This window comes from Anomalospiza imberbis, chromosome 8 (genome assembly GCF_031753505.1).
Source record: "Anomalospiza imberbis isolate Cuckoo-Finch-1a 21T00152 chromosome 8, ASM3175350v1, whole genome shotgun sequence".
In the NCBI taxonomy this organism is placed as follows: domain Eukaryota; kingdom Metazoa; phylum Chordata; class Aves; order Passeriformes; family Viduidae; genus Anomalospiza; species Anomalospiza imberbis.
The window spans coordinates 13873706-13945794 of NC_089688.1; the positions used below are offsets into that span (position 1 = coordinate 13873706).

The window sequence follows — 72089 nt, forward strand, 5'->3', positions numbered from 1 at the left end:
AGACCGCCTGTGGCTGATGTGTAGCAATCAGTAAGTCTGGTTAAGAGAGAAGGCAGAATGTTTCCTGGACTGTGCTGGGGTTTTAGGAAAACACTAAACTAACCATAAAAGCATTTCATTTACTTGCCAAAATAATTTATTCACCAGACCCAGACATATTTTTGATATTTTTGATTGACATAATGGCAGCTTGAAGAAGTAGGCCACAAAATTCTACCTTATCTATTGGCTAGGAAAAAAGGGGCAATTAAGTATTTCAATAAGTGCATTAATTTCAAAACCTCAAAGCACTAATGTCAAATTTACTGGAATCCACTGACCTTTAAATAGCTTTTAAAGATTTTATGACTCAGATTGTCACATTACTTACCAAGAATCCTTAAGAAGCAGTTTTTTCCATCTATGGTGTATTTTTAATGTTGAGGTTGTGAAGACCTTCACTTTTCTGCTACTGTCCTTTTTACTCTCACTGCTCCCCTACTTGAAGCTCTGCCTAACTAATTACTTAATCTTTGACAAGCTGCAGATATCTGTGGTGCTTATCAGTGATCGTGGTTAGAGGACTAAAAGAATCACTGATGAGGAGGAAAAAAAAACCCCATCTTTCTTACAGGATTTTTGTGCTATTGCATACCATAGTGAGAGCATGGTGCCATTGAGCTAGTATTCCTCCAGAACTGTGTCCTGGTACCTCCCAGACATGTCTGCCCTTCAGAGGTTTACTAGAAAAGCCAAGATGAAAGCAATCTGTATTTTCAGGGGTACGGTTGAGGTAAGCAAAAGAAACAAACCTGTTTCTCAAGCAGTACAAGAAAAACTGGCAACTTATACTCCTGGTGGTATAAGTGCATATAAAGTAGAAATTTTGCCAACACAGCTATGGTGCAATGAATGTAGAATAAAAAATAGTCCCAACAGAGCTGTGAGACCAAAATTTTCCTGTGTAGACCAAGTCCTAGAAAGAGATGTCACAAGCAAAAATAATTATGTTCTGAAAAGAAAAGGGATGGATTGTCTCACTTTAATCTGCAAGAAATGAAGGAACAAAACCATACAGTGGGCAAAAGACAGCAAGGGTGCCTCTAATAGCTCACTTAGGTGCATTTCAGGAGTATGGATTAGGATCACCATTAAAAGGATAAGGACAGTCCCATGGGACTAGCAAATAATTAAAAGTAAAAAAAGGTATTATTTTTATTCCTAGTATTTGGTCCTCCCAGTTTAGTAAATATATGAAAAAACCTTCCTTGAAAATTTTGTAGAAGAGATATTTAGCAGTAAGACTCACATAGCGAGTCTAAAATACCACATCATCTTAAGTATTTTTTATCAGACTATGTCTGAAATACCATTAACTAATGATATAATTACAGAGAACTTGTTAATCCATTTGTTTAATTTTTAAAACACAGCTATAATAGGAAGATGCACTTGTATTTTAATAAATCCGGATAATATTCTATCAGTTTAAAGAGCTACATATTGAAATTATACCAATAAGTGGTTTAGTTTCAAAATGATAAACCATGCTAAGATATAAAGATTATTTTGTTGCTTGAAAGAAGTCATGACTTAAAATATTGTATTTCAGTTGCAGGCACATGATTCTAATAATCAATCCTCCAAAATAAAGGCATTTATTTGAAAACAGACAAGCTAAAAACCTGCTCTAAAAACCCATAGAAAAAATGATTAAGAACAGAAAACATCCTAATTTTTGTGTATATTTGGTTTTTTCCTGGTTTAAGTTCAGTACAGCTTAAGTCAATCTATTAAGCAACAAACTGCAGAACAGTTTTAATGCTAGCAACATTGCCAATTATGAGCCAATACTATTACCTGAAGAAATGTACAACTGATTACCAAGGAGATTACTGTTAAATAGTTGAGAATAATAAAGCCAACTAGAAGATGTGGGCTACCCAACATTGACTGATAAAGAAGGCTGCATTCTCCTGCATGTAAATGTATTCTGAAGGCCATTCAAAGTACCATACAATGAAGTTAGCATTTTACTACCATGATGCACTGGTGAAAATCTCGGTGGAATATGCAGTGCTGGACATTTAGGTGCCAAATTTCGCTCCAGTATTTGAGTTTGTCTCAGGTTTGTAGTAAGTAGTAAAGCAAAAAACATTGCTTGCTCATTAACTAGCACAAAATAAGTTGAAATGCAGAATACTTTGAAAAGTCAATGTAAAGGATCCAGGTTGAAGCATTAGTTAGAATATATGAAAGATTTATATTATTATAAAACAACAAAAAAAGCACTAACAAGCCATGGGAATTAGCATAAGCTAGATATACAGAGCTCAATTTGGAACACCATTAATACAGTGATAGCCTCCACCCCCTCAGTGGAGGGGGTCTCAATATGTCTCAAATACATATTTAGTGGCATGGCAGCATTAGTTCAAGAGAGTTACCAAGGCAATAGAGACCTTATGAAGACAGCAAAGAACTCCTGACAGCTGCTTTTCCTTTTAGCATTTGGCATGTGTATTTTATGGTATGTTTTTGCACCTATGCAGTGACTGGTGCCTGCTTTATGATCCACATATTTCCTTCGAACCAGCTTTTCCTGATGAGTAATCCACATTGCCACTGCTTGGGTCAGTTAGATGAAAAACCCTAACTTTGTAGGTGACACCTTCATTTTCATCCCAGCTGACTGTACAGCTTCTAATTTAGAGAGACAAAGGTTATTATGAATGGTAGGAAGGGGAGCAGTACCAGATCTGCAAACTTTAATCTAAGGAAATAAGAAAACACTTTCTCATACTCACTGTATATAAACAGACAAAATACATATAGCTCATCAGCAAGAAAAGTTAGCCCCTTTCATTTCTCATCCCCAAACTGAACAGTGACAGAAGCATGGACTTCATCACACAATCTATCAGCTTTAATTTTCTCATGTTGTGAGAAATCCAGGCTGAAGAGTAAAGATCCTTTGTTAAAGCGGTATTATAAAAAGACATAGAACGACAAAATATTTATTGTTGCACTCTTGACTTTAAAGTCTCCTTTCAAAGTCTTCTGTCTCCTACAACACTGTCAGAGATAAATCATGCAAGCATTGGGATACTTGCAGTTAGTTTAAGGCTCAATGAAGATGACAACATAGAACAAAACACAGATTTTTGTACTCTAAGACAACTTTTGCCATAAGGTTAGTTAATTTTGATTTTTTTGTTTTAGAAAAATCACTTGGAAAAGGCCTACCTGTGCTCCTTTGTTGTCCTCCTTTTTTAATTTCCTTCTGAATGCCATTTCCTATGCCAGAGGAAAAAAAACAATTTATTATTGCATCTTCATACACACACAAGAATATGAAAGCATGTTGGTCCATTTCTTAGCTGTTGACAGTGGAGTTGGAAAACTCTGGAAACACTTTTTTGTACTGTTTGGATTTTAAAAGAGTCTTGAACACACAAACTTGAAAAGAGTGATTGGCTTCAATGGATTAGCCATCGCTATCTTAAAAACACTTTTGAACTTATATGCACATTCCAAAAAGCAATCATCAAAACAAAAACCTTTATAATGAAAAAAATATATTTCTATGTGTGATGCATGCTTCTTTAGCAGCTCAGTTAATTTTCAGCTTTATGTAATACCCAGAGGGAACTTGAGTATTGAAGGTCTGCATTTTTAACTGAATCCCAGTGGGAAGATCAGATAGCATCTGGCCTTTGTGAATCAACACAGAGTGACTGCTGGGAGGGAAAGGGTAGTCCTCTGTTCCTGTTTACTTTTGAACAGCCTCAATATAAATATGACCGGAATTACTTCCGCCTGGCTTCACCTGCAGCAGGTAATGCAGTAGCTTTGGCTTGTCAGTCTTTCAAACAATCTAGTGAACTAGGCAAACACAAAAGTGTTGATTCATTAAGTGCCATCTCAGCTCTTGGGAGTCCTTGGGAAACAATGCCTGAGTCACCAGTGTTAATTCATCATAAAGTTCCTTGTGAGGTAGGGCATCTCCTTCATATCCCATCCCCTGCCATGGAGGCATTCCACCTCTGTGGAAAGATCTAGCCTACAACCCAACCAAAACCAGCTCAGTCTGACTTGCAGATGCCAATGTGTTCAAGTTTGGTTAAAGAACTTCTGTGGTAAATAGAAAACATTTTGACTAAAAGCTGTCAAATTGCAGCAAGTAGCATAGTCACCAGGCTTTATTCAATGTGATTTTGCAGAGGGAAAGAAAAAAGCCTTCAAGGAGATCATATGAGTCATGGGATTGGGTTTCCAGAAGGCTCTTTGGGATTCTTTTTGACCAACAGTTTTCTAACACTGTTAGAGCAGGGGCTGTGTGAAACTCAGAAATTTTGACTGTCATGCTATTTTTCAGTTCCAGCTTTCATCACTTTCTGCCTTTTGGGTCTAACTTTGCCTCCACTTAAGTGGTTGTCAATGTAGAATAAATCACATAAAGAATACTTAGGGCCATGTTCTGTGCCCAGCCCACATAATAGAGGAAGGAATGAAATCCTCAGAAATAAAGGGGTATACTCTCATCCTCAGTAGGACTATTAAAATTCTGGAGAACAAACTGTTACACTGAAGATGGGAAATACTTGTTTTCTCTAGCATGTACTAGATTCAAATCTGACAGGACTCACAGACCTCTGCTGCTTTTTTAGAAAAGCAGGAAAAAAATCTCTCTCTTTTGAGCACAATGCATGAGTAGAACAGAGTAATAAAGAATGTATTGCACAATGCATGAGTAGCTGCAGTACAAATTAATATATTGTGATGGGTTAAGGAGACAGAGGGGTGTCCAGAGCTGGACCTGGAACAGTCAAGCCAGTGTTTCATGGCTTTTAGTAGTAAGAACAATGATTCTTGAATTCCAGGCTCTGTAACCATGCCTTGCCATTCATTCTTCAAATGCAAAATATTGCAGACATTCTTTCTCTAAGAGACACATGCTAAAGGACACTGGGACTCGTTAACAAACTGGAAAGTTATGCACCTCTTCACGTTTTAGGGCAGCGGATACACTGGGATCTTGAAATACATTTTTTTAAAGAAAAATAAATCATGGCCTGATTCTGACTTACTCTTGCATAGGAAGCTCATGTAAGTGTGAAGATTAGAGAGGAGCCAGTTTCACAGCAGGGAAAGCTTATTTTGTTATTATTAGCAGCCTGAGGTGTGCTGATCATTTTACTCCTGGTATTTTGCCATTTCTTAACAAGCATTGCCACAAAATGACTCATGAAAAGCGGTTTTTGAATGGAGCTCGGTCATTTTGGCACAGATTCCAACTCTGATCATAGGGAAACCATTTACTTTTCCAATTACGTGGTCAAGGCACAACCCAAAGTACTGCAGAGTCTTCTCTTTTCATGTTAACCTAGCAGGAGTGGCCAACTAATAAACAGAAGAAAGTGAGTGTTTGGTGAACTTTATAGTCAGAAACTGTACACAGAAATCTTCAGGCCATCAATTTCCATTCATTATAAGCATGCTGCTCTTGAAGACCATTCTTGGAATCAGTTTTCAGAAATGTATTTCAACAGCATACTACAGATGCAAAAATTTTAACTCTTCTTTTCAATAGTTATCTTTAGAAGTAACATGTAACTGACCTGCCAGCTTCCATCCTTCACCTGACAGTGGTTTAAATCAACTTCATAGAGGAAATCAATCTAATGTAAAGTTGAACTAGACCTCTGCTAGATAAATCTCATTAAAACAGAAGCTCAAACAAACGCAAGGCTTTGTCACCTACACACTTGTTCTTCAGATTTAATCCACACTTGTTCTTCAGATTTAATCCACAGAATGGTCTGTTGACTATGAACCCTTTGCCCCTCTGGGAACAGAGAGTGATCTTCCTCACACTTCTTAACTTCAAAACATTGTTTTCATCCCTTCTTTCCCCCTTGATTGTTTTCTCCCTCTGGTCGCAGAAATCATCTGAGTAACTCTTACTCAACACTGGAAAGCATTCCAGCATTTCACAGATCCTCACATCCGTTACTGTTTACAGGACTGTATCCCACAGCTAGGCAGTACTGGGCTGATTCTCGAGTCACAAAAGTCAGAAGAGATTTTGCCATAGACGATAATGAGCAAATTTTGCAGGAAATTTTGTATTACATCCAGGTGTATTTTTTTATTAAAGGTATTGTTAAGTTAATCTAAATAACATGGCATCAGTATCTAATGGTTATATTCTTTCTTGCTTTGCTCAGTGCAAAACGCTTTTTCATTTACTATATTTTTGGTTCAAGTCCACAAAATTAAGTGGGGCAGTTAAAACCAGGCAAATAATGTACCTGATTTACCAGATTTTATTTACGTTATTATATAGCTATTAGATGTAATATTGTCTGCTCCTGTCACTCTCTGCAATGTATTTGATGATTCAGGGAATAAATAAAACCCAGGGTTAGCAAATAAATGAGAGCAGACTTGGCAGCACACCAAGTCTGCTTTATTTGACTGAGAGAGAGATGTGTTACATGGCCTGTTTGTTTAAATTATGCCAAGAGCTGAGATACACCAGGTGTTGTAGACCATGGAATAGAGCCCTTAAAATGATTGCAAAAACCAGATTTCTGTTTTCTGGTTTGCCAGAATACAAACCCAGAAAGTTTACACTGAGAAGTTGAAAGAACAGGACTTTGTGATACAATTTTGCTATTATCTTTATTAATAAAAGTTAAAAAAAAATCTCACGTGTGCTAACTATCCACTCTCCCTGTGTGTCTGTCTTTACACTGGAATATATAGTATATGTAATTTTGTTGAATTATTTTAGTGACTATCTAAGCAGTTCTGAAATACCATAAGACAGTTCTTTAATACAAATCAAGCCATACTGTCTTTAGTCAACTAAACACCTCTTAAGTTCAGTAAATGGGAGATAGGTCTGAGAGATTTATTCTGTCAGAGTTTTTCACCCCACTGCCTCTTCCATCAGAAGCAACCAGAGAGAGTGGGTTAAAACCAAGGAGATCCTGACCTGTCCTTTCAGGACAGGTATGGAAAAACAGTGTCACAAAGAGACCACAGTAAGGAAGATCTAGCACAAACTACACTCAGAAATTGTTACATTTCCCTTGAATGCGTCTACTGAAGATGCATTCAAGGATTCACAGCAGAATCCTTGCTGGACTGGTACTTTAGTGGTGCTCTCCACAGCATCCTGCAAAGCAAGTAAAATGGGGCAGATGAGGGATCCTCAACCACTTAATTGCAAAGTCTGCCAAGGCAGTTCAACCTACCATAGAAGATTTCCTGAAGTAGTCCACTTATCTTGGCAGTGCTCTGGGCCAGTAACCTTTGGCAAGGGAAGAGGTTAAGCAGCGGGAGTTTTGTCTTAAACTGGTAAAGCAATTTTTGCAGTGAACGTCAGACCACAGCCTGAATCAGGTTCTAAACTTACAGAGAGAGAGGGGTGGGGGGAAGAAAGAAAGAAAGGGGGAAGAGAGTAGTGGACAAGGAGGACAGGGGGAAAGACAAGCAGAGTACTCATTCCCTCTTTAACTCTGAGATCAGTTAGCAACACTCAGAAAAACTTCTCTGTCTACCAACAAAATAAAGGCTAATGCATGGGAACCGTCTTTAAGCTTCACCCAGTCATTCTTGTGTTTTAGTGATTTTCTTCCCTGCCTTGAATAGAGAAAAATTACTTTTAAAAAACCAACTGCAGCAGCAGTGACATGAGTTATCTTCCAACTGAAGTGCATTGTCTTGGATTCAGTTATCTCTGAGACTGCGGGTTTTTCTGGTATCTTCTAGTAGCTATAACTTACAACTGCCTGGAGTGCTTTTATTGTCCAATTCAAACATCCTGATGGACAAAACATTCCTACTAACTCTCTCTGGAACCCTCTCTCTTAATGCCTGCCAAAGCCCAAATTTCTGCATGCACAGAACACACTGCAAGTCTGCTTAATCTTACTTTGCATTTAGCAAGAGGATATTGGGATAGTACCAGAGAAATGCTGAGAGGTTTGTGTTAACATAATAAAGAAGATAATAATGCCATGCTTACAAGGAAACGTGTACTTTTGTATGCTGGTTAGTGTGGCTGAGTTGGAATAAATAAAGAAAGGAGATTCCTAGGATAAATTCCTAATTCCAGCAAAGTTAGACATAAAACTCAGCTGAATGTAGTAGAACCACCATCTTGTCTCTGTTTTTTCTGTTCTGTAGTTTATCCATTAATATAAGTCATCAGTTCCCAGTCTGTAGAAGAGATAGAGATTACTGTTGTTCAAAGAAATGCACACATTTTTAAACATAACTTTCCTCAACAGTTTCTTGATAAGAAAGTGAAGAATCCACTCATTTTCCCATTAATATGAGCACAAGTATTAGAACACAGGATGGATTTTACGCACGAAACTAAACTACTGCTTATCTCACTGCTGAAGTTTTTTTGGAAAACCAGTTTCAATGGTCTTGTGAGCAAAATAGATTCAATAGGTCTGATCTGCCAATACATTACTCCATTTATATGTCAGTACAACTCATTGATTTTTGTGCTATTATGACTGTGTAGAAATGAAATAACACAGTGTTGAATCAAACCTATTCAAAGACTGACTGATGGTCCTGTTCAGAAATCAGATGAATTAAGAAAAAATATGTTGAGAGGAGATGATGTTCCAGATGTGCTGTAGTGGGAGGAAGGATCACACACTATAACAAATGCGCTGGTTTCTATGATAGAACTCATTTCACAGTGGAGAAATTATGTGAAATGTCACAACAATATACAGTTTGTTTGAAAGCCTCATAATTATCTAAAAATAGCCCCTAGCTTATGTTTTTCCTCTTTGAGAACTATTCTGATCCCAATTTTGCATCTCTATTTCTTCACAGAATAACTTTTTCTAAGTATGGGTCACACAGGCAGGAAGATTTGTTGCTTTGGGACTTGGGACAAAATCTAATTTTAGTAGGTTCCATGCTCCTGTTTATAGTGGTGAGGCAGAACATCAAATGAGCTGTTTGACTGTGTTAACACGTTTGCACTGGTTACAAAGTTAATTTTCATAATTCTTTAAATGACTGGCCTTCACCCTAACATAAAAGCAAGCCTTATTCCATTAAGCCCTCAGTTCGCCCAAGTTACTAAAAAATGGGACTTCTGTATATTCCAAAGTTTAGGTCATATTAGCCAGCTGCTTGGTTAGGGTAATCTAAACCAAAACAAGAGTATTGCTTTTCTTTAAATAGGTGTTGCGGGCCACAATATATTGTGGGCTTAAACTGTGTTATATCACTTTAGGACAGAAATCTCAAACATGAGAAAAATATGTGTGATAAAATAAGACCAGCATTGGTTTTGACCTAGTTTGAACAAAGGTGCAGAAAAATCAATGAGCCCTGGAGCAGCCTAAATGCTTTGTTAGCCTTTTACTACAACATTATATATTACATGCAAATAATGGCACAAATTTAATACTACTATTCATGTCAAATGATTTCTTTGAATCTATATTTTATATTTTACAGATCTTGAACAGTAACATTTTTCTTTTTAGTGCAAAGCTGCTCAAGGTTCACTGGAGACTCTTTTAAATTGTTGCTTTCAGAGAAATAACAATGTAAAATGACATTATGATGTATAGCACCCTTCTGAAGACTTGAACCAGTACAGCTGAAAGTCACTAAAACCTCTGGAAATGAAGCAATCTCCAGGGCACTATTGTCCAATTGTCCTAACTGGATCACTTTTAATTAGTTGCAATTAATTTCAAGTGACAGTGCACTGAAATATCAAATTATAAAGCACAAGAAAACACATTGGAATTTGGAAAATATCATTGTTGGATACCTTCACTAGAATAGAAGACAACTGGATCTGATTATCCTGCGTTAATCTATATAATTTTCATTAATTTGTTTCTACAATAAAGATAAGACATGCAATGATGTTGCTAAAGTAGTGACAGAGCTTTAGTGCCTAGCCAGCTGACATGCATCAAGCTAACAAGTAGTCCACAGGATTTTTCTATTGAAGAAATTTGCATCTATCAATCTAACAGTTGTATATGCTATGGCTAAAATGGTTTTGGATTGTGGGTACAACAGGCTACAACCTTCTAGATGTTTGTTCCCCTCTATCCCAATGGGTTGGTTATTCCTGCAAGAGACATGAAAGACCCAAGTTGAGACAGAGTCCTTATCAGTAGATTTCGAGAGGAACTGAGACTTACCCACCTGTGAAGGTATGTTAGAAGTACTGCATTTGCCTCAGCTGGAGGCACCCCATCTGAGGGATTTTGCTACCATGAAACAATACCTATGGCTATTCCAGGATCCAGGCAAGGGGAGCCTTGCAGCAGTTATATTATCCCTGAGTGCCCTGGAATAGGTAGCCTGTAGCAAATTCAGCACGGCTTGGGGCTGGGGAACTGCTGGATCTTCTCTTTTCTGATCAGTGCAGTCAGAGCTCTAGACAGTTCACACAGAGGTTTGCTGGATCCCAAGGCTAGAAGAAATGCATGCCAGAGAAGTGGCTGTCTTTCCTTCTGTGTCTCCTTAGCATAATCAATTGGTACCAATGTGCCTTAGAGATATAGATAGAAGTGCTATAGATCATATGTATCACACCACAGAGAAGTCACTGAATTAGAATACTGAATTATGCTCTTAAGTGTTTCAATTTTGTAGATATTATCAGGCCATATCTATGACAAACTAAAACACTACATTTCTTGACATCACTAGAGGAAAAATATGGCTATAAGGTCAAATGGGGCCAAATTTTCAATAAAGTAATTTTAATGACAATATGTACCTCTGCAATTCAAGGGGCAAAACAAACCTTCTCAAGTGAACTTAATATAACTGAAAGAAGCTGCAGGAACTGAAATCCTAGACTGACAACACAATAGACAGGGGAAGACACAGTGCTCACTGTTCTGTGTGCCAGGGCCCTTCTATCACCAACAAAAGGGAAGAAGTACTCCACGGGGCTGGTGTGGGCCCATTCAGCCCTTACTAATGGCACTGAGCTTGCCTGAAGGAGGATGGATGTATCATGAGGTATTTGCTCTCTTCTCTGCCAGCTCCTCTGCATGTGAACCAGAATAACTAACTTGCTTCACAAATCAGCTTTCAGATGACAGCTACTGATATAGTCAAGAGTTACCTGCAGCAGAAGTGGTGTAACAGGTCTCTGTGTAATCTCCTCTCTTACAAATACAATACTATTCTGTTCCTCTGTGATTACTTAGCAATTTCACATATTGTTTCTCATCAGATTTTCACAATTTGGAAATCTGATCATGAAACTGATTGAGTTAGGGGGACTGAGAAATGTCTGAAATAATAATAATACATTTCTGAGGATTTAAATGTTCTTGTGTTAAGTGGGTCAGTCGGACATATTTTTTCAGGAAAATGCAGCTGGAAGAACAGTTTCTTCACCATTTACAAAAAAATGCAAACTAGCAACTGGCATAATTTTCAAAAAGAAACTTGTACTCACTCAAACAAGACTTCTTTCATTGAATCATGTTTATATACCAAGAAATATTTAGTTAGCCTTATGAAATCATGGAATCTACTAATTATCAAATTATTCCATGCTGTTACATCTGATAAGTAAAACTACAAAAAATTTCTGTGAAGATAGTTTCTTATTAGATCATGTATAACAATCTAAACAACTTTACTTTCTCCATTGAAAACATCTACATTTGTTCAGGTAACAAAGGAAAAACACTTGGAATGACCAAATAAAAATTAAGTGATGCATTTTAAAGTATTCTTTAAGCAATTTTGTCATTCTGTCTTATTTAGAGCCACCAAAGATCAAGTTCACTTTATTACAGCATCCTGCTCCTCCAGCTGCAGAGATTCCCCTAGCCAGTTGCACTGAGCAATCTGCTGGGACCTTACACTAAGAATGGGCCAAATTTAGAAATTATGCAGTAAAAATCAAAAGCACAAGGAAATGAAGCCTTAGTACAAAAGTCACATGAAAAGCCAGGATGTGATATAGAATAAAATTCCAATATTTTGGTACCCTCTCCAGGGTTCTCATTATTAGACAAATTGATCTTTAATGATGAACTAGACAGAATTGGACTGGGCTCCTTTTTACAGCACAACCTATGTAATTTTTGCTGCAACAAAATGTCAAAAATAATTTGATTGAATTTCTTTCTTTTAACACTTTTGAGATCCTTTTTCCTTAGAAGGACAGAATCTGTAGCTGAGAACCTATGTAAACTGCAATAGGACTGAAGACTAACTTATATATTCACAGCAAAACAGAGGGGGGGGGAAAACTCCACAGAATTATTTCTTTTTAGTAATGTGCATATTTTTTGTATTACACACAAGATTATCCTAAATTTCAGATGTGTTAGTAGAAAAGATCAGATAACCTACTTGTACTTCAATGTGTTGACTAGTACACAGGTTTGGTTTTTGTTCTTTTTTTTAGATTCTTTTTTTTCCTCCTTCTTTTTAGTTTCTTTGCTTAATTAACAAGATTCAAAATAATAGCATGACCTTTGATGCTGTTCTATGATTCAATATATTCAAGAGCATCTATTTCTGTTTGTATAATATCACAGCATAAATAGTGTTATCTTCTAACCGAGTGTGACAGGAGCTTAATTCCTGGTGCCTATGAATCAGGTCAAGAGCTCTGTCGATGACAGTGAATTAGAGATTTACAGTAGACCAGACAAACTATAAAAACCTATGGTAGGGATTATGAGTTATCAAGATGTGCTGAGCTGGCACATGCTGCTAAGTCTGCGGTCAGCATTATCCAGGGAAGCTACAGTGCTGCACAGCACTCTATTACTACCAGTTAGCATCAGAGCGAGCATCAGCAGTGCAAAGACTTTAAAAAGGTTTGAAAGCAGGAGGATAAAGAAGGGAAATCAGGAGGAAAATGCATGACAAACAGTAACGTCTCCAGGACTGGCAACTCGTAAATCCAAAGGTTGCTAGCAAACAAGCTGTAAGTTCAGCACTTTAACAAAACCATTCAAGGAAATAACATCAACATCAAATTGAAAGCTTTCTATTCCCTTGTTCTGGCAGGAAGTGTGAGGAAAGCAATAACTGGGGGAGGCTGCAGTTTTTCATGCAGTGATTCTATCTTTGTTGCACATATCATCAGCTGATTATTTGCAATAGAGAAATGTGCCAGGCAGGAAAAGGGCTTCTTGTCCTGTCATGCTTTTCCTTGAACTCTAGCAATTCTTGTCTTGATTTTTTATATATATAAACACATTGCTTATGGGTCTATATATGCTTGCACCAAGAAAAGCATATGGGCATGCTAGCTTTTCTGAATTAATAGCTCTTCACAGACTACAGTAGAGGTTAAGTCAGAGTTTTATTTGCTCAAAATTGACTACATATCCTAGATAAGAGTCAGTTTGAGAACTGAGATATATTTAACAATGATTATTCATGCTTCCAGCAGTTTTCAGTGTTCCTCACTGCAATATGCACAGAGCTCACTAAGGTCTTATACATTCAAAATATTTTAATTTTCATTTAGGTGATGGATTTACTTTTCATTTAGGTTTCCCTTTTCATCTAGATAATTTAGAAAATTATAGCCACTATGAAAAATTATGCTCTCTTCTGCAAGACTTTAGAATAGAATGAAAAGCCTGCCATGAGATCACGGACTATCACAGATGGTGGTTTGAGGTATCAGTGTGCTAAATTTCTTTCAATGTCCTGGGCAAGGAAGTTGATAATACTGAAAGAGGTACAAAAAGTCAGAATAACATACTGGCTTTGCTAGATGAAAATAAAAATGTGGTCATACTTCTTTAGAACAGACAGCATTTGCCCTGTCAGCAATCATCATCAAGAACATCCACACCAAATTCCACTTTATCTCAACTGAGGTTGGTCCAACTTGCCTTTTAGCCTCCCAAGCAGTCTGGTTCTACAAGAATGAAGAGCTTAAACCTTCCAGTGTGACCGGAAAGAAAGACAGCTGGGTGCCACCTGCACATTAGTAAGTCCACTTATAGTCTCAAATGTTCTTGCATACATAACAAATAAAAGAGCCACACAGAACACCATCCCGTAGAGTTTCCTATAACAAAGGGCCCACTAAAAAAAATAATCCCACAACATTCTTTAAGATTTATTGGAAGAAAAAGGATTGCCTCAGCAAAGATCAACCATACCATTCCTACCAGCTACCCAGGCAAGACAAGAACATCTTTAATTAATTGTACAAAAAGCATTTGAAAGATATAACGATTATGCATTTTGGTCTAAAATGAGCAAAGTATACATGGCTTTCCGAAATAATTAAATGAACTGCATGCACTTGTGCCTTGTAGCAAAATCCCTCTTCTTCAATTCCTGAGTTTGATTTCTGTCAGGCTTACCACAGGAGTGATATAAGGCAGCTGTACCAGCTGTTACCCATTGCAGAAGATGGATTTTTGAATGTATATCCTGAACACCTGCTAGAGGTAACTCATGTCTTATAATTCTACAGAAAAGTGCTGAAAACTTGGTTAATGAGCCATTGCCTTTTTTACAACCACACTGGGTAACTGCTATCTTTATTTAGAAAAAAGGTAACTGACAGGAACCTCCAAATTCTGTTTAGAAGAATTAAAAAACACCCAAGAACTTTGATATAGATCTCTCCTAAAAACACTCACACCTTCTCAGGATCTGCCTGTTAAATTTTTACATTATGACCTGCGAAGTACACATAAAATCACCTACCACATGGAAAAGGGGGCCAGCTACATGTCTGTAAGCAAGATGCACACTGACCTGCCAGCAGTGATTCCAGTACCTAGGAATTTATTAGTAGAAAACAGCCATATAGCAAAGGGTTTTATTTACCCCTTTTTGACTTTTTCAACATGCAGGATGCTCCTTGAACTCAATGGCCACTAAACTGAAGGCTGTGTCAAACACAGGCACTGAACAAACAGATTTCCCCTCCCCCAGTTTGAACAGTGGTGCTGCTATTAACATACTGGGCTGTGGCCAAGTCAGCACTTGCACTGAAAAGCAAGGTTATTGATCATAGAGGATCATTACTGGCTATGAATAGGTAACAGACTACTATTTCTGTATTGAGTGATGCCATAAGAGCTGTAGTACTTTCCTTGAGACAGCCAAAGCAGAAAAAGTTGAGTAAGCTATACTTCTGTCAGAATTTCCTGTTTTCAAGCTACAAATGAATGTTGGACAGATGTTTTCTCATGTAGAGCTTGTCCTTATTCTAGGATACGATAAATCCTGTAATATAAATGCAATTTTAAAAAATTTTATAAACTGATTTAACAGTTAAAACACTTTAGATGTTAAAAATGGCAGTATGTAAGTGAAATTAAAATCTTTTTCATGAAACATGAGATTTTTTTAAACAATTATTTACCAAAATCATGCAGTTGCTCAAGCTAAAGGAAGAGATTTTAAATCCTACAGTCCGGTGGCACCACAGTGGGAAAGTGGAAGTGAGAGGATTTTAAGACCAGGTACTTCAAAGCTGACTAAGAAATAGTAGCAGACTCTATACATGAGATGTAGGAATTTAATTTTCAAATCTTTACTGTGCCATCCTTGTTCATCATATCAGATGCTACAATTAGAGTGGACATGCTGTTTTTCAGGTCTGGGACATAAGCAAAACAGGATTATGAAGTGCATGTTTCCAGAACAGCCACTTCGTTTGGTTTTCAATCACTGAGCAAAGTATAACCTCTATCCCACACCCCCTTCATGCCTCCTGTGCCAGAAGAGCTACCCAGGCTATCAGCACTGACACCTGCTTCTGACCCGAGCACAAATAATAAGCAACGATTTCTCTGCAGCTGCTGTGGGCTCAGAATGGCAGATGGAAGACAGAGGAGATTGAATTGTAGAAGGAGCAGGGGTATAAAGGCATGGCCAAGAGGCTAGTTTCATACGGGTAGAGGAGCTTATTCCTGCAGTTCACATCCTGGAAACTAAGCCTAATATTGGATCTCAATCTCTTCTCCTGTCAGCAGCTGTCTGTGGAACTCTTAAATGAAGTTTGTGTCTAATTCCTTTCTAACGACTAATACAGAGAGAGGTCAATAGCCCTTCTTTGGCAACCACTTGACAATTTAAATGCTAGATGTCTGTGCATAAATCTAATAATCTAAAATCCTTTGAAAATAAGCTAGAAGTTATGCTTGAAGTGTTGCTTGCTTTAAATGTGGAACAGTAAAGGCACATTTTAATAGTTCAGTGTGTCAGTCAAGATTTAGGCAACAAGAACCAAACTAGCCACATAGCCTTATTTTGGTTCCTTTATCATGTACACCATGAAGCTCCTATTTATGCCATAAAACTACTAAACTTCCCAGAGCACAGATTGGATGCTGTGCCCAGTTCAGTGCAGTCAATGAACCTGGTGTGGATAAGATTCTTACTTCATCTCTTACTGTAGTTAAAATGTGAAAAAAGCAGTTATGGCTAACACCACTGAACACCACTGTTAGGAACTGAAGCTTATCTTTCTTCTACCAATTAATTTTTTTTATGATGATGAACAAGTCACTTTAAGACTTTAGAGGGAGTCACTAGCTGTGTTATTCCTTGAGCTACAAGTGATCAACATGAAACACGGGCCAGTTCAAACTGTACTTGGTATTGACTGGAGTTTTACTTTGAAATTTAGATCCTTTTTGTAAAAAGTCAAAGGAGGAGGGAAGTCAAGGCTGCAGATGTCTCAACATGAACATCTTGGAAAATTCTACCTTTTTTCTTTTTACTCTGCCTGAATTCTGAGTGCAAAACTGAAAAAAGTAGAAAGCTGAAAAATAAAATTCATTGATAGTTTTTAAGTAGACTCTGTGGCCATACAGTGAATGCAAAATTTAAGAGGTAAATGAGTATCTTTCTTACTGAGTAGCAGGAGTCTAATGAAAATAACTATAAGCACTAACCATAACATACAGGTTTGGGCATTGGGGGAAAAGGTAAGAACATTTTAGATGTTATCTTTTCTGATTTAGAGAAACAGGTCCTAGTGAAAACTCCTCTAGAGAAGTATACAGAAGTCCTAAGGAGGTAGAAGCTACTAAGCAACATTCTGTTTTCTGTTCTGGCACTTCTTGATTCAAGGTCTTCAGCTGGGTTACTGGTAGTGTTTTAATGGTTTAACTTGGTCTTGTAGAGATATTTCACCGTTTATGAAAGGTATCACTGCAAGGTGAGAGAGGAGTCAAGGTTGACAGTGATAATGTGTGTTTCCCAGCAAGCTCTGGGATGAAAGCAATTATCAGCTTCTCATAGGGCAGATGTTTGGTGATTCTGAGCCACAGCATTTCAGTGTGATATGGCAAGCTCACACAAACAGCAGTCATACCTGGCTGCCAAGCCAGGAAAGGTTTGCAGAGAGGAACGGAACAGGCCTGGCCTCTGTGTTTTGGGCTCTACAACCAGGCATTGCTAGGCAAAGTGCACACAAGCAGAATTTCTGATCTGCCTGTCAGCCAAAAGGAAAATAGAAACACAGCCAGAAGCCATCATAAATATGGTTGCCAAGAGAGATATGCTGCTTGTACAGGATGAAAACACAAAGACTACTTTGTAACTGGAAGTGGAATATCTTATCCCTACAACAGTTTATCTGGCAGGCAGGCAGAGACAGCTCAGCAGCTTCCAAACACAAAGACACCAGAGCCTGAGTTGACCAGAGCTCAAGTGGAGGAGACTAGGACTTAAATGAGATACTTAAATTGCAATTCCAACCAGGCAGAAGAAGTGGCACTTGCAATTTGCTTGAAATTGGCTTTGAAATAAATGTGTTATGGTACTGCACAGACCTGTGCACCAGTGCTGGTGAAGGCTTTTCTAAGACTGCAGTCCAAATGTCTTCTGATTATTACAGGTGATTTGGCACTTTGGAAAAGAAAGAGGAAAGTGATTCTACACAGGTAACTAAAAATTCTTGGTATTTGGATATTAAACTTCCCTACCGTTTAACTAAACATTGTATTCATCCTCATATTAGGTCTCCAAATATATATGGCTCATCCTGTTATATTTTACCTCAGTCTTTGAGATTTGAAGATAGTGCCTTTGTAACACAAAACATATAAGTTTAGAACAGAAATGCTTATTCACAATTAATGATTAAAGTTCTCCACAGATCTTTGAAGATTTGTAAAGGCATTACTTTAAAACTAATAATATAAGTAAATGTACTGATATCTATTCCTACTACTAACACTTGATTTTCCATAATCATATCCAATGATTCTATATATCCATTCATATGACCAATGATATTCCATAGCCATATATCCAGATGTATGTTGTACACAAACAAAAACATAAGACCTGTCATGTAGTTATAAAACTTTTTGTTTCAGAAGAGGTGCTGGAAAAAAAATTACAATCTGTATTATTTCCTTGTCATCTCATTTTCAGGACAAGTGTTAGGTTGGCAAGGCTGTACTTTCCTTATAAAGAGACAACTTCCATCTGTTATTCAACAAACATCAATTTCTCATCCTTTTTTTTTTTATAGTCTATTTATCAAAATTTACTGTAGAATCTTAGTTTCCTCTCTATGTTGCTCTATACCCTGTGCACTGGGATTTTAACGACAGACTGTGCTTTCTCTTGCCATATGAAAGAAAAAAAGAAAAAGATGTTCACTTTGGCTCATTGGCTATGTTAATCACAACTGCTTGCAAAGGACTGCTTTATGACCACTGGTCTAGTGTTTCTGCTTTTTAAAAATTTTTTGCTATATAAGCATGCTGTTGGATAGTCTGTCAGTCAACATCTAGAGCTTTGAAAGGATTTTAATATAGCACATGCTGATTATATATCTAGTGCTTTACATTCCATGATTACAAACAGCTTTGCTTCAAACAGATACAGGCTTCCTTCCCCCCAGAAGCACAATGGTCTCCAGTTGGTAACACCAGCAGAGAGTTTTCAGCTGGAAAGGACATTCCAAAACCATTTTAGTGAAAGTATGAAATTGCAGTGGGAGAAAAACCCTGTGTTAAAACTTCTTGGAAAATTCAGATGGGCATAGTGCTAGATCTCCATTCTGGAATACAGTGTGACAAATAGTACAGTCTTGTCAAAATAGTCAGCTGGTATAAGTAATTGTCAGTGCACTGCATTCAAAATAACAATGCTGATGTACATCAGTTGTGAACTGGGCTGGCTCTTTCTCAGTTTAGGATCATCAGAAGGTAGATACAGGCTGCAGCACAGACATCCCCTCAACTACTGGGACAAGGGCTCAGGGAGGTGCACAAGGCTCCTCCTTACAGTTTTCCCCCCGATGTTTGTTATCCAAATATTGATCCACAGCTCAATTCATTAAGATTGACAAGACTGCAAATTTTGCTGGTATGACAGGCTGGTTTAATTGCATTAAGTGTTTTGGGGTTCTTTATAAGCTACATAAACATTAGCAATGCATTGTGTAAAAAAAAGTTTAACAATCTCACAGTTATCTCTTATGGTTAAAGGGACAAGTTCTTCTTCCTCTCTCTAAAGAGGAGCAGGTAGGCAAAAATTCAATAGTTTTATCATAGGCAGTGAAATTTATTATCTGAGAAGAGCCAGAGAGGCTTGGGACTGTACAAAGTGCTGATATATGCCTTTACAGAGCTTAATTAAAATGTTATTTGTAACTGCTGTAAAACATAACAAAATATTGATGGCTTTTTTTAAACTTGATGTCAGCAGGGTATAATCAGAAAAGGAGAGGATGAACTAAAACATGGAAGATCTTTCTTCCTTTACTGAAAGATGCTTGCATACATTTATTTTTAGAGATGAAAATATAATGTAATGCTTATTTGGTTAACTGCGCTTCAGCTTGTGGTTTAGTTTGAACATTTTTTGCTAGCTTTAGTCTTACAGGGATTGTCTGTGGGACTGTAATGTCTTTTGAAGGGACAAATTGGCGAGCACAACTATTAGCTGGGTGACATCAAAGAGCATTAATCTTCTGTTCTATAGCAAGGCCAAGACCACATTAGTGCATTTCACCCAGTCATTATTAAGACTGTAGCCCAAGGGTGTAATAAATGTTTTATGGCATGCAAACCAAGGTAATGGAATGCAAATTCCATAATACATCCATACATTTATTTTCTAATAGAGTAAATGATGATGTATTTTATCTTAGAAGAACTCCGAATGACAACACAAATTCAGAAATTCAGAACTGATGATAAAATATAGCCCTTACTTGGTTTGGGACAGCTGTGTGAGACAAGAGGAGAAGACATCTGCCCTGTTAGAAATTACCTAGTAAAAATCTTTAAGAGCAAACATTTTCATCTTGTTCTTTAATGTAAATCTCTTTCTGGGAAGGTGGATGTAGTTATCTTACATTTTTATTTCTAATTACATTTCCCTCTTTGAATACTAATGGATTATTTTGCTTATATTTGCCTTAGAAATATATGGTAACATTAATGTACGAGATTTTATAGGTAACAGGGCAGGCATTTTCCCAGCAGAACTTAAGTTATGCTTTATTATATTGTATTCAGATTCAGAGGGATTAAGAATTCTTTCTGAGGTAAAACAATATAAGTAACTTAAATAATGATAGAAATATATATCAGTGTTCTTGTTACTTTAACCTATCAAACTACACTGCAGACATGCCAGTAGGCACAGTGCTGGTTGAGTGGATTAGTGTGTGAAACCTCTGTAAGCCATTTTATCTGCCCCTAAGAAATGTTTTCATTTCATTCTTACCTTATTTCCTGATGATGCACAGTGCTTTTGATCCCACCTAATAGACAGTTTCATGTTCATTCATTGCTGTTTCTCATATAGAAATATAGTAACTGAAAGAGTAAATTGCATTACAGAGTGTAGCCCAAGTACACACTCAGGACTGATAAGTTCTAAGACTGTAAAAAGCATCATAGCTAAGGAGAATGGACAGGGAAAGGTTCTCAGTGACAGCTGCACACTAAAGTCTGGATCATGCAAAGCCAGAACAATACAGCAATTCATGACAGGAAAACAAATTTATTTAAAGTATATCCTCTCAATCCTTATTCTCCAGGGTAATATTTTTCTTGTGTCATTCATAAGGCAAAAGGTTTGTGTTTGTGGAGTAGAAGTTAATGAGAAGGACATCAAAGTGTTCTAGGCCCTCACATAATTTTTCACTGAAACAAGTTGTCTTGATGAGCCTGGATCATCTGTAGGATCTGCTTCTGAGTCACATTCCCGGCTGAAAGCATTTACAGTATGATTCAAAACATACAAGAATTATTGGAAAGATTCCCACTGATTCCACTGGTCCTTAGATCAGGCCTTTGATAGAAATATAATATTTATTATATCCTTACTTATGTTTTCTTTCCTTGAGTGAAAGTTTATAAGATAATTCAAAGGTAGAAGTTCATCCCTGCCATCACAGAGCTCCCCATAGCTGTGCCTGGGAGCCTCACTCTGTATGTGAAAGCAGCCCCTTTATGTCCCAGTGCTCCCAATCTCTGGGCATGCAAGCACTATTTCTATGGTGACTGAGGATTTCCAGGTGAGGGGAGACTTTTTCTTCCTTTCAAAGGGGAAGAAAGAGAACATCAGTTTAAATGTTGTAAATCCTTGAGTAACACAGGCATTAATTAAGAAGGCACAATTAGTTGTTGTGCTGTGGTTCCCGCTGTGCTTGCCAGAATCTCACTGAGGTGGTAGTGCCCTTATTTAGGCTTCACAGCCCAAAGTTTCTAGTAGGAAGTGATGAAAACAAAGAACAAGCAAAACCATACAGAAAATATTCTGAACAAAGCAAACTGTTGCATTTAATTTCAATAGAACAACAAAAGGAAAACCTGCTGGTCACACATGCAGAGCCTGTGGCATAACTGAGACAACGATTACTTTAGCATACAAGAAAGTTAGACCAATTACCTTGCACTAGAGAAGGAAGCCAAAATGAGGAAGAAAAGGCATACACTGTGCTACATCTCTCTCACCTAGCTGTGACAAAGATGCCCTCAGAAGACAACATGCAGATGTTCTTAACTCTGCATGAGTTAAGAAAGTGCAAGAAGGAAGGAAGATTTCTTCTCACAGAGATATATCAGACCCACTAGCTGCCAGTTGTGACAACAACCTATGAAGCAGCCCAGTACTAGTTTGATATTTCTTTACATATTTAATCAATGTTAAAGCCCACCTAGATTATGTCTGTGACCTACGCTCTAGGCAGAAAACTCAGGCTCTGAGATCACCCAGAATACCTGACTGAAGTCTCTGCTTGCTGCACTGTAAGGATTCAGGGACACTCTTGCAGGCTGGGTTTAGAAGTATGGTGGGCCTTGCAGTACTGCACCAGGGAACACTCATCAAGCATCAGGGGCTACAGGAAATTTTTATCTGCAGTGTCCACCATGACTTAGAATGACTAATTCCTCCCTATATTTTACTCATAAGTATTATAAAATTATGCAGACTAACTACCTAATATTCTAATTCATAAAATAGTGATATAGATGTTGTAGTTTATGTAACTGAGCAACAAAATTTACTATATTTTTCTCAAAAACAGGACCAGAACCATCAGGCTTAGATGTAGTTTGTCAGTATTAGTAATCTAGGTTTGTCTAGTAAATGAAATACCTTCAGAAAAAAAAAAAAAAAAAAAAGGCTAAAAGCTATAATGAATAAAACCATAAAAAATAAAAATCAATGTTCACCTGGCATTTACTATCCAAATTGGAACAATTAAAATAGTCTCTGGCATGATGTAAGCACTCACTATTGCAACACAGGATTTATTGAATATCTGATAAGGAGTGAGAACCTTTGAAGACAGCTTTAGAAAGCACTTAAATTTACTGCCCATTTCTGTAGGATTTTTTGAAATATTTTTTATAATACATGATGCTTATTTAGCAGTTATAAACCTGTCTACCATATAAATTAACTAAGAGGAGGAATCTCATTGGTATATCAATGAAAGAAAATTTAGTTTTATTTATTCTTTTGAACATACTGTTTTGCTTAAAAAATATGAAGTAGATTGAGCTAAATTGTATTGCACTTATTTTTTGAACTTGTAATAAATAAGGGAGAAAAGTTGGACAGTACTGAAACATAGAAGCCCACTTTCAGCTTATTCTGGTTTGGTTGTTTTATTAATTTTCTGATGAGAAAATCAAATTTGACCAACTTAAGAAGCCCTTCAGTTTATTTGTATTTTACCATGGAATTTATCTTGCAAACACTGACTATATTAATCATTGATTCATCAGCTCATTACAATTACAGTTAGCATTAACTTCTGCTAAGTGATATATTAAACTTGCAGTTTTCTAGGTGCACAACCTAAAATGAAGTTCACTGTTATGTGTGCTCCTTCTCTGCCCCTTTATTCTGGGAATGAGAGCTCTTTCATTTTCTATTTCCTGATGAATGACTAAGGTGAACTTGTTAAAATTAGTGCTTAATTCTGAAACAGATATTAAAGAGCTTAAAAGAAAAATACACAGAGGTTTATGCACTTTTATGCATTTCTCAAGATCACAAGAGGTGCTTTAAAGCTATAAAAATTAATTAATTTCCCTACATCATGAGCACAAACAATTTCAGTATGAGTTTCAATTGTTTTCTTTTACTAGTAGCATGGATTTCAAGAAAGAAAAAAGGCAGGATGAGCAGTCTCCAACGCAATCAACTCAAAGTCACACAAATGTGTGCATACAGGCTAATCTCAAACTCTTAGAGCAAGACCTAGGTTAAGTTTTGAAAAATCAGCTGTGAATTTAGGTGTTCCTTTCTGAACAAAGAGCTCAGCAGCTTCTGCTTTAAGGTATCTCCAGTTAGCCATCCAGAATCATTAATAAATTGTTAATAATCACTTATAATTACAAACCTACTTGGTGTAATTTCAAATCTATTCCAAATAACATAAATAGTAAAGATCATCTTACTGTTGCAGTTTGGAATAAGACTCCCTGGTACTTCTCGCCCCACTGCCCCAAAAATTCATCTGGAAATGTGGACCCTAGGTTAGCTGCATTGCAGCTTGCTTCATGTATCACCACAAGTAATTTGCAATTAGATATGTAGCACTTACACTGCATTACTACAGTGTAGCTGCTGAGGCAAGAGGGAATAACAATCAAAGGTGCTCTTTCTACTCCTCCACTTATATTTTTCTTGCACTCCTTTGAGCAAAGCAGAGGAACAAGCACAGTTGTTGAGGAGATAACATGAAGGCAGAAAGGTGAAATATTGAGAAAGAATACTATTGCTCATAGCAAATCAGTCAGGTGTGATTGTTATTTTCATGGGTTTATTGAAGAAAAACTTAATTTGTGTATACGGTAAAGGTGTAACATGGCAGGGTTTATTGGCATTGTGATCTTAAAATGAACACATAATAGAACTTTCTAGCTAATCACCATGTAAGAAAAGACAAATCTGTTTATCATTCCTCCTTGCACTGATTTGTTCAATTGTTCTCAGCATGAATATGCTATATAACCCCTAAATGCAAATGAATTGAGTCAGGTTCTTTCTATCAGTCTGAATATATAGTAATGTACAAATGTGGAATAGGAAAGACATGCTTTACAGTTTTCCTTTAAGCTAATTGCTTTCCTCTAAAATGAAGACACCACTGAGTCTGGGCTAAGACCTTTTATATAGTGGCATATTAAGGGACAGCAAGTGATTCAGCACATTTCCTGTATGCTGCTTCATTGCCCAGATAATATAGAGAAGTTCAATTGATTCCAGACATTTTAATGCTTTTATTTTGCCAGAAGAGATCTCTTTGCCTTTCACTTGGCAAACTAGGAACACAGTGGGTTTTTTTGTCTCACAGCTTTGGGATCTTTTATTCAAAAGTTTTTTTATCATCATATTCACCTCTTCTGGAAAAGTCTAAAACAGAAAATACACTTACAATTTACCATTTATCTGGTAGAACAGAGTGATGGGGATGGTGGTGACAACCCTGTCACTTCTGTGAATGCAAGCAATAAAGTGAAGATCTATTTTTCAAGCCAATTAATTTCTCTGTACCACCCAGAGAAGAGCTACTCTTGTATCTTTAAGCAGCAAACTAATTATGAGGTTCAGGTCTACAACAAAGAAATAAAGAGACAAAGGGTACAGGACTGTAGGGCAACACAGATAAAATTTGCTAGCTGTTATTGACAACACCCATTTTCTGATTTATCATACAGGTCTATGATTACAATAGTCACTGATCGTCCAGTACAGTGAGGATGAGCAAAAATAGGGGAAACAATTTTGAGACAGGTAAGTCAATTTTTGGTTGCAAATGCTAAGTGAGATGTTTCACTAACTAGTAATCCTGTACTCCTTCACTGATTTGGCTGAGAGCAACAGATTCCTTGGACCACAAGTGAGGGACCCTGTAAATTTGATAATTGTGCAATATTTTTCAATTTATTCCAGAGTTTCACTCCCAAATATTTTAGTCTCTAAAGCCCTCATTTAGTTTTGTGCAATATAGGTGGGTGAGGAGTGTGAAGAAAAGTTATTTTCCAGAGTCATATTATAATTTGAAGGAGAAGGGGCAAAAGAAGTTTTCTGCCAGAAATGGTATATGAGACTTCAGACTGGACTTCTAAACTAATCCACATTCAAGTGATTGGCATCCATTTTGTTGAAATTTATTTTAATCCAAATTTTGCTGCACTAATGCTTGGCTTGAGGCAGAAGAGAACTGAGGAACTATTCCCTGGCCAAAGCCATAATTTTTAAGATGTCCTTAGACACAATCCTAACTGGATACAGTGACCATAAATGCAGCAGACGATATCAAAACTAAAATCCTCAAAGTTCACTTTAAAATATGAGTCCCTGTATTACATAATTTTTATTATGAGTTCAACACAAGTAGTCCAATCATGGACTTTTTCACAGTCATAACGACTAGATGTCTATTTAGCAGAAGTTGATGAAATCTTCCAAGAACAAAGTAGTATAAATTTACTTCTGTTAGAGATTCAATATTACTTCCAAAAGTTTAATTGCCTTAAAATTTTGTGTGGTCTAACAAAGTATACATTTTGGTGTATATATCTCTAGAGAAGTCAAATAAAAATCCCCTCACTTTTGTTGCCATTCCCTCCAGAAGAGGTACATGCTTTCAGGTAATAGATTTACAAGTCATCAATGCAAGAACTGGAAAACTGTAACTGTGGGTCGACTGCAGCTAAGAGAGATTCTGCTGCCTATCACCACATATCTTCATAATATATATATCTTGAAAGAAGAAGCAGGACAGGCAGGCTTCCCCATGATACCGAAATATTAGTATGCATTCCTTTCCTTTCTAGTCCCAGTGCACCGAGACACTGCACTGACAAATACAGGTCAAATCACAACTGATGGCTCTCTCTGAGCCATTGCTGTGTTTGGGGAAGCTACATCTTGAGAGAATTGGGTCAGCATGTTTATTGGGAACATTCTACAGAAAGGCAGGCTGTAGCAAGAAGTGATTAGAGCTATTACTTTAGAAGCATTTTCCCCTTCTGAATTGCTAATAAACCTTAATAAATGTGCCCACTATTAAACTAGTACCTGCTAAAGGGATGCTATCTTGCACAGCTGACATCCTGACAAATGTGATGACTGCCAATTCCACTGTGCTCTTACAAAAAGTTCTGAGCAAATTCCAGTCTGAGGAATTACATTGCATGTACCTCAGATTCCCAGATTAAGTTTTAGCTGAAAAAATGGCATTGTATATAGTGAACATATAAAGGTTACCTAGCTCACAAGGGACTGTGTTTTGTCATTACTGTGAGGAATGATGCACTCATACACCCTTATGCTTAGAAACAATTGCTCATGGAAGGATTTTTATCTGTACATACATCAAAAAGTTAAGGAGCCATGTCCCAGTGGAGTCAGCTGATGGCACAGATCCTACCTTGCAGATGATTTTCCAGAATTTCTAAGTAATGGTAGGCACACAATAAATTAAATAGGCATTTAGTACACAGTGAGGCTGTTCAGTGACTGTACAGGAACAGAGTGACTAAGCACTCAGAGAGCAAGAGCAATGAGTGTTGGCATGGTTTGGAACTGTTGTCAGTGCAATAACACTTGCAAACATCTCTTTTTTGCAGGCTGATTCCATCACCTGCTTTCCATTAATAGCCACACATAGCACACTAGAGGAAGTGAAAATTACTAAGGATTTGTTACTAGCATAACACCAGTTTAATTTAGCATGTGACTGCCATGGAAATTGGTGCCTCCACATCTAGAAGCTTTCAGACCTGCAAACTTTACCCATTGCTCCATCTGAACTGGCTGTTTGCAACCCTGATCCTTTTCACACCATGGTCCCAAGACCTGATTCTGACTTTCTGGCAAAACTCACTTTCATTTATAGAATTAGATTCACTTATAAGTTCAGGACCAGCAGGATATAGACTTTGTATGGATTTTCTGGACAGGAATCAAATCCACTTTACAAAAGGTGGCTAAATTCACTAAGTGAACTAGCCTTAATATGGGCAGAGGATTTTAAGTTCGCACTACAGAGGATCCAATTTCCTTGGAATAGGTTGATCAGACGAATCTGGTAATAAGAATCTGGGAACAACCTACCCAGCTGTAATTCTAATGCAATAGCCCTGCAAGGGAAGGCCATGTGGTTAGAAAAATCTAGATACTGCTAACCTCCTTTTTTTTCCAAGTATATGCTTGGTGTCATTCTTGGTTTCCAGTGGAAAAAAAAACAAAACACCTTTTGGCTTCAAGCTATGAGCACATCACATTTTTGTGATGATCAAATTAGCTATGATATCCTCTCATTTTAGAAAGGGATTTTGAAACGCTCAACCTTAACCTTCCAAAGGTGAAAGATACATTTGAGCAAGAGTCACCCCTTTTTAGGTTTGGGGTTTGGTTTTTTTTATGAGAAGAAACCTATAGAATTGATTTCTAAACATATTCTAATCTCTCCAGACCATGCAAAAATATTTATCCCCTACAGAGGAAATATGAATTGTATAGATGGATATAGTTATCTTCACATGGCACAGTAGCCCTGTACATTGCTCACAAACAAGAGTGAAGGCTAATTTAAAAATGTGTTCCTAATTATAAACAGGAACTTACTTCTTCAGGTGATTGGTAGGTATGAGAAGCTTTATTATTTTGTGTGCCTTACAATACATTTTCTTGTAAAATCATATTTCAGATTTAGCATTTCTAAATTTTGTAGCATCAATGACACAATCAGCAACTGTTATCCAGTATCACTCTTCAGATATCTTTATGTTATGTTCTCAAGTGATAAATATTTCTACCTATCTGCAGATGTAATCTGTAAAAGAAGGATTTGCAAGTAAGGAGAAACTGAAAAAAATTAATATTAAGAAACTGCACAGAAAGAGAAAATTATAAATACTATATGGCTCAGAACCATGAGAAGAGCAGGGCATCAATTTGTAATGGACAAATAGTTCATAACAAGTAACAATTCAATACATTTAATCTCTTTTTTTTTTTTGTATTCTAGTACAATATCTGCACATCAGCATATAGTGATTTTCTCTAATCTACTCATAATTCACATTTTTCAACTATGTACTTTCTGCAGAGTTATTGGTCTTAAACAGTTTGTTTCATAGTAAAAGATATTATAAGAAAGAGAGGAACTGAGTTGAGAGCAATTTTGAATTAAAACTTTAAATAAGTATTTTATTCCTGACTAGACAGGTGTAACAGTTAAGGTTCAGTTTTCTGATCTAAATTTTCATGTTTACAGGCTTCTTTGATTTCAAGAAACATTCCCTATATCTTATTAACATATTCTACTAGCTCATTGTCTTGAGTAACTCTAGAAAGTGACTAGAAAAGAAGCAAAAAACCCACAACAAAATGAAAATGTCTGAAAGAAAGAAAAAGGAATTGATACTCAACAGGGAGTCACAGCAATTTTTAAGTACGCCATGAAGTAGTATTTATCAATAGCTTCATGACAGTCAATACGTTCAATAACTTTCTATATTAGCTAGCAAAATAGATGGGCAAGAAAAGACAGTTCCTTCCTGAAATATAGGAATGAAAAACATATATGCAAGAGTGAGGAAAAGGTTTCCTTTTGTGCTCTTCTCTATAATATTAGGGACCATCTGGGTTTTTGTCTGCATTGGTGTGACTTGTTTGGGATAATAAAAAAAGAAACAGAAAAATCAGAATTTTACTGAAAATGCATAGTATCTTTATGTAAGTGATGTTCAGTCTTTTCTGAGCTCATACAAACTCCATCTTAATTAAAGCAAATCATAAGCTCTTCCCTATTCCCTTGCCTTATTCACTCCCAGAGTGATGAGGCAGGATGGCCAGAGTGACCACTCCAGCTCTGTGCACTGCCCGAGACACCTCTCAGCAACCCTGACTCTGTGGCTTCCGCAAGGGACAAGATACCATGAGTGAGTCCTCAGCCTGTGGCACTTTGGGGAAAGCATCCAAGGGGAGGATAACTCTGTGCACAGTTGCAGTGACCTTTTGACAGGTGTGTGTGTTAAACTGATCCAGCATTCACATGTGCATTAGTGTGGGAGAATTGTATCATTTCACAATGGAAAGAGGAGGCAACTTTAAGCTCCTGAAGAGAGTTCTTCCACTGTGAAGTGGGCTGAGGGAAAGAGCCACAGAGCCATCTTTCAGAGCAGAGCTCAGACACTGCTTGAAGAAGTAATGTGCAGTGACATGAGCCTGGCTGCAGGAGGAAGCATGAGGCATGTGTCTCTACACTTACTTGCACTGCCACTAAGAGGGAATTCTTCCCAATATGACACAGTAGTCCACTGAAAGCATTTCTTTTATGAGTTGCACATTTTTAAGTACCGGTGCTCATCCTAAATTAGAGTTCTCCCTTAATAAGCAACAGAAGAATATGTATGCCTTCAATAAACACATATCACAAAAGTCTACACAGATCATGCAAGCTCTGACATGCCCAGGAGGAGGCTCATGAATACACTGGCTATCAAACCTCAGTCTCAATTACAGTGTGTGTGAAAGATTGATATCAAAATTCAGACAGCTTTGTAGTTTTTTAATATGATCTTAGCAAGGGCTTGTTGGGTCAGATCTATTTTGTTATCTGCAGTTCTTTGCTTTTGGTTAATGAATATGCTGTTGAACTCATGAGTGTCTTTCCAGTAAGAGCGGTATTTTTACTTGAACTTTCAAGGACTGCACCAGCACCACCAACCAGCAAGAAACTTTTTCTTATGGGAAGTAAAACATTGATAAATAGAAGGTAGAACTGCTCTTCTTCAATGCCTGTATCAGCATTGCTACCTCTAGAACATGTCCTGTCTTAAGGCCCTGTCTTTTGCATTTCCTTCATGTACCACAGTCTTAATCCCAGTGACATTTTATTTATAGTTCTGGCTTAGACCTCACAGTGCCTCATCAAGTATGTTCAAGTTGTCCCTAACCTCGCTGGCAGGTGTTCTAACATTTCTAGCCATATTCTGCAGGTGCTATGAGTCATACAAGCTTATTTAAAAAGTGAAAGATCTGTGGGAATTTCCCCAGGAATGTATAGCCATGAATACTGCAATACCATTAAATACACTTGAACAGTTTTGGGAAGATAAAGCCAAAATGAGTAGCTATTCCATAAAACTTGTCTTACAACAATGTCATTTTTTCAACACTCCATAGATTTTCTATGTATACTCAGCACAACACGTAACCATTTCTTACCCAAATTAACTGCATGGTACCAAAACAGAGTAAGAGGAGTCATTTGAAAAAGCATGAATCAACTCAGAACTATCCTATCTCTGAATATATGAAAGTAATGAGTGTAATAGTGAAGAATAAAATTTTGTTTTATTAGAGTTCTGTAGGCAAAACTGATTCTGCTGCCTTTAGGTAAAGAACATTATTTGTTTTGAATTTGTTCCTGGGAGCAACAACATTCCAAGCTGTGGCAAAGGAAGAGAGCATTGCATGGGAAGAAGTATTTTCCCTTTTTTCTCAGACTGTGAAATAAAGTGGAAGTCCAGGGTGTGGAAAGATTTGAGGAACCTAGCAGAAAAACTCATTTTCTCATTTACTTTTTCACCACTTCACTGAATAGCCTTTTACCCACCCCAGGTCATTCCAATTTGCTGGCACCTGAATTTGTAGGACTTTGTGCTACACTACAAGTGCATATGCTGTAAGCCTGGCCTGCGATGCCTCTGGTTGAGCTGGTGAAGAGTGTGTGGTCTACTACCCAACCCACTCTCCACAACACCACCGCTCCTCAACAATTTTCCTTCATCCAGCCCTTTCCTCCAAACCTATGCAGCAGTAGTAAGGTATTTTAAAAACAAATATTGAAGAAAGATGGCAAGACAGACTACCATATGTATTAATTGTGCCAATGATATTTATATTTAACTTTAATGATGCTTTTGTAAGGGAGGTCCCAAAACACATGAAAGTCTGGGCTGACTACTTTCTGGTGTATTGCTTCTGTCCCAAGACTTGAGTTTTGCAACCCACCTTTCAGTTTAAGGTAAGCTTTTCAAATTCAGATAACATTTTTTACTTATCATCAAGGCCCCTATGCCTTGTCATTTGTTGTTCACCAAAAGAAACTTTGTCTCAAACTGAAAGTTAACATGATATGGTGTCTTTCAAAAGTAGCAATTTCTTTTTATTAGAATTTTTTAAAAAAATAATTTATTATGCCTGTCATAGAGTATGTAGCTTGGTAGCTAGTTTGCATCTCTAGTTAAACCAATACAGCTCATCTGACTCTGTTAAACCACTGGTTTATCATTTTTATCCTTCCCTCTTTCTTTTGTTCTCTGTTAGAATCACCTCCATCTCCAAATATCATTAGGAATTGATGGACATAAGTTTTCCCATGCTAACTTGGACACGGTTCAAATGACTTATGAATAAATTGAAATGACTTATGAATAAATTAAGTTCCCCACACACAAAGTCCCATTGCTTAAGAAATCTTAGTGTGCTGCTGGAAACAATCCTGGCTGGATGGGAAGATGAAATTGATTATTTAATAGAAGTTTTCCAACTCTCCCAGTCTTTCACCCTGTGGGCATAATGCTTTGAACTGGACAACTTCAGAAGTTTAATGAAATTTCTCCTACTTCTATCAAGGCTAAATCTAGCTCTTCAACAAAAGCAGTTTGTTGTTCGTGAGCAGTACCTTTTCCCTTTAAAGGCTAGTCAGAATGTTTTTTCAACATGGCTTCAAGAGACAGTGGAAGGAATACAGAAGGATTGGAATAAATAAAATAGTAGTGTTAGTAACTTGGAGCCAAGCTTTTTTTCCTACTCTGTATTCAAGCAGAATTCATCATGATGTAAATGGCCAGTTTGCTTGGCTGAGACAAACTTACTGGCCTATGCATGGAAACCAACAACCAACACTTTCAATATGTAAGGGTGTATTTTCACCACAAAGGCAGCTTAGAAGGCAGGTTTATCATTTGACATACATAAAAAGGAAGGTTTTATGGACAATTCTGTAAGAACAAACACTCATTATTGAGTTAGTTAGTAAATAATAATGATAACAGCATCAGACTGGTGACTGCTATCAATGAGTAACGAGCTTATACTCTTTGTGTATTTATTATTAGATTTCTGTGCTCATCAGAAACTGAGTGTAGCTTTGTTCACTACATATATCTTCATATTGCAATCAATATAATGGCACACTTTTCATAGACGTCAGACTTTAATATTAATTTGCTCTTACTTATGCATCACAGAAAGACACAGAACATCTTCACTTCTACAATAAAGCCTTCATTCAAAATAAAGTATGGTTATATCATCACTAGGGTTAAGAAGATTTTATGTTTACTACTCAAAAGATTAATGGGTCACTCAAGCATTTACATTCTCATACATTTTTATGACAGTGCTATGAAGTAAATTTGATGTATGTTCAGAAGAGAATGATAGGTTTAAATGTCTAACAGCTGCTCTTTTGAATTTCAGCAATGTTTTAAGTGTTGCTACCATTTAGCACTTCCACTGCTCACTGCAATTTACTGTTTGCCAGCGTTAGTTATTTGTGTTTGCACAGGAAGACAAAGGAAAAGAATTAGGTGCAGCATAGGAACAGTTTTACTTTCTTTAAGCCACCTGAATCTAATCAATCTTACGGCAAGCACTGCTCTGGAAAAAACTGACACTTTTCAGAGTGTTTATTGAAAGACTTCACTGAAAAAGCATCTTAGGCTGTGTGCACAAATACACACCCTTTCCTGGATGTAGTTTGAAGCTTAGTCCACATTTTGAAATGGATTTGATGGCTCCTATATCGCAAAACCAGTTTTGATGAGTAAACAACCCAGAGGGGGGCTGATTTCAGCAAAACAGCCCATTGAAATTGCATGGAGTTGGGAGTGGCAGTAGCAGCAGGAAGTTCTGGTCTTTTAGCTCCAATCAACTGAAAAGGCTTCAAATGCTGCTGTAGTCTTTTCCTATGTGACACATACAACACTAAATGCAATGCACTGGGTACACTTCACTTAAGACAAGACTGTTTAACACAGCAGGGAAACACGATTCTCTAATCACCCCCTACTATGAACCAGAGCCAACACAGGGGCAATTAAATAAGAAAGATCAGAATGTCACTACAGGCAAGAACAAGCTGTGTCAGGGGACAGGGCAGTCATCATTAGGGACCACACAGACCTGCTTCCACTAGCTTTTGTGACTCCATATATAACATCAGTTATTTCACGAGTACCTGTAGACTATAGCAGGCCCCCCAGCAAATGCAGGGGCAGGCAGCTGGGGATGCTGTACAAAAGCCTTCTCTAGCCCACTCTGTAATGCATACAGAGACTCAGTTCTGTGATGAAGTTACATGTGTGACCACACATTCTCATTTGTCCCCATTTTGAAGAGGGCTTAGTTCACCCCTGAGTCAGAGTTTCACAACTGCCTCATTATGTGAACAAGCAAAAGACAACGATGCTGAATTCCAAAAGCACACAATAAATCTTTCAGAAGCCTAATTTTATTTTAGGAATGGTGCCTCAGGCAAGACTTGTGTTGCTTAGAAAGGGAAAATGTTAACATTTGCAAAAGTTCTGTAAACCTGGTTTAGCCAGTTTCTGCTCTGTGTTACACTATCCTGAAGAGACTTGAAGCTGAATGGCTCCATCAAGTTGGGAAATAGAAAGAATACTTTGCCACTTATAGGAGACATAGGCATTTGTTAAGTCTAAGGTTATCATTGCAACACACTTATTTCATAGTCAACATTGTGATTGCCTGGAGGAATATAACATGGAATTTAGTCAAAGAAGGACTCCAACAGAGTTCTAAATTGACAAGGCAGAGCTCATCACCGATGAGCATCACTTTCTGGTCATGCAGAACAGAAAACACAATCCTGGTAAATACCAGCTATGCACCTCACTGGGTTGGTTCTAACCTTCCTAACAAGGTTTTCACTGTTCCAAGCCACATCACTCAACCCAATGACATCCTCCAGTCCAAGAACAGGCCGCAGAAAAGCAATTAGAACAATTAGCTTTAGTCCCCGGCACCTCATAGCACCTCTAATCCCTCTGTATCTGGTCCACCATTAGACAACCACAACAAGAACCATGTGATTTCTGCAGAGACAATCTGTGACTACCTATCATGTCCCAGTGAAAGGCACTTTGCCATGTGGGAAGTGAAGCAGAAAACGCTCACTAACTCTGCAGCAAGGCTTGATACTTTGGAGATGCAAGAAAGACTTCAAGGAGAAAGAGGGGGGAAAATAGAACCTAAGGGAATATTTTTATAATATGGAAACTAAAAGAGGGTGGAGTAGATAGTTTATTTATCATTCTCTGAGTGATGTGCATCTCAGAGGAGTCTCTGTACAACAACATTAGCAGCCATCCAAAAAATTGAAGAACAAAATGAGAAAATGTCTTGTGAGCTTTAGATGCTTCAAAGGAGTGAGGCCCAGCTGACTCAGGCATGCAGAGTGAAGTACACACAATTACAGAACAGAAGTATCACAAAATAACTGCCCATTGTGATCTGGATGCCAGCTAAGGAAAGCTTTGAAATAATTCACAGAGTGGTGAAAAATGAAAAAAGATGCAAAAAAAAAAGTTTATATATGGCCAGTACAGATAAACTGACTTTTTAAGACACTTTAAGTGAATCATACAAAAAGTTGATCATTCAAATTATTGGTCACTTTGCCTAAAATCCTTGTCCCTTGTTTCCCTGTGCTTGGGGCTTCTGCTGTACACAGTAAGGCTCATACTGGTTTTCCACTTGTCTCATATATTGATGAATGATTTTAAAGCATTTATTCAGACTCAAAATGTGTCAGTAGAAATACAAATTTTTAAGTTATTTAGGATATAGCACTATGTCTAAGAAACAACTCACGCCAATAGAAAAATTTAGACAATCAACTTCCCTAAGTTTTAAAAATTCTCATATCAAACCTTTTCCCACAAATATCTTCCAGAAGAGACTAATTTCCATAATGAATTATTAAATAATTATAAATTATGTTGACATTAGGTTGCATTAACATGTGAAGTTAAAACAAAAAATTCTCTATCATTTTTGAACTATTTTATTTCCAAGGTCAGATTCAAAATTCATTTTTACTTAAATGCTTATTATGTGAGCAACTGTCCCTGAAAATAATTTAAAAAATATATTAAAAACCCTAATCACAAATTTACATTATTATTTCTATTCAGTAAATCAGAAACAGCCTCTCATTATTATAATGATTGTTTAGCATTATTTTTTTCTGTACATAGATTAGTTGCACAATTTCTCCAAACATGCTTCATTATGACTAATAAAAAACACAGATAAATAGTGTAGATACACAAATTAGGAAGGATATAATGTTAATAATGTTATTTTAATTTATACTCCCAAGAAAATTTACAGCAAGGTATAAATTTACTTCATGAAGAAAATAAATGAAAAGATAATGAAACTCTAATTAAAATTACACTCTGATGTACAGATGCAAGGATGAGAAATTCCAGCTAGAGCATCGTTAACCATGTACACTAACATTTGTTTGTACTTATAGCTAGGCATGAATTTATTTAAAAAACCCCCAAGACCTCATTTCAGTATCCAAACACATGCTTAGTGCCCCCTAAAGATGGTGTGTTTAAGTTGCTCAATAGCAGCAGATTACCCACATGCTTAAGAGCAAGCCCAAGTGAGTGCTTTGCTGAATTCAAGTCAAAATGTGACTCAGTCACAGGCTTAATTTGTGCTTCTGTGCTGGATGAGGGGCGGAGTGGGGAGATGTGGAAGCAGAGTGCCTCATCTTTCATAATTTTGTGTCAGGGGTGTGAATTGTGTCAGTCCTTGAACTCCTAGGGCAGAAGTGGGAGGGTTTAGCTCTAGAAGCTGGACAGACACAGCAAGAGCATGGCTCACTCACTGCTTGACAGCCAGCACAGCTAGACTGATAGATATGCACTTAAAAGCAGAGGTGGGATCAAGATGTAAAGCACAGCACGCCAAGATCACAGTGTCAGCAGTCTGCATGCAAATTACATAGTGTGAGCCACTGATACCATGCCATGCACAGCTGCAATTCTTTGTGTGTTTCTTTGCAAGAGCACACCACAGCTAATCCTGCATGCCAATTGCCTATGCAAAACAAATATGCAAAGTGAATGCATATTTGCTTATACATAAAGATCAAAAGCAAAGTGTCGTACCTTTTTTTTTTTTCCGAGGAATATAAGGAGTCACTGAAGAGCCACGAGTAGAGGGTAGGAGTCCTCCTTCAGTGCATCTAGATACACCCCTACCACAGTCTCTCTCACCTACTTGATCCGAAGCTGAGTATGAAGGGATTGTACACCTATGTCTTCAGACACCACAGATGGTCCTTATATCCCACAGCACCCTAGCAAACCAGCCCAGGCCAAATAGCTCAGTTGAGGCTTTTCTCTCTCCCTTCATTACCCCAAGCATATTTTTTGGTTTCCATGTTCCATAGTACCCTGATGTTTGCCTTAAAGACAGATCAGTTAAGAGACAGCAAACACTTGCCTCTGTAAGCTCAGAGAAGGAGGGAGTGAGTAAACATGTACCCTTCTCCACTTTGATGGGTTGAAAAGGTATTTCCAAAAGACTTGAAATTAAATTCACTGATTTCTACGTCCAACTCAATTTCTTGATGACTCTAGAATAGCTGGAGTGAATCATCTAAGATGCAAGGACACTACAGTTTTGTTCTAAATTGCTCTGAAGTTTGTGCCACACTTTGCAACTGCAAACAAAGTGGATCTAAACCCCTGCAAGTCAGAACGATTTGGTTTTACATTTGTTTCCTAGGCTGATATGATGCAAAGATACTGATCAGTCTAGAATTACTCACTAATTTTTATATGCTTCTGAATAGCCTTTATAGAATTAGAAACCTAAGACATTTAATCTAGTTACAATGAGTTCTTTTTTGTCAGCAATTTATATGCTTATGTTTTCACCATTATCTACACAAAATATTTTCAATCATAAAACCAGGCAGCATTCATTTTGGCTTTTGGCCTTCTATTTCTCATACCTCACTGATTATCCTGACCTGTCTTTAGACTAGCAGCACTATACTTTAATATTTTTCACTTTGGGAAAGGTCTCTCCTTTGGAGCCTATGGAAGAAACATCATGGGACAAAGTACAAGACACTCCAGACTCAAGGCTTCAGCATTTGCATTGTGGTCAGCATTAAAGACTGGATTATACAGCTAGAAAATTGACAAACAAAGAGACATCTCTGACAATCTTAAATTCGTTCTTATGGAGAAGGAAAATCTGTTATAATCTTTGTAAAAAGCATCATAGGAAAGGAATATTTATGGAAGCCTCTAGAAAAAGCATTTGTAAATATTACTGTACTTCCATTGAAATTAATAATACAAAAACTTGTTGACTTCAGGAACAAGTCAATGTCTATAATTAAAACACAACTAGGAAGCTATATAACATAACTGATGCCATTTTTCCTTTACTCTAAGGAAATTAATCTGTCCACACTGTGTCTTCCCACTGTACAATATTTTGTTTAATTTCTAGTTCTCTCAATAATCTAAAAGTTCTAGAGTCTGCCTAGATATTTATTTGTTTCAGATGAGAAAGAATTGAGCACCAACAATTCTGCCTTATCTTCTCCTCCCAAGTTAAGGTTATTCTGATTTTCAAAGCTAGTTCACCAAAGATTACAACAGCAGAACGTTGTTCTGAGCACTCATGCTATAACATACTAATAAAAAAAGGTTCAGGAAGAGCTAACACACAGGATACAGAGGAGATGCATCAAATTCATTAGGAGAATGTCTGTGGTGGGAAAAGGCTTTCCAAAATGTGCTAGTGCTCTTTGGCCCTTTAGAGACTCCGGGCCACAGTCTGGCCCCTGTTCTCTACACCTTGTACCATTATTTTGCTGAGTTCACTCCAACAGCATACCTGGCTGTAAAAGAAAAGCTCAAGCAGTCGCAGGGTAGACTCTGTGGTGTAGAGGGGGAAAGGACAAGGCAGGCTGCAATCAGCAAAGATGGGCTTCACCCAGAGGGCTGGGGGACAGCACCAGCAGCTGTAGAGGCCCTTGCACAATCCTGTGTTTTCAAGAGGGGACAGTGGATCAGAGCACTTTGAAAGCCATGAATTTTCTGACCTGTCTTGGGAAGCAGATGAAGCTTGGGCAGGAAACCTTTATTTTAATTCTCATTCCTGACAGATGAAAATGTTTTCTGCTAGTTGCCTTAAAGAAAAGAAAAAAGAAATGAAAGCCAGCACAAGCTTTTTTAGCATTATTTGTTAATATTTTTTGGCAGCTGTACATGCACTACTCTCTTGCTGTGACCATAATCGAAGCCTAATGTTGCTCCCAAGGAATGCTGTGGCAGTATTCCCACCGACTGCACTGCGAGCAGATTTGGGGCCTTTGTTTGGTCAAAGCTGTTCCAGATGGAGTCCAGAGGATTCCCACCCAGCATTCCAGTTGTAAAGAATGACTCTGCCTTTCTCTTCCAACAGGAGTTCTCTGGCTCTAGGTACAGTTGACCCCTTAGGATCAACTGTGGAAACGACCCACTACCATTGTGCAGGATGACTGACCTCTTGGGAGAAAAGGACAATGCCATGATTTATTACCTGCATACCTGTCTAATCAATGTTAAGGTGCTTATATTCAGTATAATTCAGTTTAATGTTGTTGTATATGTTGAAAGGGTTTTTGCTGATCAAAGGAATGTTGCTGCTCCTAGAATAGAATTATAATTGTAGTACACCAATGGAACAGATTTTTGAAGGATGTGAACTTGTAAATCCTAGTACTGGTGTACCTACCCACATGAAACCATACCAGGAATATGATTCAGGGAAAATGTAAGGTACCTCAAAAGGAAATCTTACAATCAGGAAAGGGAAAATTCTTTAGTTCTTTTGGGATCTTTATTGGTGAAAAATTGCTTAGAAACTTATATTTGCATCACACTTCATAAAGTACTAATGTTTTCTATCATTATTAGTGAACTATTAGCCTAGCAGTAATTTTTGTGATGAGCTGAAGTGGGGCTAGTTGACAGACAACAGATGTGCAGAAACAGTAAGCTTGCTGGTACTTTCTACTTCAAAACTCACTGGTCATTTCTGAAAATGTAGGCTGCTATTATCATTATACACTACTTTGAAACAAAGCTCTTCCTCTCTCGACTTTATTAGTAACTCACTGCTGATCTATGGCTCTAATTTTGTAAGCAAACTGGTGTTTGTTCATGCCAGTAGGACTTCTGAGCAAAGACTGCAAATTTAGGCCAGTAGAAAAATAACCACCCAAGTTACCACAATACCCAGCTTGAAATTTTGGTCCAAAGCATTGGATTTAACAATACCATAAAGCATTGCCAAGCTCTAAATTCAGATGAGAAGATTCACCAAATCATGCATAGAAGTTTTTCAAATCCATACTTATTCAGAAACTTCCAGGATAAGAAACTAAACTTTGTCCTCCCTTATGTTATGAGGCTGAGTCTGTGCAGGCCCAAAGGCAAGCAGCCTGATTAGTATTCTAATCAGAATACTAATACACAGAGAAACACTGCCACACCTGTGAAGAATCCATTGGCACAAGGCATCTGCATGCTTAGATGGAAGATTTCTTGATGGGAATGGCTGCTTGTATAGGACATTGACACCTTCGGTACACACTGCAATCACCAGTTTAAGAATTTGTTTAATAAATCCAGATTTCCTAGTTCTGGTCAGTTTTGGCTTAGAAACCTGACAGACTTCAAACACATAATGACATCCAAACACTGTTAGTGTGTTCTAAGAACAATTATGCTAATATGTGACCATTTCACTATGGCATGCATTGAGGAGCTATTGCACATACCAAGCAAATTATTTAGGCATTCCTGTAACACATCTAATATGCTTGTGCATTGAATCAATAATCTGAGAAAAACAGTAGTTCTGACCAATTATGTGGGGAAGAAAGCAAAACAATATACAGACTTCACTTTCTTTTGAATCATTGTAGATGTCCCTGTTTGCAGAGGGGCTTCATTGGCTTGGTTACTTTACAAGACTAGGAAATACATATAAGCTTACAAAAGCTAACAGACAGCAGGAGGTGTGGGAGGGGAACAACTTTTTTTTTCTACATTCAATATTATTCACTGAAATAGGCTTGTTTGCTTGTTTCTTAGTATCTTGGGAGCAGTGATTAAAAACAAACCCAACAATATTTTCTTGTAAGGTTCTGAATCAAATAGCCTTCCTTTGACTTCACCAGACACTCAACTGAGCTTTGAGTAAAGTTGGTGATTGCCTCCAAGTGACACAGCAGTGACCCAGACTTTGCAACCAAGAAGTAGAAATAACTGTAATGCCTTATGGGCTTCCAAAACCTGTCCAACAGTTTTGCTTTTTTTAACACACATTTCAATCTGATGAAAGATGGGCAAGGAGCAGAAAAAGCACACATAAGGTATGTGATACTTTGTGTTCAGCAGGCAAATCTGTATGACATTTTCTCCTTCCATTTTCTCGATGAGTGAGTGAAAGCTTGCACATGTTTGTCAGACTGGCCCTCCATTAAATGTCTCTTCATGGAAATAAGGGGATATTTATGCACAGTGACTAATGAATGGATGCATTCCAGCATCTGCTATTGTGTATTTCCTGTAAAGTCATTTATTATTCTATCTAACAAACACAGTGTTCTTGGGTTGATGCTTAAGATTAATGAGGCATTTACTCCTATTCAAGAAACAAGTTCAGAAGACGCATTTTCTCCCATTCAGCTGTGCTGATAGTTTAATTAATGCCATTAATACATATAAGTCACCAAGAACTGTTTTATGGTAACACTGAGGAAAGTTGGCAAAGCAAGGAAATTTCAGAGGTAAAGCTGCAACATAACACTTCCCTTTGTTTCCAGGTAGTATAGGATTCTCCAGAGAGTGGGTGATCTTACAGACTACATGAGTAACAAAACCTCAAGATGTAATGAGCTGAGGTAATGACAGAATATCAGTCTTAACTCTGCTTGTGTGGGCTTAGTCACATCCTTAATGTGATTTCACTACAAATTTATTTTTATGTAGATGCATGTTATATTCCTATCCTCGTCCCTCACTTACCCCCCAGTATTAGAGACAAAAAGGAAGAAAATGCCCTCTTATTGAAATGTAAGAGTTGGTACTCTAGACCATAACCAGTGCTATGGTCTACGGTTTAAAGATATATTAGGGGAATTTTTCAAAGTATGTACAGTTTCACTGATATGAGAGGAGGAATTTAATGGCTCTTTCAGTGCTCGTACAATTTTTTTCCTCAAGTTTCTTCATGCTGCCTTTTTCTGTTAGGGATGCCTAATTGCCAGGCCCACTTAGGCCAGCACAGAAAGCCAGGCGTGAACTGGAATATTACTGGGCTCACATTTCAGAAACAGAGAACTGGAAATCAAGGAGTGAGCATGGGAATATGCATGTTTAAAGGAGGGGATAGAAAATAAAAATACAATGAAAAGGTGGTACTAAACAGGGCTTCCTAACCTTGGTCTCAGAATAAAACAACACATAAAAGTACACCACTCAGGCATCAAAACACAGGCCTTCTCATGCTGAAGTCTTATCTAGAGGTAAATTTTCAATCACAGACTCATGACTGGGTTAATCTCCCTGTTGTCACCCAAAGTGATCATCTCATGACCTCCCCAGATGCAGGGATTATGCACAAGAAGCATCTTGAAGACGACATTCTTACTGAAATAGAACAGCAGTGCAAGGACCAAATCTACTAGTGATTCAGAGAAGTAAATGCAATAACCTACAGCCATTTTACAGCTATAGAGAGCTGCTTGCTAAGCTTCTAGAGACAAAGAGCTGGTTTAATTTGTTTGCGCCTCCTAAGAGAACTTTTCTTTCCTCATTTTCAGTTTTTATCTCAAGGACTGGTAACAGGAAAAGAAACTAACATAACAATGACAAAATCCCAAACCAAACAGCCTTTCAACATCATTTTAGCTCTCCAAACAGGAGACATAAGCAAATCAAAGGACAACTGGCACTGCTTATAGAGGAGCACTAGATCTTAGTGTGCCCAGGCTGTTGGCAGTGCTTTGTCAGCACACAGCTTTGTTGCTTGAGCTAACACCTTCTAAAAAGCCACTCCCAGCCTGAAGTGGACAACTCCAGGTACAGGGATGGATGTTAAGTTTGGTAGAATGCCTGGTAAAACAAGGGACTCATGGAGACCTGTGCTCTGAATGCTATTCCAATTGCTTAAGTAAGTCAACAAAGTCCACATAGCTCAATAGGATAAAAAAAGAGACCTTGAGTGAGACATTTAGGTCTTCAAGAAATATTTCTAAAACCTATCCTTCAACAAAACACTTTTTCTCATAGTGAAATTTCATTTAACGAAAGAACACTGTATGAACGTGTTTGTTACTTATAAAAACACCTCCTCTTCCTGCTGTCCTGGCCAGAAGCTCTGAAATGGCCATAATATTGTAGTAAACATCTGAGCCTGAAACAGTGATGCTATCAACAGGTGCAAGGACACACTATGAGCAACCATGCAGTAAGACTTGCTAGACAGGCATCAGGGATACAGATACCACCCATCCCTTACTGTGGGAGTTATACAGATAGAATTAACACATCATCTGCCCAGAGAATAAAATATAACACATAGTCTAATTCTCAGCATCGTTAAAGACAACAAACCTATTATTTAAATTTATTTCTCCAAATTGTTTGTAAGTTTGATCAACAGCCTCAAGAAATGTATTTTTTTTTTCTGCAAAGGTTTCCTAGTGCTTAGCCTGCAGCTGTTAGCATTGGATTTCAAGACACACTGTACTAAACTGCATTAGGCATGTGAAAGGACTTTCATTCCTCATTAGCTGCGCATAAGAAAGGATTGTAACTTTTAAAAAGAACTAAGCAGCTTTATAAAAAACTTGAATTTTGCTCTAACAAAAATCATACTTGTTAAAACTTTTTTTTATTCCCAGCTGAACTATGCTTCAACTCAAAGCAAATAAGGTCATCAGTTGACTCCATTCTATTAGAGGACAGCATTTAGAGAGGGAGAAGGGGGAAAAAAGAAATAAAAAAAGAGTCCAATAGGTCTTTGAACAGTGGTCCCTTGTCTGTCACATCAAGACATGGCTTCTACTTCACACACTATTGACCACAAAAAGCAATCTTGCGACTTTTGAAGCCCCATCACAAAAAAAAAGAGTGCAAGAGAAAACTTTTCTTGAAATGTCAAGGATGGGGGGCTGACTGCTCTCATCTCGTATGATTAATGACTTGTGGCCTTCTTGTGTAGAGGCTGCTAATTAGCTTCAGACTGATTAGGGCTGCAGAATGCAAAATTCAGCTTGATAATCCTGGACAGCCTCCATTCCCCACCTCAAACAAGCCTGGTGCAGAAACTCTGGCATCCAGTTATGTGGTAAAAACGTGCTCATTTGAGCTGATGTAATTCCAAGAGACTCTGGGCTTCACCCACTAGAAACTTGATCTGCAGTGTTTTCCTGTATAATTAACTTTCAGTCCTGTCCTAGTTACCTGCCTTTTATCTAAATACTTGCTTCATACTTTGAGTAAGCAGACATCATATACTAAAAATTTAGTTAAAAAGCAAAACAAAATAGCAGGAGGATACTTTTAATCTTTCATTATCCCCTTATTAACAAATGAGAGCAAATTCATTATAATGTTTCTAAAAAGTTGCACATGGCCTTCTTGGATGTTCTTTATAGATGCATTTAAAAAGAGAGAAGAAAAGCAGCAGTTCCTAAATTGTTATTGCCTAGCATTCTGACCACCTGCTTTACTGGACTACATGCTGAACCCTTTATTTGGTAATAATCGCTTGCCATAGCTATAGAGGTGGAAGTCTAGCACACAGGGAGTTTCCATCCCTTCTGCCATGACCCCCTCCTTCTCTCCTCTCAGCCTTGGATTAATTCTGCTTGTTACATTGACCTTCACATAGAAAAGCAATACATTCTACTAACACAGGAGGGTTGCAAATACTTATGCCAGTGTTTTAACATTAACATCATCCAATTGATGCACTACAACATAAGGCTGATTAGCTTAATAACTGATTACTCGTCCTCTGGGCACTAGCAACCAAAATTAGAAATTTTAGCAGTTCATAAAACAAAGTAATATGAGCTTATTTTTTTAGATACCTACAGTTCCGAGAGGGAAGGGAAGAAAAAATAATGTTTCTAGGCTTGTACCAAAGAGGGAAAGTTTCTTGGTTTGGGTGGGATGGTTTGAAATGCTAATAATTTCCTCTCTACTGAATAATAACTAGATAAAAAGACCATGTAAATATCTGTGCACAAAGATAAATTAACCAAATTATCATAGTTGAATTAATTTTAATCTCACATACATACAAGTCTGAATACCTTCAACATATGAGCTGCTTGAATTCAAGAGGCTTCCTTTGATGCTCTGGATTTCTCAGAGCATCCTTCACTTGTTCCAGCCATTACTCGCATTACTCTACACCCACAGGACACCTGTTACACCAGGTATGGCATGTTTTGAAGTGAAAAGACAGTCATGCTTCAAAAGAGTAGGTTCCACTATTGCAAAAATACTTCCACATGAGTAGGCAGCAGGCCTTGCCAAGGGGAGAGTTTGCAGGGGTAGTGCTCATATTAGGATGAAAGACAACAGGTGGCCATTGGAAATAGCAACTTAAGGGACCATGAGATGACTGCTATAGACAATGCAGGGAGAGGGCATCATCCACAGCCTCTTTCAGGTCCCAAACAGGAAGCCTAAGTTTATGCCTAACTTGAAGCATGCAAGCAATCTCTTTGAAGCCAGTAGTAACCAGATTTTTAAGTACTTGTGTGTCTATGCATTTATTTTCGCTGTAATTATGCAGCATATACACTGTGTGGTGTAAACACTAACAGACCAACCTCAGCATTCAGTAAGGTAGCACAGTTCCTCCAGCATCAATATATTGCTCAAGACCTGGGATTTAACTTATTGTTTATAAGCATTTTTCTATGCCTTACCCTGTTTCTTTTTTGCCTTGTTTTGCTTTCAGCAAGGCTCTCTGTAGTATCATAACTCACAATCTTTCTAGTCTAGGACTTTGTTTATAAAACCTCTATTGTTCCAGAACAATGGAGTTGTGACCTGTTCGAAGGCAGGACTGCAATCAGGGCCCTCTCCGTACTTTCTCAGGGTGCACTTTGTGACCAAGTGAATAGACCACACAACCCTATTGATGTCAACCAGGAGGGGAAAAATAGGCTCCTTCAATAAATCTCAACATAAATCTTCTTGCCCTATCTGACCATCTGTATTCACCTAAAGCACAAAATTAATAAACAGAACAAGTATCCCCAAGCCTAAAAGATTGAAATACTGCTTGCAGACCAAAATAGATTTGTTTCATAGTTAGGGCAGTTTTGGGAAATTCACAGGCATGGAAAGCAACAGGTGGAAACATAGCTTGGGCCAAGACAAAGTGAATGAGATTGACCCTAGCATCATGAATATGCTTCACTCTTCTGTGTCAGTTCCCTGCTATAAATTTTCTGTGGCAGGTTTGTGGCTTCTGTTGCTTTCTTATCACCATTGACTTTGGTTTTCTAATTTTTGCCTTCAATGTTACAGAACAATTATCCATAAAACACAAGTACTAGCAGTGAAACAACCACAACTTTTTTCCTTATCTGAAAATGCCACATTCTGCAGTTCTGGTTTTGAAGGTCAGGTAAGGGCTGCTTAGAAGAGGTTAAGGATGACCATGTCTCTTTTGAAATATACTTCTAGCCACTCATCAGTGGCATTCAACCTCATTCAGCTTTACATATTTTTTGTACATATGTTAAGAACATGAAGTAAGATAGTCAAAGAAATCACTGCAGTCAAGAGAAGTAAAGAGAAGGGTTTTCCTTAACTTCAGTGGAAACAGCCTTCACATGTTGCCTAGTGTATTCTAGGCAGTTAAAACATGTGCATTCAGTATAAATTTTCATTTTCATTCATGAAAGAAGAAAACCAAAAAGCCAGAGCAAGCACTGAAATAAGCAAACAAATGGAGCCTCCAACTTAATTGCATAAGTGTTTGTGGGAAAACTGAAAGCACTTCATAGCAGTGCTACCTTTTTGTCCAGTGTCAATACATCTTCTAGCACAGCAGGGTTCCAGATTGTGATCAAGTCTTTCAAACAGTGCTGCATTGAGCAACAACAGTGTAAAGACAGCTAAAGGAAATTTATTTCTAAATTAAAATCATTATTTATGTTTTTAAGCATTCACTCCATTTTGACAGCAATAAAATCCTTCTATAATGTCTTCCATCTGAGCAGAGCATATCAAAGTGCTTTGCAACCAATTACTGGTTAAAATGTGTAAAAGAAATTTAATTGTTATAATGGAAGGCAAAAGATCTCAGTCAAGTCCTGCTAGAGGGAAAATACTACTGTACATTCATCAGGACTAAAAGCATAACAAAACCTGATTTTATAAAGTTATATTTCTGCTGAATCAAGTAATATTTATCATATATAACCTTGTATAGCAAATTCCAGGCAACTTGTTATATTGCTGGTTAGAAATCACTTCAACTTAAAATGATTGTTCAGGTACCATTAGTAAAATTGCACACTTATTGGTAATATAAGCTATCCTACCAGATCAACATTTGTAGATCTGTAGCTGCTGACCTGGTCATACCTACTCAATGACTAACCACTCAGAATGAGTGAAAAACTAAGCTGGGGAGAAACATACCTGTGAAGCAAGCAAACACTCAACTTGGATGCTCTCAACAGAAAAGAAGGAGAGCAATCAAATAGAGCTCGTGGTGTGAGAGACGCATGCAGGGGACCAGCCTAGGGGTAAAGTAATGCGGGTGAATCCACTGCTCTTTCTCGAGGACTTGTGAAGATTAAAAGAGTTGTCCATAGAGCACCTTCCATGAGGAATTCATTCGCCTGTGGTGAAAATACACGAAAAAAAAAATGAGCAACCTGAAAAGACCTCATTTATGATATCCCTCCCCTCAATCCCTCCAGATAGGCAAACCTATTTAGAACATCCACAATCTATTCATTTAGTAGCACTGAAATTATTAAGAATGTGTAAAAATGTAACTACTTCTAGTAAAGCTAGAATAACTGTGCTTTGCTCTAGCATAAAGCATTTTACAAGGTACTATAAAGCAACCCTACCATGCACAGACAATGCCTTTGCTCCCGAGTAATATGCAAAATACTTTGCTAATCCACCTCACTGCTTTTATAGTCTGATGATTGGTTCAACAGCTGAGTATCAGCACCAAATCAATTCAGGTGTCCTCGTTAATACCTTCATTCACCGTGGCTATAGGGCATAGGCTGATTGCCTGAGCACTGAAGGGATGGCAACAACACCCAGCTGCCGCTACTCCCATCAGCAGAGGACCTGTGGAAGGCTGTAAGGATAATTGGAGTTCAGGGGATGCTGCAGTACCATAGAAGAGGGTAAGGAAGGGTGGGGCCACCAGGGGTACATCTGCCCAGGCAAACCCATTTCTACTGAGATACTGCACACAGAATTAAGTGTGGCAGTTGAGAAGTAAAAATGCTTACATCTGTGTTAGAGTCTGTGTGTCTGAGGCACAAAACATCAGCCAGGTAGCTAAGGAACAACCTGAGAGATCAGAGCATAGACGTGCTAGAGGAGACTCGAGGGAAAAGAACCAGAGAACAGCTTGGGGATATGAAAACCTGTGATAACAAGTAAAAAAAAACCATTCAGGTTAGGCATCTATTTTACAAATTAAGATACCTGAAAATACTTTGTAATAAGTCTAGTTGTTGGGCATCTATAAGAGAGTAGTAGGGCCAACCAAGTTAGCATCAGAAATAATTATAGGTCCACCACTGAGACCATCACAATCTACAGACACTCTTGAGACAATAATAATACATTGGTTTGGTTTGAAAGTGACCTTTAAGGTCATCCAGTTCTAAATCCTCTACTGTGGACAGGGACACTTTCACTAGACCAGGGTGCTCAGAGCCCCATCCAACCTGGTCTTGAACACTTCCAGGGATGGGGCATCCACTCCTTCTCTGGGCAACCTGTTCTAGATACTGTGTGTTGTTAGACAAATTGTGTATAAGCTTTTGAGCATACAATCTTTTGTTTGATGACATGAAGGACCTAAAAATGGTTACATGGCCAAACCTGGCCTCTTGGCATTTTGGATATGATGCATAAAACTTTGGAGAAATAAATTTCTTATTGCATAATATAAACCAGCTCTCCCAAGCTAGGTCATAACTGATTGAGGGACACCCAGAGCTTCTATTTCCACTTAACAACTATTTTCAGCAATTTGTGGTGTACTACAAAGCTACCCAAACCAAAAACACTGTGCATTTTAGATGCTGCATAAAAATTAGTACCCTGGGATGCATGCAGTAAATAACCAGTACTTAAAATTGGTAATTAAAATTATTGATAATAAAAAAAAAAAAGTCTCCAAGCAAGTCATCATAATGCTTAATAATTGATTGTAATAAATACTAATTAATTAATTTATAAGGTAATATAACTTTATATCTTTATTCACTCTCCTAAGAAATATTTCTATTGTATTATGTCAACAATTTAATACACAAATATAATTTATAATTATTTATTATTAGTTTCCACAGTTAATAAAAAGCAGTTGTTTCATATAAATACCAAAGCAATCTTCAGAGCACATCTGTGTCCCCAGCAAGCATTCAGTCTGGCTTGATTCCTTTCACCATCTGTGAGCCTGTAGGATGGAACTGCACCAGCCAGCTGAATGTCCCAAACAGCAGAATGAGCAGGCCTACAGGGAGGACCTTGCCCTAACCTGGGGTTTACCAGCATCCAGTCTGTCTATCTCCAGAGCCAAACACTTCCACTGGGAAGAGATTCAGTCACTCTTCAACAAGAAAATCATCCCTCCATACTGAGTTAGTAGTTCTGAATAATCTCTGCCACCCCTATAAATTTCCTACCTTTCTGAAATCTGTCCATATACTGCTTCATCTTCTAAGACAGTATTCCTCTTCCTCCATTTGCTTTGCTAGGGATGCAAATATTTATGACAGTTTTTTTCAACTCAGCTGTTTGCTTCATCTGTGAACGTTATTGGGTATTACATTACCTCTTTTGTGCCACTTGGGATGTATATCTCCTGCTGCACTCGCATTCCTGAAGTGGAGCATCTCTCAGCAAGAGTGGCTACAATGAGCAGGGCAGCATCCTCTGTGGAGCTCCAGGAATGTGATTGCTGGTGGTTCCTGCAGGGCAAGGGGACACAAATCTCCTGCCTGCTGTGAGCTCAGAGCCAATGGTGAGGCCAGCTGGTCACCTTTTCACTGTGCACACTGAGAGGGAGGTGCTGTCCTGCATAGGAAACAAACCTGCAAGCCCTGGCTCTAGGATTGAGGTGATTATGTGATCAGCACCATCCTGCCTAGTACCAGGAATTCAGTCAGGACTGGAACAAGTGTTGCCCCCTAGGCACAAGAGATCACATCTACTACAGCGCTAGTAGGGATGGTGGTGAGGCATGTGGTAAATAGGCCACACCAAAACCTATCACGCTTGGATCCCCACTCCTGTATCCTAGGGTCATCTCAGAAGGCCCAAATTGTGCCTGAGTCACACAGTAGCCTGCATGCCCATGTCCTTGCCACTATTATGATCAGCTGACAATGCCTTGACAGTACCGCTGTATCTCAGTCATGCCATCGGCATCAAAGCCTGATTAGCAAACAGAAGAAAAGGAAGAGGATTCACACTGCTCTTCTAAGGTTTCTAAGGTTTATGAGTGCTGGCATGCCTTTTTTTTTCCTCTGAACTTGAAATCCTGGGCACACTCACCATCTGCCTGCTTTGTTAGGCACCTCCATGATGTTTGACAATAGCTAGTTGCCCTCTCATTTAACGGGAATTATTGATCTAACTCATAAGATTCAGTACACACAGTATAGGTTGTTTTAGGTCAAGGAATAGCCCTTACCTCAGCCCAAAGTACAGAAGCGTACTGATAACTTTCAAGGACGCCACTAACTGACCTGTTTTTTGATTCCAAGCAAAAGACAAAGTCATGGGATGGCAGTAGCCAGGCCTCTTCATCTCAAGAGAAGTATGACAAGAGCTGGATATTATCCTAAGTGCTTCCCTTGCTCTTTTAAAAGAGCAGGTCTTGACACAACCACCAAGACCTCATGAAGAGTTGCCAAATTTGTCACCTCAAGGGGTACTGCAATGCAGTAGTTGCAAAAAGGAGGAAGCTAACCTCAGGGAGCTCAGACCTGGGACAAGTTTTTATAAATGCATAGCTGCCATTCTGCTTGCACATTTGCTGTCAATATGAAGCTCTACAGGATGAGGTTAAGAGCTAGGCTCCGTGGCTGACTCATCTAGCAGACACAGTGCTCCTGTGGACTGTGTTGAGAGAGAAACACAAGGAGTAAAGGGATTATACTATATTGTAGGTCGAGAGCCAGTTTTGGTGGAGTGTTAATCTCCAAGAGTATCATTGCCAAAGTCACTCCTTAATGTAGCAGTTCAAGAGACAGCCTCTGTCTTAGAACCCGAGGCTAACCTATTTGATGTCACACAGCAAGAAGAGCAGGTGCTGGGTTTGCAATGTATATTTGATGTCTAGTGTTGAAAAGTGAATTGATTGAAATGCTGTCAGGCTGCATTTTGAATGATTGCACTACTAATGTCACCTAGAGGTAACTTGATGGACATTCTGCCATACATAGACTACAGTAGGCTGGAAATCATCATTTGCAAATCATCACCTTTGAAAGTACAACAACCAATTCAGCTGAAAAAAAAAAAAGGAACTGGAAACATGTTGAAGAAACATTAACCTGAGGAAGTGAGCAAATCAGGAACACCAAATATTTAGGCTCATGGATTTCTCATTATGGGGATTTTCAGCCAACTGTATTTTTTTGGGGTTTTGCATTTCAAAACCTGTGTTTTGTTTGATAATATAATTCCACCACAGGAAATCTAATCAGTTTGTATTCTAAAGTTTTAGTGATATACATTTGGGGTTTTGTTCATTTATGGAAGTAATTTTACAGAATCTGTCACTATATACAAAAGTGACAAAATGAGTAGTAAAATACTAGCAAAACATATCCTTTTGAAAGGATATGGGGATTTAGCTAACTAATTCACATTTAGATTAATAAGAACTTAGTATTTAAATTCTATAGTGGATCATATAAATCACAGTTTTGATTTACATTTCCCTGCCCTGACACCAACCTGGGTTAGAGTTTATAAACATTCATGTCTTAGGACAGAGGTAGGGGAGATTTACTTATTTCCAATGTCAACTCTTCTCCATAAAAATAGAATTCTGCAATTAATTTTACACCAATCTGGAGATTAATTTTAGTAATGCGGGAAAACCATTGGCTTATAGGTGCTTTCAGAGCCACCATCCCAGAAAGAGGAAGAAGCAGGACTAAGGAAACATGAGTATTTCACCACAGTCATCTACTATTGTCAGCTTATGTTAGTTAGTCAGCAACAATGCTGAAGCCTTTCAAGTACCCTCTGTCAGATTTACTGAGAAATTTGGTATGAATTTACTGTGAGTGTATTTTTCTAGAAAATAACAGAGACATGGGCTAGATGTTCAACTGTTTCATTTAAAAATCTTGTGGGGTTTTTCTTCATATACCAGTGTATTTATATATATCCTCAAGGATATTATGCTTTCCTTAAGCATTACAGAACACAGCATCTCATCAAGAACATTTGAATTTCTATATGAATTTGGCACTGCACCAGGGAAACTCTATCCCTTCCACTAACAAATGGGGACAGGAAGCCATTTTGAATCTGCACAAAGTCACACAGCAAGTTAGAGAATTCTGTTCCATGACTACTGAAAACAAAAAGATACAGGAACTGCTTTCAAAACCAAGTAGAATCGGAACAAAATTCTTCTCCAGCCCCTTGAAAAGCCTCTGTTCATGATACCATGTGTAGCAGTGAGATGTTCAAGCAGACACTGCTTTTCTTGAGCAAGGAACATGGAAAGGCCAGACCTTGACTAAAGGCAGGCTGCCTGGAAGCTCTCCTGATGCAGGGCACACATGAATCCTAAATGGGGCCACTCATTAGAGAGCAGAAAGAGCAGGGCTTCTCCAAGGAGAGAAGCAGCTGGGAAATGAAGGTAACTTGAAGGAAGCCCCACATTGCCTGAACAGGACCAGGCTGGTAGCTGTAATAGAGTCCATTGACAGTCCCAGACTAGGTGAGATAAAGAGTCAATGGCAGCTTCCTTCCAGGAAACACAATCAAGAGAGGAGGCTGAAAATGTGTTTGTGACACAGCTCTAAGGTACACCAAGGATACAGACAGGAGACAAAGCTACCTTGCAAGGCACTTCTGGAATCCACCCCAAAAGCCAGTCAGGAAGCCAGAGCAATGAACGGATGGCCCTGGAACACCTATAACTTGGCTTAGCAGGCAAGGGTTGTGGGACAGGGTCTCAGGTGAGCCTCACCAAGCTCTTAAAGCCAGTCAGGACCTCATACAACTTAACCTATACTTTGGGAGGCGATGGGAGTCTAAAGCCTTGTTTAAGCAGAAATACTGCTGCTTTACCTTTTAATAAAAATATATACCTGCTCTTATGCTGAAAGACTGGCATTTGGCCAACAATAGATTAGAGTTTTGTTCAACACCTGATATAACCTCCCATATAGGCATATGTTAGGGCAAAAAAAGTTCTTCTCAAAGGGTGATGGGCAATCTTTCCTCTTACTTGTCTGCTGTGGAGACTGCAAAAATCAGTTTAGTGAAGCAAATTTGAAATATATAAATATTTGCGTAAGAAATAGAAGAAAAAAAAGGTACCCAGTATTCTGCTTTCTAAAGTGAGCCTTAAAACATTAACATCTATTAAAAATCTTAAATGAGTAAATGGTAGGTTCCTCAGTCTGTGTGACACTTTAAAGATAAAATTAATGTCTTCTAAGGGAATCTTTAAATATTTAGAAACTTGATGGCTGCCCAATTATTGAGAATTTGCATGCACATTCTTTTCTTTCACTGATCTGCTCTTTCAACATCAGGAATGGTAACACTCTGGGAATTGTTTACCCAAGATCAGCATGGTTCAAGTGTTACTTAGGATCTCAGTTAGCATTTCTTGGGTTTTAAATGTTTAGTCCTTGGGGAGAAGTGAAAATGACAGCAGGAAGAACCTGGAGTACTAAGTCCTGCTGAAGCTGGCACTTGATGACAGGAGGAGAATGAACACACAAGGCACTACATTTTATGATAGAGCAAACAGGGAAGTTTGTATTAGATTGTATCAACTTGTGTTGTGTCTTGAGCACACGTGAAAGAAAAGAAACTGACGAAAGTTACAGGGTACAAAAACAAGCAGAATGCATGGAGAACGGGAACTGTTGGGAATATACGTAAAATGGAAATAAATAGTAGAGAAAAAAAAGAGACTTGTCACCTCTTACATGACAACTGTTCTAAGTGATGGCTTTGCAGGTCAGATGAGAAAGACTTTGTTCCTTCCTTGCTCCCAGGCCTACCAGAGGGAGACCCTTTGCCCAGGGGGGAATAGCCATGGCATCTGATAATCTGAGCCTCCCATCAGAAAGATGAATAGAGTCATTTTCTCTGAAGAAAAACAGGCAACAGGCAATGAAATGTAGGAGATGTGCAGGTAGTGTGCAAATCCATCTTTGGTTGGCCTAGAACATTAGAAAGGCATCCACCACACAAGGAAAAGATATCCCACCCAAAATGCTAAGACCCATTGATTCGTGTTTGCAGAAAGCTTACATCAGGCTGTTTCAGAGCTGTCAGTCCTCTGTGGGCAAATTGATTCATCCATGGCTACAAGCACTCCAGCAGGGTTTGGATGCACAGACTCTGGCAAACATCTTGCTGACCCTGCTGTACTACCTACCTGCGTCCAAGCCCGTAGATATGTTCCATCCTCTCAGCGTCCTGCCCTCCTAGGCAGTGTTCCTGAGCACAAAGAGTGGACCTTTATTTCCTGCTGCCATCACTTGCCATCGATCAAAGCTATAGCAGTGATAACCCACTGCAGACCAGAAAGACTGTAATACACTTTTCCAGGAAGACAAATGCTTTTTGAGGATTCCCTATAGCTATAACACAGCCTTCCATCCATCCATCCATCAGTCCCTGCACTTAGAAACAAGTTGACTTAGTAAGGATTCAACAGCAACAGACAGTTTGCTCTCCCTTCCAGATGTGCTAATCTCTTTCTCAGTAGGTTAAAGTCCTCTCCCAAAACTGCAGCCATTTCTGGGAAATGCTACTGGGAAAAGGAATACCTGCCTCTCCTGTGTTACCTTCACAATATAATTGTAAATCTGTGACACTCTGAGCAGGCCACAGATTCTGCAGGTCAAACTGTAAACACTGCAGGAATTTCAGGTCCTTGACATTTCACAGAAAGCAAAGCTGTGAGACTGAGGAAAACAAGCTAAAGGCTAAGTTAAGATATGTCTACCAGCTCCTAAGAAGGATCAGTTCAAATAAGGAACTGCAGTCACAATTTCCTGCTTGATTGTCACTTTCTTCCAGTGAAGAAATAGTCTGCAACTGGCCCTTGTCAGGAACAAATTACTTTCCCTTCACTGCCAAGTCAGCTCCACATGCCCTGTACAGAAGAGAAGCAGCACTGCAAAAAGCCAGTTTTCCCCAGAGGTTAGGAGCTACACAGGCTGGTAATCTGTACAGATTATTTTAAAGGGGTAATTTACCCTGAATTTACTGAGAGCAGTATAAAGGACTAAGTGGCAGTTTCATTCTAAATTAATTGAAAAAAAATCTGCCATGCAGTATTTTGCATAGGAATTCTTATGAATGAAATTTTTTTATCCCGTGAGAGCAAGCTTTAAGGAGGGCTAAGACAGAATCTAAATCCAACCGTAAAAGAAATGTGGTGAAAGCATATTGGTATTTTAGCTTATGTTCTCAGATAGAACAAATCTGTACAAATAAAAAAGCTAATTAAAATTAATTACAACGAAAAGCTTGTTAAGACATACTATTTTCAGCCTTCCAGTTTGTTTGCTTTTAGTGTGGGCAAGATACAATAAGCATTCTGCTTAGGCCTTCCTCACTTCATTCTTTCATAAAATGTTATTTGTGTGAGAAAAAGGGAAAATCATCAACAATGAGGGTCCCAAGTGTAGGGCAGTTATACTGGAGGACCATTTGGAGTTTATTCTATGGCACAGTCTAAAAGTCCTTATTCAGCAGTTAAAATCAATGGTAACTTCACTGAGAAAGGCATGCCTGTCAGAGTGCAGGACTCTGAAGAAAATATTTTCTGTTTGAAAATAGTAAGAATAAAATCCCTAAAGCAATGATGTAAGTTTTAAATTAATTCCATTATCAAAGACTTCACATGTAGATTTCCTAATTTCTCAGTTAGGAGATGTACTTTGGTGCTTTGCTTTTCTTTGTTCAGCCTAAATGAACTTTCATAATTTTACTTTATCTATCATACTTCAGCAAGTCCTGATTTGGAATATTCTTGACTGCTTACTCAAGTTTCTGGACTTGTTCTCTCCTAGGCCGAGAGTAACTTGATCCATGCATCCTGTTGATTCTTTCAATGTCTAAAATTAGCACTGTGCATGCACACTTCCTCTACCTGGGAGCATGCTCCCCAACAGAACTCAGGCACAAAGGCCTGGGTTTTTTTTTTTGACAGTAGAAACCAAAGATTTTTACCTTTAACTTCACATAAAAGGAAGAGATTCCATCCGACTCTCATATCCATATGAGACAAGTATGTGACAATACCTTGTGAGCTATATGTGACAAGTACCATTTTGTTCAGCTAAAGGCTGAAAATGGTAACATGGTTTGTAATCCCATGTGGTGGCACCCATCCCAACATATGATCAGCAGGACCCATGGCTCTGTCAAATTCAAGCATGGTAGAAGCTATGTGGCAATCACTGGACTGCACACTTGGAAAGGTTAAAGAGAATCCCCAACCTCTCATCTGTCTCCTCCTCCACTCTTCCGTTCTCACAAGGGTCTCTTGGGACACCCTTGCTAGAACAACATTTGTCAGAAAACGGAAGGCAACCCAATGGGAAACATTAGTGAACCTGCATTTACTTTATTTAGAAATGACACCCCATCCCTGTCCCCTGGGGTAAAACTTCTTTTCTAGACATGACCTCAGAGATGTGCTACATGCACCCTGCACAATTTATCACCATGCTGCCTATAATTAGGTTTGTTAACATACAGCCTAGTGCAGTCTTGTTGACTGGGAACTTAATCAAGTTACTATTGAGTTCTTGTATGCATTGCTTCGGGTGACTGTTTTACTTGTAGAATTATAGCTGTGACCAACGTGAGGAAATTAGCTCTGGACACAAGTTTTTTACTTTTTTTTCCCCCTACATGTGAAAATATTTAGCAAACAGTGACAATGATGGAAAACAGTAGGAAACAAAATGTTCTACATTAGTATAAAACATGAAAAATGCAGCAAGGACCCTCAGTGGTACAACATGTGTTATGCTGGCTGGCAGTCCATTAGGCTTGATAGACATTTCACTTACCTAAGTCAAATATAACAGTCTAGTATTCATTAATATAAGAAGGGGGTTGTGGAATCAAGCCTACCATCTGGTTAGAACGACAGAATAATCTACAACTCATGATTAGGTCTAAGGAGTGGAATTTCACTTTAATCTTTTTCATTGCTCGAAATTTCCATCTGCGCAGTACGGCACATCATTTTTCTTCAAGACAAATGTGCTGTTTTTCATGTTCCAAAATTAGATCAGAAGAAAACGATTAATCATGTCATGGCCTGGGAAAGGAAACAAAGCCCTGATATTTCTCTCTCTCTCACTCCCCCCTCAGCTCTTTCCCCCAGCCCCCACCCCTCCCAGCTCTGGCTCTTTGCAAGGTCCTTTCTTTCCCTACCTCAATTTTCAACACAACTTTCAGAGATTCACATTGTGGTGGGCTAGAAACACTCAGAAAAGAGGAATCTAAAATAAAGATGTGGCTTTGATCTGCATGACCATTTTTATTTTCCTCTTACCTCTCCCCCACCCCCAGTTTGCCACTTCATCGTTTCCTCCTTCCCTCTCGCTCTCTCTCCCTCTCCACCCCCTACCATGTGCCCCCTGGCACAGGACGACAGATGGTGACCTGTTTGCATGTGACACCGTAACTGAATCTAAACTCAAGGAAACAAGTCACCGGGCTGCAAATTAGTGAGACCACACAACTGTCAGGTGGCAGTCCCCTTTGACAGTTGTAGGCCATTATAGGAACATTGATGTTTTCACAGTGTGACAAAAAGGAATCCTTTTTGCAGCAGACCTGTCTGTCAGCTGGCTCTCAAGTCATAACAAATCCCTGGCACTCAGCTGAGGCTGAACATTCGCAGCGTCAGGAGGATGATAAATGACCTGCAGGGCTTTGAAGTGCCTTGGCAGTTCAGATGGGTCCGTAGTGCTGACAGAGAAATATACACAACAGCGTAACCAATAATGAGAACATTAAACATTCCTGCTTTGTGACAGGCTGACAGAAAAACCCAGCCTCACATCAATCATCTGTGGAGATATAACCTTGACAATTAGCCCCCTCTCTGATACTCAGAGTAACCTTTTTTTTTTCCCTCCCCACCTCCTTTTTTTTTTCTTTTGCCTGGCTTATCTTCCCTGATCTTTTTTCTCGTATGGCAGAGAGGGGAAAAAACAGCAGAAAAAAAATCTGACATCAAAAACGATCTTTTCCTTTTCCTCCCTGCAAAAATAAAATATGCCAGGACAAAGTTTATTTGATGGACTTCCACCTATTTCCCTTTAGGAGAAAGGAATATATTTTTTGCCCTATCTACCAAAGCATCTGTCACTACAAATACTCCTAGCAGAATATTGTTTACATATTATGCTTATTTTGTTCCTTAGGTTTTTTTCCTTTCCCCTACTCTTACATTCATATCAGTACATTCTGTTGTCAAGCATCATTTCCACTTGTAAGAGTGAGATGATTAAGTACACGACTGTCCCCTTGTTACTGTATTCCAGGATCATTCAATAAAATAGACAGAATCTCAGTTTCTTCCCATAACCTTGTGTTTTCTTTTTTTTCTTTTTTTCTTTTTTTTCCTTTTTTTTTTTTTTTTTTTTGTATGTGTCTGTACTGGTTTGCCATTTTTAGAAGCCTTTACAGAGCAAAAATAATCTTCCAAGGACAAACGAAAAGTGTGGCTAATTTTCCTGAAAACTAAACACTTTTTACAACCCCCTGGAATCATTCTCAATGAAGGGCAGGAATGGATCCTGATCTTGAGGACATTCTCTCCACTCACAGAGAATTTCTTCTGCTCTCCCCAGTGTGGGATCAGCAGAAATTCCTCCTGATATACATGACTGAATTCTTGCCATGGCTCTTTTCTGACAGCAGAGGCATTCAAGCAGTGGGGTCAATGGGAGTGTTTGTGCTCTGTGAGAGGCAAATTAGGCTTCTGGGCACTTTCTGCACTCCATCCTGGTGGCCTGGAGTCTCCTAAGTCGCTAACTCAACCCCACAGAGAGGTTTCAAAGGGGCCTAAGAACCCTTGTGCAATAGCCTCAATCATAAATAGGTTCAAAATGGCATTTGTTGCAGAAGATTTCATCTGGAGGAATGTCAATTATGTAAAATCCCCAAAACTTTCTGTCACTGAATTAGCAGCAAATCCTCTATGGTGTGTTGTGTTCAGGTCTCTGTCTCCCTGTTCCCAAAGGAATTTCTGTTTCACTTATGCAGTGGCAAACATGCACTCTTGCTCTCATCAAGTACAGCACAGCACAAATACTTTGATGTGAAGTTTGGGTAGTGAAACAGATTTACGCACAACCAAGTACTTGTAAATTAGAAAAAGCTGTGTTTCTAACCCTGAAGTAAAGACTGTCCCCAAGGTCCATTTTCCTACACACACTTTAAGATCCCTGTGCAATGCTCATGTAGTGGAAAGAAGATGAAAAGAAGAACAACACACAAGGCCTTCAACCTTCACTAGAGTTATAGAAGGGCCAGCGATAGACCCAGATGATGCTACTGAAATGATATATTCCAGAGTCTGTCAGCTGAGTCCTGCTGCTGTCAAGGTATGTCCTGTGCCCGTGGCCACAGCTGACTTCACTATTAGAAGAGATCAACATGAAGGAGAAAAGAAAGTTACTAGAAAGATAATCAACAGTAAGTGGCAAAACCTGTTCAAGAGTTGCCTGACCTCATTTGTACTCTGATCATACTATTCTGATAAAAACACAAACCATGCAGTGCCTTTTTCATAATACAGCAATGGAAGATTGTCCTCTGCACAACCAAGAGGAGCCATTTCAGACCCAGGTAAGTACTTTTAAGACACTGGGCTGACAATAATGGAAACAGAAAACTTCTCTTTGCCTTCATTATACCTGCTTAGTGGCTACTGACTGACTGTCACAGCACACTGGAAACATACTGTGTACCACATTCCATACTCTATGTGGAGGATCTGGAGTCAGGCATCGTGGTTGCTATGCCCTGCTCAGGCTTTGGAAAGCCCAGATGTGGTAATGCTTGCCCACTGCAGGCTGAGGCTGTAGCAAAGCCAGGCAGCAAAGCACTACAAGTGTCCTCTGGATCTGAGACTGGTGTCTGGTGATAGAGGGACATCATTCAATCTTTGGCTTCTCTACTGAGAGAATGAATTTCCCAAAGACTGATTCTTTAGCTCATTAAAAACATCAACCTGTTTGTCTTGAGCCTGTCTCACAGCCAGATGACCTTTTCTCACTATGATAGCAAGTACAAAGGAAAGGGTGCTCTCAGCCTGTGTACTGTATCTGTGGGATCTCTAACGTGCTTGATTTCAGTCTTCTTTCACACACCTTCAAAGAAACGGCCACACCTTGCTTTTTAAATTGCAGCATATATGAGTTCTAGGCCTGCCAGACAGGCTGGATAATGCCATCCCCTCTGCAGAGCCCCTCACACACAGTGAGGGAGCAACACTCGTGGAACTCCATTCCCCTTGCAGTCAGTCTCTGGCCAAAGCAAGCATGATTTCTGACCTATGAACACTGAGGGCCCAGAAATAATATCTTCTACTATCCTAACCCATTCTCACATGATGCTTTATGGCCTATCCTACAGCATCATCGGTAACCACGTTTGGGTAGTGACTGCCTAAGACAGAACCTGTAGAGGATCTTCATAAGATACAAGTGCAGAATAAATGAACACTCCTGTCTCAGCAGCTTTCTCCCCTTCTACCTGCTTATCCACAGAAGAGGACAGGCTGCTTTCCAATGAGGAGATAGATGAAAAGTTTGCCCTTGACCACCAAGCAAGGAGCTTCAGGCCTTTTGCAACTAACATTTCAGAGTTTAGCTCACAGAAGACAATGGCTGTAGCAGTGCGGGGACGCATTCAGGTCCCACTCTAAGAGTTCTCTCAGTGGAAAGGGGTGAAAGGCCTGAACCATTTGCTGAGAAGATGGCAGAGGTGGAGTGTAGCCACTTACTCCTTTTCTCTTGATCATATTGGAGGACTGAGCAAGCATCTGGTGTGCTCAAAAATTAGTGAGGCCAAAACTGGACTGAGGTATAAAGCACTAGTCATCACAAAGGCTATGGAAAGGAAGTCTGGGGAAGCTATTTGGCTCCATTGCCATTCAGGCAGCCATCATCTGTGTTGTCTGTCTGATGAAATTTTTTAAGAACCGAATTTTTCTGAAATTATCAAATCTCCTAATCTCTTGGGCCATAATTCTTACCCTAATATTTTTTTTGGCTCACAGCCTTGAGCTAATCACCACTCCCTGACTCAGTTTCCTCACAAACAGGAATGGATGCATTCAAATTACATTCACCTGAAAGGCACACTGTAAAATTTAATTAAGCCCTGAAAAGCACTCTGCAATTGTGAGATGAAAAGGTGCCATTAAAGGCTTCTAGTATTATATTTCACTAAGACTCTCAGAAATATTTTGGATGGAGTTAAAGAGAGAAAATAAAAGGCAAATAAATCATAAACATTGCAGAATAAATGCTGCCCACCCCTTCTTATCTGTAACTCACAAAGCATATAGATTACATCTAAATAATCCTTTGTATGAAAAACTGTCCATACATTTGCACGCAAGATGTAAGGACAATCCTGGGTTTATATGAAAGGGAATATACATGTTTCCTTGCACACCCTCAGTGAAGTTAAAAGGGTTAATAAAATATAAGTTGAGATCAAAAGAAATCTGAGGTGACATTTTGGCCTTGAGGCCTTCCCTTGGCTGTGGGAAAACAGAATGAGGCTGCTCTGCAACATACAAGCTGAGGTACAATTAGTGGTGTTTTCAGACTGCATGGTTTTTTCTAACTTAAATCTGTAGAGATATAAGCATATGTAATGAAAGCACTGTGAATTTAGTTTTACCAGTAGAGAATTACTAACAGTGTTACAGATAGAGACAATTTGAGAAAATTCAAAGCTATGTAATTAGAAGATTACACCCAGCCAGAGCAGAACCAGATATAACAGTAAAATCATGATTATTAAATGCACTCAAAAGGGAAGGGCTTGGCGCATGTGTGTGCAGCTGCAGTGTCATGCACACATCCTGAGGACAACTGCAGACAGTAGGCCTTTCATCTTTTGACTCAAGACCTTCCCAAGACCTTTGCATTACAGCACGAAGAACCACACACTCTATCAAACATCGTTATTTACATAACACATGGCAGGGAGTGGTTATGGAATAAATCAATACTTTGTGATATTTGTTACAAGCCACATGGCAGCTGAGCATTTCTAAGGCCTTATCCAAGGTCCGGCTTGAAGGCAGCTTATTACAGCTATATTAAAATTGCCTAATAAGTGAGGTTACCAGAGAAGTGCACTCTGCCTTTTTTTTCCACTGGAGTGTAGCCTAGTGAGGGCAGGGCTTTCATTTCCAGACGAGCTCCTGATCTGACCCCCTTCAATCCAGACTGCCTTCTGTGTAAAAGACCAGCTGATCACCTTTGCCATGCTGCCCCCTCACAAGGACTGATCCCTGAGCATAGCTGTGATTTCAAAGGTGGACATTTTCCTAGATTTAGTGATATAACTCTTAAAAAAACCACATAACTGCTCACTACTCACACTCTACCTGTGCAGATCCCTGCTGGAAGACAGCAGTGTGGCTGCACAATGGGAGAGTGATACCTGCTTCCTAGAGGTCCATCAGTCAGCAGGTTTTATGTGAAAGGGGAACTTCCAGAGGATACCAGTGGGTACCTACCTCTCTTAATTCAGTATATGAGGAGCCTGGACCTCATATACTCACACATGCATGCTAGATTGCTGAAGTTAGATTAAATAAATCCTGCCCATACCCCACAAAAAGCTTTGGGCATCATGACAAGCTCTTGTAAAACAGCACCATTTCTGGTTTAAATACTATCTGACCATCACTTTTCTGTGGTCTTGTAAATTAGGTTTTGGTTAAAAAAACACAATCAGGAAACCAAACTAACCTCTCCAGTTTCATTCTGCAAAAGCATGTTCATTAAAATCTCCAGTGTGGTGAAGACTGTTTTAGAACACTAACAATGCTTAAAATACAATGTTATCGGTTCCAAACACCAGAACAGTGCAACAACCATCAATAAGCTGCAAATTCACTGGAAAAAAGCCCACACTTCCTTTGCTTTTGCTCAGCACCCAGCACCTGGTTCACAATTAGGCCAAATAAAGTATCTAAAATAGGAAGTGGCAGTAACTGCAAAATATGATCCACTATACTGGAGACATAATGATTAAATAACACTATAAAATCACTAAATAAAAAAAAAAAGTCTTCAAATGTAAGAGACTTGTGTAAAAAGAAACACAGTAAACAAAGTAACTCATTATGTTCTTTCTTCTGTATTAAGAATATAGGCAATCACAAAAGATAAAGAAGAACAAGCAATTCAAAAAGATTTGTCAGCCCAGTAAGGAATCTCCACCAAAGTCAAACAGGCACAGGAAAAAATAATCTCCAAGAACCATGAGGTTGTGTGAAGCACTAAGAGGTTACATAAGGAACTTGTTACATTCTTACTAAACTGTCATACAGCTGAACTAAAAAAAAAAAAAAAAAAGTTAAAAATTAAATTATGCATGATACATTAGACATTAGTAAATCATTTAATGGAAAGTCACCTGAAATATTCAACTACATTTGTTTAGATGGTAACATAAAACTGGGTCTAAAAACTAAAAATTCAGCCTTTATTTTACTGCTCAAAGTTCATACATTAGTCATCTGCTGCCTCAGCTACATCAACAGCAACATCTTTTTTTTCTTTTGGTCTCACAACTTTCTTACTCCATTTTTTTGAAATGGCCATCTCAACTATTTTTTCTCTTTTCATTATTTTCTTTCTCACCTCCCTGATTTCCCTTTATAAATCAAATTCAACACACCATTTTAGGGCACTACAAAGCACTGCCCTTGAACCTCTTTCTTTACCATTGCTTTCACTAGTCCTGATCCTTAAAAGAACTATCAGGCTTGCTTGGACTATCTGAGTCTTCTTTCCCTATTGTAGTCTTTATTTTTTCACCTATGACATGAAGCATGTTTGTGACAGCTTTAAATTCACTTTTGCTAGATGTTTCCTGTAGAAAACTCACATGTGCTATTGCACAACCATGTCCCTATGCCCTAATTATGCTGTTTCACACCTTTGAGATGTCTGTAGATTAATTCTTTCAGAGCAAAGAAAGCATGAATTGGTGTCAGCAATTTCTGTTGAGTGGTCTTATGCACATCCACAGTGTCATATACACTAGCCATGCACAAACCCCCAAGAACAAATTATTTGAGGGAACTGCCCTTTGGGAAATTTGCAGAGACTGTGTTAAACTGAAGTGATATTCAGTAATATTTTAAAACTACTAATCAGGTGATATAAAAAGTTGATATAGTAACTAAATTTGCAGATGATGCTAAATTAGGAAGTGTTGCAAACATAAGTGAAGACAGAGAAATAATACAGAGGACCTGAAAAAGCTTAAAAATAAGAGCAGGAAATAACAAAATTAATTTCATCCGGGAAACATGCAAACGTACTATTCATCTGGGGGAAATATTTCAAAATTAAATGCCAAAAGTAATCCGATCTTGTGGTTCAAGGTGTAACCTGATTGCCACAGCTGAAATAATCCTCTCAACCTTCCTGCTCAGCAACATATAACTGGCAAGGTACATCATGAAGGGTTTTGAAAGATCAGGCACATGATATTTTTGGAGGCAGAATTCCTGTCTTTTACAGAAAATCCTCTGCAACATCTAAATTCAGAGAAATAGGTTCATTGAGAATATTACCACTCTTGGGCAAGCAAAATATTTGCTTACTTTTAAGCCCAACAATTACTTCCATGTCCTCATTTGTATTTTTACTAACAATTCAGCACAGACCCATGACACAGTGACAGTGGCACTAACAGCACAAGCTGAAAAGAACAGGCAAGGGGGATGCCAGGCTAGTTAGAGGGTGAATTATCTGGGCTCCTAGTATTCCCAGCCTCTGAGAAACTGCCTCAGCTACTTTTCACTCTCAGTGGCCACAGGGACTGCTACACCAGACAAGCAGTAATGTTGTCAGAAACACAGAACCAGGTACTCAGTTGATGTCAGTCAGGGCTTTTCTGCTAACTTCAAAGAGAATAGCAAATTTAATGTGAGTTCGCAGTGAAATAGGATATTGAAATTCTTCAGTGCTGCTTAGTTTTCCATCCTTGGGCTCACCACAATCAGGAACTAGAGAAAAGATGAGGCTTTGTGCAGCACTGATAAAACTACAGCAAATATATCACTAGGCTTTGGCCCTTGAATGCCACTAATTCATAGAGAAACTGGAAGGAGTTGAATGGAAATCAATAACAATGAAGGATCTCAAGCAGATGGGCTTTGAAGAAAGTCACTATCTTCTTTTGTTACACATAAAAGACAAGATATGTCATTAAAATAAATAAATTCATGATAGCCCTATAGCAAATCAGTTGCTTTCCATCTCTGCTTCAGAGTGGAGATTCTACTTAGGAATTAACTTTCTACTACAGCTCTAAAGAAACAGCACATATATCCTCACACATTCCCTGCCCTGTTCTTCCTAGATAAACAATCTGTACAAGAATGAAATTGGAAACTAAGATGACTCATTGGTTTCACCACTCGTTCAGATCTGTTCATTGTCTAACCCCCCACGCATTCACTTGATTCAATTTGTGATGAAATTCCAGGGGTGTGAATGGCTGGACAACGCTTAAGGACTCTTTGCAGCTGGATCACCCCTTGTCATTGGAGTGTAGTATGGTTACACATGGGCCAAGAACTGGATTTCATAGAAACTAAATTGAGATTGAATATCCTTCCATAAAGATTTGCTGTAGCATAAAGAACAAATCATTCACTTTCACAAGAAGATTTGAGTCAACTTTACATTTTGTGTCAAGCTGACAGCCTTTGCTTCTGTCTTATGAGTGTGAAGCCAGTCTCTTGCAGTGTGGCTATCCTTAAAAAGTCATACTGAGGCATACAAAATGTCTGGCTCCTGATCTCATGGAAATTACTTCTCTGAGGGCATTTATGATAGTGAATGGAAAGAAAAAAACCAAAAGACAAAACAAATTCTCGGAATAATCTCATGATGACTGTGGTCAGCTTTTTACACTGGGATAGTTTGAAGGCTTCAAGAAGCATATGTTAATGCAACTAAAAACATTTAATGGAGGAACTGTTACCACACAGATAGCAGGGAGATAAGGATGATCTCTGGTTAAGCACAATACTTGGATCTTAAGTGGTCTGGCGCCTGTCCCTCACTGTGCAACATATTTCCTGTACAAACCTAAACAAATGGCTTTAGAAGTACCCTAATTCCAGGTCTGTAAAGTTAGAACTTTGTCAGACACTTCTCTTCATGCTTCAAGGTACATACATCTGCAGCGTATCTCACAACAGGGAACAGATTTGGAACAAATGAGAGAAGGTATTTCCAAAGTAGGTAATACTATTACGGGCAACTGGCACCATCACATTTCATCAGGCATGTATGTCTAGAAAATCTTCTCCAGCCAGATCTGTGGTTTGAGATCTCTAGACCAACAATTCACATGAATCACCTTGGGTGGGCTTACCTTGGACTTCATTATCAAAACCTATGCCAAGCTTATGGGTAGCACCATTATGCACAGTCAGATATCTCTGGCTCTCTGTGGCATGTAGGTTTTCCAGCTGTCATGAGTCCCTGCTCTCCACAAGCTTTTTATAGGAAGACTGAGCATGAAGATGGAAATGCAGTCATGATATAATGGAGTGTGGTGCCTGATACTATCAGAGTTTTTAATATTAGTCTCATTGCTGCAGGGTTTGCACACTTCCAGCTGAAGTTGGGTGCTGCCATCATCCAACTGTCTGATAGAGAGACCTGCAGGCAAAGTTGTGGTTGTAAAACTTGAGATGAGCAGATCTTCTATCTGTATAATGAGCTAATTAAAAATTAATTTAAGCATAGTCTGTATAAAGTGCTGAAGCATATGATGTGGGGTATAATCCTATGCTGGATTTGACAACTCACAGCTGCTACTGCATATTCAGTGTTTTTGAACAAAATGATATGTTCCTTCTGCCAGACTCCAGTGAGAATTTTCTCTCACTGAGGACTTGAGAGTCTGACTCCAGGATGCAGATTGAATGGTTAGTCTGTGATGATGTGCAGAGATAAGAGCTCAGATCTAGAGGCCATTTGACTGTGTTTGCACACATGCTGTTCCTTAGACTAAGCAGTGTCCTAGAAAAAAAGTATGGATACATCCACTGTCCTTCCCACCATTCTTTGTTCCAGACTTTCTCATGCTGCACCAGCTTGTGTGTCTCAGCACTTTCAGTGTTGATGTACCCATAAATAGGATGAAAATATCTGTACTGGCAATAAACACAAAAGTTTTTTGCCTTCAAGGCATATAGACCCCTGGGAACTATGTGGAAAGCTGAAAGGCAAGCTCTGCTTGCTTTCCTCTGCCAATGACTCTCAGCTGGGACACAGATATGTCTGAGGCATCCAGAGCTGGGGAAGCAGAAATCAGAGAGGTAGGACTGCACTTAGGAAGCCATGAAGAGAAAGAGTTCATACAATTCTTGCTCTCTTCTTGGACAGGGATCTACCACAAGCCATAACTGAGTCCCCAAATGAGTGCTAGTCACTGTACTGCAGAGACATTGGGATTCCTCAATACACCAAACTCTGCTCCTTGCAGACAGGCCAAAACTGGGATAAAATAGTATGGTACTGCTTGCAGAACCAACTAGAGGAAGAGGCATTCTCTTCCTTGTTTAGTAATGATATTTAAATAGCTTAGAATGCAATGGACTTAAAAGAAAATCCCTTTCAGTCTGAATGAGAACAACAGGATAGTTGCCTTGGCTTGAAGACTGAAAACCATAGAAACATGAGTCCAGCTATACGAAGCAAGATAGGAATAAAAGGATTGCTTCTGAAAATAATTACTTAGTGTGATAATTTTTGAATCTGAAAACAACTACTTCCACTGACAGTTCACTAAACATTGGTAGGTTGGTAGTTTGCTTACTGTATTATTAAATAAAACATTTTCCTTCTTGCTGAAAAAGCATGTTAATTAATCATAATGAGATATAGCCTAGAAACACAATTAGGTAAGAATTATGCATGGCCACACTTACTTTTGCGGTGTTACCAGGTACAAAATCACTATGACTCTTGATAGAAATAACCTCACACAGAGCAAAGCAGAACAGCAATTATGAAATAAGTCCCTACTTACTAGAAAGAAAATCTTGCATATTTAGGAAGCTTTCTTAAACATCAAGAACACATTAGTTCTTTACTCACCGCCTTTATTCTGCCAGTGTCCCCAAAGCAGGAAAGGTACAGGGGCCCCAGGACTCTCTGACTTGCAGTGAAGAAACCCAAGGATGGCAATCCTGAGATTAAGAAAGAGAACCATGAATAACAGGTAACTTATGTGAATGAGACACAGAATATTTAATTTGAGAAAGAGCCTTCCATTATTCCCTTAAAAACTCAGTAGTAAAAAATCAGCATAGAATAAAACCATTAATTAGATTATTGTAGCCAGCTACTGTGTATTTCTTATTGAATTCTCATGAGAGCTCACAAAGACCTTGGTCGCTTCCCATAAAAGGGTGCATTTATATGTTTCTGCAGTAGTACTGCCACCAAGCTACTTTTGTTTTGTGCCACTTACGAAGATGTTCCATGAAATTTCAAACCAATATCAAAATATTTTTTTATTTTTCCAGAATACTTATGTACATATTCAAGATGCAGACCACAATCAATTAGAGCCCTCTGTCCTAAAAGGACACTCTATAGAAAGGCCAGAGTTCATCAGGACAAGAGGTGGGCTCTCTTGTAGGCTCATCAAGACTTCTTTATGGAGTAAAGAACAAATCTTCAAGAACTAAGTAACATTGAAAACTTTGGCCTCTTTTGTTCTATGCCCATAGTGCATTTTTGCTTGCTCTTTCATAAAAGTACATGATATTAGAGAGATGACCATAATACAAGAGCATGTGCAAAGCAGCATACATAAGAGATTGAATAAAACATTCCTTCCCAACCCTTCTTTACATACATATGCTAAAGGTTTGGTAGCCCTGACTATGAGCTTAACATCTATTAAATGAGATCTGATTGATGTCCTCCCAGTTGCAGCTGGTCAAATTTTTAATGTCTGCCTGTTACAAAAGGAAGAGAAGCAATGCATTAACTGTTGAGCATAGAAATGCATGGTAGAAAACAAAACCTCCATCATGATAAGTAATACTTTTATTTCCTGTGCCTCACACTTCAAAGCTTTTTTGCATGTTTCCCTTACCACACTTACTGATTGGTGATTTGTACAGCCCATTCTTTAGTTATTTACACATGAATATAAAATTTAAAAGATGACAAAATACACACCATGCCTATTCCCTCCTGTCAATTTTATAGAGAGACATTTTAGTAAAAAAACCAAACTGAATACCTGAATCCTCTAAGTGATTTTTTTTAAGCAGTGCTGATTAAGGATGTATTGGGGTTGCATGGCAAGGTTTTTACAGTGGGGGAGGTTACAGGGGTGGCTTCTGTGAGAAGCTGCCAGAAGCTTCCCCTGTGTCTGACAGAGCCAATGCCAGCTGGCTGCAGCACAGACCCACTGCTGCCCATTAGCAGCAATGCCAGTGGCCTCTGGGATAACACAGTTAAGAAGGGGGAAAAGCACCCCTGTGCAACAGCAGCTGGGAGGGGAGTCAGCCAGGGTCAACCCTCCCAAAACAGAGTCCCCAGGAGCTGTCTGGAGTTCTCCTGTAGCCCAAGCTGTTCAACATGGAGGCTCTCCACAACAGCTTGCCACAAGGAACATGAACAATTTTAAAAATCCACAGTTTAATTGCCACAAATAGAGTTTTCTCTAATTTTTTTTTTTTTTTTTTTTTTTTGTCCTTCACCTGAAAAGAAACAGTAATATTATCTTACAGCAGATTTCCTTTTAGGCTGTGGTTAGGTGCTTGGAGAACAGTTGAAGCTTGTGCAAGGTCCATGCAGCAAGAATGAGAGTTTTGAGATATAATGTGATCAAAGATTTTTGATTGCTGTATCTTTCTCAGACTCCCCTGACAGCCTATTTTCAAATTAAACTCTTCCTTAGAAATACTCCTTCAGCTTAGCTTTTCAGAAAATCCACGTATGTGACAGATCCAAAGCATACACCTGCCAAAAACAGTCTTTCAGGTTTCCATTTACAGCAGTACCATTCTGGTTTATCAGGAAAGTAAAATATACAAATATTTACAGGAAATACTTTAATTGTTTCAATGGGTTTGTTCTTTTTATCCTGCACATTTCTAAACACATTAAGCATGTCTACATGTTTCTTTTTTTCTTTTCATTTGCTGAAGGAATCATCTAACAAACTGGGGTCTAAATAGAAAGAGTGGCAATGCAGCTACAGTAAGGGTGTGATTTCATGGTCAGTTTCATCTAGTTGAACTCTGAAATACTACTGCAAGGGACAAATCTTCCTTTCCCCCCATCTCACCTGTCTGTCCTCCACGCTTTGTGTCAGCACCTGGAGATGCATCCTCAGCAGTCAGCCAGATCCGGTCCCCAGCGCAGCTGTACAGCTGGATGAGTGCTGCTGCTGACACAACACAAGGACCAGGGACAGACACCCTTTCAGCACCTTTTTGGCATTTAGAAGTAGATTAGCCGTGGTTGATATAAAACTACACCCAAGCAACACCCCTTTTTGGTGAAGAAAGGAAACAGCAGATTCCCATGTTATTTGCTGCACAACAACAAATCAAATTATTGATAAATAGTAAGCATTTGGCATACCTGCCTGTGGCAAGCACATTTCTTTCTCAAGATTTTTCATACAGGTACATAGAGAGAAAGAACAAGAAAACAATTTCTATTTCTGCTCCTTTTCTCATGTGGAATGTGCTTGGAGAATTGTTTATTTGGGGTGATTGCTTGATTGTATTCTAGTGAGAGTTTGAGTCTGGTGGCCAATCAGATCCACCTGTGTCTGGACTCTGGAGAACAGGGTCACAAGTTGTTAGTAGTTAGATATGGTAGTTAGAGAAAGTAGCATGTAGTTTTAGTATCCTCCTTTATATAGTACATTAATGTATTATAGCATAGTTATAATAAAGAAATCATTCAGCATTCTAAAATGGAGTCGGACATCATTATTCTTCCCATTGGGTTCACCTGCATTTTACAACACCTGCCTTTATGACATGATGGTCATTTGGTAACACAAATGGAAAGAGATACATCCGACAAATGTTTGTTTCAAGAGATCGGACAAGAAATGTAAATTAAACCAAATGAAACAAAATTGTAAGAGAAGTGTTATGGACAGGGAAGTGTGAGACTTGAACATTCATTTTTCATTACTTTCACCTTCATCTCAGAAATACTACTTCCAAAACTATACTGAATATTGGTGTCATGCTAATTATCATTACATGAAAACGTGGCTTAGGAGAAAGCACTAAACCAAGTGGTGGAATGGAAAAGGCAATATGCTAGTGGCTTCAGCAGAATCTGGAGGAAGCCTTTAACATTTTTTATTCATTCCCTCCCACACTGTCTGCTAAACACACAAAAAGACAGCAGAAAAACTTCAAGTTCTGTAAAAAGACAAGTTTGGGGACTACAGAATGAGTAGTGCAAAGTTAAATTATTTTTTTAGAAACAGATATTCTTACTGTTGAGAAAAAAAAAGGGCCACATCATATCAGAAGAATTAAACAAAAAGAGAAAAAGAGGCAGTTTTCCCCTACAGCAGTTAGCACTAGCCATTTTCAGTGCCAAGATCCCAGATTAGATAAACCACCACTCTGATCCTGAATGACTTCTAGCCAACTCACTGCCCTTCACCTCAGCACCAGTGGCACAGTACCTCAAGCCTTGACTCTGCAAGACAGCACGATACAGACACCAG

General features: G+C 38.5%; 1 long non-coding RNA gene across 1 annotated transcript; it reads left to right on the plus strand.

Moving 5' to 3' along the window:
• Nucleotides 1-40696: 40696 nt before the first annotated feature.
• Nucleotides 40697-41919, plus strand: LOC137478564 (uncharacterized). Its single transcript, XR_011001655.1, has 2 exons — nucleotides 40697-40960; nucleotides 41414-41919. It is a non-coding gene; the product is annotated as an uncharacterized lncRNA (long non-coding RNA).
• Nucleotides 41920-72089: the final 30170 nt, after the last annotated feature.